This window comes from Primulina eburnea, chromosome 7 (genome assembly GCF_022965805.1).
Source record: "Primulina eburnea isolate SZY01 chromosome 7, ASM2296580v1, whole genome shotgun sequence".
NCBI classification, from domain to species: Eukaryota; Viridiplantae; Streptophyta; class Magnoliopsida; order Lamiales; family Gesneriaceae; genus Primulina; species Primulina eburnea.
Genome location: NC_133107.1, coordinates 39,392,100 through 39,464,188, shown reverse-complemented (window position 1 = coordinate 39,464,188; position 72,089 = coordinate 39,392,100).

The window sequence follows — 72,089 nt, the reverse complement described above, 5'->3', positions numbered from 1 at the left end:
TACAAAAGAAAAAGTAGAGAAAAAAAATCGAGAGGAAAGAAAATGAGAGGAAAGAGGCCAAAAAGAAATCATATATGGCCCAAAAGGGTGAGTTGAAACATTTGATGCACACAACACTTGTGTTGATTCCTTATAAAGAGATCCTCTTTAACACAAGTGATATAGTAGGGTCCCTTCCGAGCATTGTTGTTTCACTTTTGCAAGAATTTGATGATATATTTCCGGAGGAGCTACCTCAACGACTATCACCATTGAGAGGGATTGAGCACCAAATTGATTTGGTGCCCGGGAGTGCATTACCAAATCGTCCAGCTTATAGGAGCAATCCGGAGGAGATTAAGGAGCTTCAACGGGATGTAAGTGAGTTGTTAGATAGGGGTTTTGTGCGTGAGTCCATGTCTCCTTGTGTTGTACCTGTTTTATTTGTTCCTAAGAAAGATGGATCATGGCGTATGTGTGTAGATTGTAGGGCAATCAATAACATAACCATTAAGTATAGGCATCTCATACCTAGACTAGATGATATGTTAGATGAATTGCATGGTGCGTGTATTTTTAGCAAGATTGATTTGAAGAGTGGCTATCACCAAATTAGGATGAGGGAAGATTGTAAGGCTCGAGATTCATTAGTCTTCATTAATATGATACTCAAAGATATGAGAATGCATGACATGGAATGAGGGGAGAAAAGGCATGAGAAATTAGAGTTTTGAGTACAAGATAGACCGCACCCGCGCCTAGAGAAGGAGTGCACCCGCGGTCATTAAATTGGAAATTGTGAAGGTGAGGCCGAAACCATACCGCACCCACCGTGCATGGACAGAAAATGAGAGTTTATATTCGAGGCCACACCGCACCCGTGCTAGGAGATGGACCGCACTCGCGGTCGATGTCCAGTAGGGTAGGGAATTTTATTCGAAGCAAGACCGCACCCGCGGTTCAAACATGACCGCACCCGCGGTCGTCGAATTTCAGAAAATGAAATTGGTGCCGAGAGCACAGCGCACCCGCGCTCCTGAATCTACCGCACCCGCGGTGCTGCATGCGAGAAAGACACCTTTGCATCTTGATTTGACACATGGCATGGCTATATATAGAATTGAGATGAATCATTCTTTCTTCAGATTTGCAAGAGAGAAACCGAGAGCTATTCCAAGAGACAAGAAAGGATTCTTGCATTTTGAAGATAGATTGTGCAAGATTTAGCCATCCGAATTATATTCCGAGTTCGGATTTGTGTTCCTTGTATCAAGAGCTATTAAAGGATGTAAGTTTCATTCATTTTCAGCATGGTTGGAAGATTACATGTTGGGGAAATTCTGATATACTTGTAAATGTGTGTTCTTGGGCTCATTGACATGGTAGAATCGTAAACGGTTTAATTATCAGATATCGTATGCGATTAATATGAGATTCCAGCATGTACTATGTGAGAATTATACAGATTTTAGTATATGTATGGATGTCTTGATGAGATTAGAATTGATTTGGATTGATTATGAGGTTATTGAGTTGTCGGTATCGAAGAAATACACCGTTATGCTGTCGATTCATACCGAGACTGATTATTGAATTGTACAAGACTTGATGGGAGTTGCTTTGAATGATATATTGATAGAAAGCATCATTACATTGTCATTCCAGATTAGAATTGACAGAGTTGACATTCCGACTTCGAGACCTTGACTACGACGACAAGAAAGGTATAATTCATGTGATTATAGGGAAGACACGACTCGAATCAGATTTGATTGGAGTTTCCCAACAAAATCACATACTAGATTTATTATTTATATCTTTGATATGATTTGGATTTGTTTATAGATTTATATTCAAATCTCTTGATATTTTCATGCTTTGTCTATAGATTTATATTCAAGCATTGAGATAGGAGAGTCATTGACAGATTTGTCAAAAACTAGACGTTCGGTGTATCGACGCATAGGAGCAGACTTCCTCCGATTGTAGACATTCGATACAGACACGACCGAAGTCTAGGAATAAGACGTATAGTTACCCCGATAGGGAGGGTAGGTAACAGACAGTGACGTCCTATTCACCCCGGGATCCCTAGATTAGAGTCGAGTTGAGTCAAGATTCCTATTCAGGAGAGGTTGAACCTTGGGAGTTGATTTGCATTGCATGTTTTAATAGATTGGTTTCATAGACGATGGAACCTATGATTTATGTTACATGCATGATATTGTATTTTATGATTTTATTATGCATATGCATGTATACATGTTTATACTGGGATTTGTTCTCACCGAAGTTTCCGGCTGTTGTTATGTCTGTATATGTGCATAACAACAGATGGGGCAGGATCTGGGTCGCGACAGAGATGAGAGATGGACAGAGCGTGGTGATCACGGGCGTGGCAGATGAACTAGTAGTTGTACTTTTGACATGTACTGTAGTTAATTACTGGTTTGTAGAATTTGAATAACACGAGATATGTATATTATGTTTGTTGTAAGACATGTATTTATGTTGTGTAATAAAACATAGAACTATTTTGTGCTTGATTTATAAACATTAGAATTAATGTTAAAAAGCAAAAAATTCGACCCACATTTTCTCACAGATCCAATTAATCCCGAAAAGAACTGAGTTAGAGCCCGGGTCCCCACAACAGGTGGTATCAGAGCAGTAGGTTCTGTAGACTGAGATAGAATAGAATGAGCGGAGTAGATCGAGTCATCTTTCTTGCTTTTGATGTGCTAGCATAATTTATTGCTTTCCCTAATATGTGTTGTATTGTATCTGAGTTGATTTACAGCATATAATTGCCAAGACTGAATCAGAACCGATTCTGGATCAGAGGTATATGATCAGAGGAGGGCTGAGACAGCTTGTATAGACTGTGTACTAACCTGTTTGATAAACAGATATGCCGCCTAGAAGGATACCGCAACCAGCTGCAGGACAAGTGCCAGAACAGGGGAGTACGTCTGGTACTCAGATGGACGTAACCGCTACCCCGATGGAGACTCTGTTAAAGCGGTTTCAGTCGTTCTTACTGAAGGGATCGTTTTAGGGAGACCGAAAACACGCAACGGAAGCTAAAATTTTAAAAATATAAGCTGAAAAATTCGGCCCCCTTCCATTTTGTGCAACAAATACATTTAACACCTTAAATCTCATTCATAGGGTGTTTTAGAATTTTTACCTATCAATCTTTAAAAGATTGATTGTGGCTCCAACTTTGTTGTCAAACAACAAAGCTCTTCAAGGCATGAAGATCTACAAGCTCCTCCTCCAAGTCCTTGAATCTTTCCTTCAAATTAGGCCCACCACCAACTAGGTAGATCCCCTCTTAATTTGCACTAGAAAACTAAGAGGATTTTTCAAAGAGAAGTGTAGTGTTCCTCAACAAATTGAAGAACAAGAAAATGAAGAAAAATGGAGAGAATTTTCAAGAGAGTTTCGGCCATCTCATGTTGGAGGAGAAGGAGAATGAATTAATTTTCTTGTCTTGGTTGTGAGAAAAGCAAAAAGCAAAAGGTGCATGCCTTGCATTATTTTAATAAAAAGTAATCTCCAACCCTTCACCTCCCATGCATGCATATAATATAGTTTTTAATCAAATTAAAAACTTTGGACTAAATTTAATTATCTCAATCATATTTGAGACTATTTAAACATTACTTGAATTTACCCAAGTCCCACTAGTTAAATAATTATTTTAATTGAGCTCTACAAGACTCAATATTATTTAATTAATTCAACACTTGAATTAATTTATTATTTGGACTCTACTAGGTCCACTAGTGTCTAATTAATTCAACACTTGAATTAATTTAATTTAGTCCATAATAATGTTTATGAAAATCACAATTTTCAAATACATTATTCACTTGGCCAAATTTTAATTTTAGGAACACTTCCATAAATCAAAATTTACATTTCTCTCATAGAAGTCATACTTCTATTTTTCCTTACGCATATAAACTCATTTATAAGCCGTTCAACACATTGAACTATTTTCTCCTTTATAGAAGTCATACTTCTAATTTTTCTTTATGCTTATAAACTCCTTTATAAGCCGTTCAACACATTGAACTATTTTACTTCTCAACGGGATCTAGAAAGCTAGTACTTGTGTGGCCCTCAATGGTTCATTGATACAACTAGCCGTGGGTTCACATCTCTATGTGATTCGGACTAAACATGTCCTTATATGAGCATACCCCAATTGCTCCATTCTTATTTATCAACACCTTGATAATAAGAACGTCAGAACTCAAGTCTGATAGTACCCAACCAATCACGTTAAACGCCTAGCAGCATCGCTTACGTGATTCCCTAGGTGTCACATGATAGTGCCTGCAAGAACCATTCAATTATGGTTAGCGTACAGTACGGTCACTTCATCTCATATATCCCGATCGATTTGACAACCATTGGTTTATCGAGAGTTGTCAATGAATCGATACTATGTGTCATGTTGTAGTTGCATCGATGGTGTAATCTATGAAACCCCTTTCATAATTACAACCATACTCTGGCCAGAGATTTCGATCTACATACACATGATAACACATAGGATATCCATACCCGAAGGTAAGCGGTGAATCCCCGACTACAATGCATCGACTCCTATGTGTTTCGACAGAACACCCAACCTTGCCACCTGATGACCCCATAAGAGTCGGTAAACAAGTCAAAGTGTAATTCTAGCACATAGAGTCTCAATGTTGTCCCGGGTCATAAGGACTAATTCTGTACAACCATAAACTAGGACATTTCCACTCGATAAGTGAGAACCACTTGTAAAGTCCTTTTATGGAGGGTTGTTCAGTGCACTCTACAAGGAGCACCTATCTGCATGTTCGGACATCACAATGTCCCCTACCAATGAAACATGGTACTCACATCGCAGATACTAGTCTCGAACTCGAGCGGCCTATATCCTTCTTAGTGGCGGCTGAATCGACTAGGAACCGTTTAGAATATACAGTATTACAAATATGAGTTTCATGATACTCATCATATGAGCATCTCATATTCTTTCTACTATTTGTATATTCAAGGGCTTTATCTATGCAACTAGCATGGGTATACAGATAAAGATGTGCCAAAATAATAATATCAAATATTACTAAAATAAAGATTGCTAATACATAGAGTTTCATTGTGAACACTCGGCCAACACTTGGCTCGACGGGCACCTACTCTAACAATCTCCCACTTGCACTAGAGCCAACTACCCATATGCTTTAAACCGATTGATTCGCTATGCTTGTCGAATAATGGTTCAGGTAAAGGCTTAGCTAGTGGATCAACAACATTATCTGCGAAGCCGACTAAGTCAAAAGACACTTCTTCCTCTTTCCACAATCTCTCCGAGGATGTGGTACTTACTCAATACATGTTTGGACTTCTGATGAGACCTAGGATCCTTTGCTTGAGCTATAGCTCCCGTGTTGTCACACAACACCGGGATAGGAGCAACTCCATTAGGAATGACGCCCAACTCTTGGACGAAATTCCATATCCAAACAGCCTTCCTTGCTGCATCTGATGCAGCAATGTATTCGGCCTCTGTGCTGGAATCCGTAATATTGTCTTGCTTTGTGGGGACCCGGACGCTAATCAAGTTCTTAATCATCATTGGGACCAATTAATCAATAATAAAACAGGGTCTAAATTTTTTTTTTTTTTTTAAACTGCGGAACGTAGTGACATACAACATATATACATATCAGTATATAAAATACAAATCCTGTATTTCAACATTTATTCAAATTAGGGTTTAAAACTAAAGTCAAGTGTTTAACCCTATATCTAATCCAAGTCCGGTGCCACCACTCTAATCACGATCTAGCTCTTCATCTCCTCGACCCTGGACCTGTCCCACCTGTTGTCAAGTACACATACAGACAAGACAACAGTCGGATATACCGGTGAGAATATAATCCCCAGTATAAATCAATGAAACATGCAATCATATAAATCATATAAAGCATGTGATCAGGTATCATGAATACGTATCAAAATCTGAAACATAAACAATATCAAATCAAACTGTCGACATCAATCATAATTCAGACTAGACTCAATCCTAGTCTAGGGATCCCGGTTTCCAGATGTGGTATTCCTATATCGAATTCCGTAAAGGATGGAACCATAATCTCTATTACTCGATATAACCAGTGCCCTGGTATTCCTATATCGAATTCCGTAATAGAAGAATTCCAATACCCTTTACTCGATATAACCAAATATGGTGTTCCTATATCGAATTCCGTAATATATTCCATTACTCGATATAACCAAACATCCAGTGTCCTAACCTAACCGTCAAGGACTGTAGCTCTATCGATAGCATCCTATCTTGAGACATAGTGCAATGTGCCGTGGCGATACCACCACTATCCGGCACTTCTGTCACAAGATAACTTGTCTAATACCTGTCATCTAAATACAAGAGAACAAGTACATTAATCAATGTAATGCAAATATCCATGCAATAAAATAAAGTATGTGATTTAGGGAAACCCAAGTCTAAACCGACTCAAGTCCATCTCCCATTACCACATTGACTTATACCTTTCGTTGCAGTCTCGGTTTCCTGCTCAGTCAAAGTCCTGCACTCACAATCTGTCTGGTACTGACAATATCAATAATCTCATATCAATATACCAGTCAATTCCATAACAATCTAATCAATCTGGATTTAATACCAAATCAACGGTATAACGGTACAATTCCAATATCCCCGTCTATACCAATTCACCAGATAACATTTACAATCTATAACTCATATCCAATACCATCTATAATCAATCCATAATCCAAATCTGTCCGGTATTACTGATTATAATCAGAAAATCATAGCAATTCCATAATCAGTCTATTTCTTAATCTGACTTCGATTCTACGATGTCTAACATATCAAGAACATCATATATGAATCCTATTTAATTCTGACAATAGCATAATTTCAAAGCATGTCAAAACGTAGCAAAACTTACGTCAAAGTGTAGCCTACGTCGATAGGATAACAGTACCAAAGTCGGATTACAATTCGGACGGACGGATTGATCACACGATTGAAATTGAAATCAAATTCCAAAACTTTCTCTCAATTCCTCGATTTTTCGTTTCTGAAAGAAATAAATTGCAATGTATATATATATATATATATATATATATATATATATATATATATACACGTACATGCAATTGCCAAATGTCGAATTTTCCTTCTGCATGACTCGCGCATATGCGCCACATCTTCCGCGCATATGCGCGAGACCTACTGGATTCGGCCTCGGCAGCTCGCGCATATGCGCGACTCTTTCCGCGCATATGCGCGAGGGCTACTGGAGTTTACCGTGGCGTTCCGCACAACTCGCGCATATGCGCGCACATTCATCGCGCATATGCGCGAGACCTTCTGTCCTGTTGGCGCATGTGCGCGCATTGGTTCGCGCATGTGCGCCACAGCTACTGTCCTCGAACATTCATTTTCACATGTAATCTTATTTCGTGTCTCGGTTAATCCCTTCATAATCATATCAAAATATAATTCAATAATTACTGATTACTGGGATTAATTTTCCAAGCATTCTATTTCTCCCCCTCTAAGATACGATTTCGTCCTCGAAATCACAGGCAATCAAATCATATCATTAAGAAGAAATGTAATTACAATCGAGTACGTATTTACATCAGTGAAACAAGGCTGGGAATTCCTGTCTCATGTCAGATTCAGTCTCCCACGTGGCTTCTTCAACACCATGACGAGTCCATTGTACTTTTACCAATGGGATCATCTTCGTTCTGAGCTGTTTTCCTTTACGATCAATAATCCGGATCGGTTTCTCGACATAACTCAATGTCTCGTCTAGCTCAGTCTCGTCTGGTTGAATAACATGTGAATTATCAGGGAGATACTTCCGCAGCATCGATACATGAAAAACATCATGTATTCCAGATAATGAAGGCGGCAAGGTGAGTCGGTAGGCACGATCTCCTATCTTCTCAAGAATCCCATATGGACCGATGTATCGTGGAGACAACTTCCCTTTCTTGCCAAATCTGACAACTCCTCTGAAAGGTGAAATTTTCAGGAACACTCGGTCTCCAGCCTCAAATACCAACGGTCGTCGTCTGAGGTTGGCATATTTGGCTTGTCTGTCCTGAGCTGCCTTCATTTTCTTCTGAATCAGCTTTACTTTCTCAGTCATATCTCTGATCATATCCGGTCCAGTCTCAGGAACTTCAGAGATATCATCCCAGTAAAGAGGGGATCTACATTTCTTTCCGTACAACGCTTCAAATGGTGCCATCTCAATACTCGTTTGATAGCTATTGTTGTACGAAAATTCACAAAGTGGTAATGCATCTTGCCATCCAGTGCTAAAATCAAGTACTACAGCTCTCAGCATATCTTCCAATGTCTGAATCGTACGCTCTGACTGTCCATCAGTCTGTGGATGATATGCGGTACTAAGATGTAACTTCGTACCAAGAGCTTGCTGCAGACTCTGCCAGAAGTGCGATGTAAACCGAGGGTCACGGTCTGAAACAATCGATTTCGGCACTCCGTGCAATCTTACCACTTCCTTGACATAAATCTCAGCCATCTGATCATATCGGTACGTCATCTTGTATGGAATAAAACATGCAGATTTGGTCAATCGATCAATCACAACCCAAATCGCATCACAACCTCGGGAGGATCTCGGCAACTGTGTCACAAAATCCATGGAAATGTGATCCCATTTCCATTCAGGAATGGACAAACTCTGTAACAATCCTCCTGGTTTCTTTCTTTCAGCTTTCACCTGTTGGCAATTCAGACACTTGGCTACAAAGTTAGTCACATCAGATTTCATTTGTTTCCACCAATACTGTGTCTTTAAATCATTATACATTTTCCTACCACCAGGATGAATGCTAAAACGACTGTTGTGCGCTTCTGACAGTATTCGCTGTCTCAATTCCGAAACATTTGGCACAACAATACGATTATTCACATACAAGACATTATCACGAACCTGATATTCCGATCGATGTCCAGCTCTGACCATCGCAGTCGAATTCTGTACATTCTGATCAACTTTCTGAGCTTCTTTAATTTTCAAAAGTAGCTCTGGTTCAGCTCGAACAGCACACAATCTCAGAGGCTGACGATCTGTCTCAAATACTAATCCAGACAAATAGCAATCTTCAATCAAATTCGAGACACCAATCGTCGATAAGGATAGTGCACATACTTTTCGACTCAGTGCATCTGCTGCTGCATTGGATTTCCCTGGATAATATTTGATTTCACAATCAAAGTCTTTCAGTAAATCCAGCCATCTCCGCTGTCTCATATTCAGCTCTGATTGCGAAAACAGATATTTCAAGCTCTTGTGATCAGAATATATATCAAATTTCTCACCGTAGATGTAATGTCGCCATATCTTCAATGCAAAGACTATGGCTGCCAATTCAAGATCATGAATTGGGTAACGGGTCTCATGTGGTTTCAATTGTCTCGAGGCATAGGCAATGACATGCCCTCGCTGCATCAGTATACATCCCAGTCCTCTATGAGATGCATCACAATAAACCACAAAATCACCAGTACCTGAAGGAATCGTCAACACAGGCGCACTGGTCAATCTCTTCTTTAACTCACGAAAACTGGTCTCACATTCCTCAGACCAATTAAACGGAGCATTCTTCTGAGTCAACTGCGTAATCGGTTTGGCAATACTCGAAAAATCTTTAATAAATCGACGATAATATCCTACCAAACCCATAAAACTGCGAATTTCCGGCACAGATGTAGGTCTCGGCCAAGAAATCACTGCCTCAACCTTACTGGGATCAACTGATATACCGTCTCCCGATATAATGTGACCCAAAAACACAACCTGTTTCAGCCAAAACTCGCATTTCGACAATTTAGCATATAGTTTCTCTGCCCTCAAAATTCTGAACACAGTCCTCAGATGATTAGCATGCTCAATCATATTCTTTGAATAAATCAATATATCATCAATGAATATGATAACAAAATCATCCAAGTATTTCTGAAAGACGCGGTTCATCAATCCCATAAATACCGCCGGGGCATTCGTCAAACCAAATGGCATGACACTAAATTCATAATGTCCATACCTGGTTCTAAATGCAGTCTTTGAGATATCAGAATCCCTGACTCTCAGTTGATGGTATCCAGATCTCAAGTCGATCTTGGAATACACAGATGAACCTTGCAACTGATCAAACAGATCATCAATACGAGGCAATGGATATTTATTCTTTACCGTTACCTTGTTCAGTTGCCGGTAGTCGATACAAAGTCTCATCGACCCATCTTTCTTCCTCACGAACAGTACTGGAGCACCCCAAGGAGATACACTAGGTCTAATGTAACCCTTGGCCAATAAATCCTCCAACTGTTCTTTCAACTCGATCGGTGCCATCCTGTAAGGAGCTCTCGAAATCGGAACTGTTCCTGGCATTAACTCAATGCCGAAGTCTATCTCTCGAATCGGAGGCAATCCAGGAATCTCATCTGGAAAGACATCAGCAAACTCACACACCACTGGCAAGTCCGCCAATGATGGGCTCGTCTTCAGTAAATCAACTGAATATACCAGGAATCCACCCGCTCCCTTCTGCAATAATCGAGTCATATTTATGGCAGATATCAAAGGAATTCTAGCTCTAGAACCCTTACCATAAAATTTCCACTCCTCAGCCATCTCAGGTCTGAATCGAACTATCTTGTGGAAACAATCGACTGTAGCTCGGTACTTGGTCAACATGTCGATGCCGACAATACAATCAAAATCAGATAAACCAAGAACAATACAGTCTAAATCAATCGTATGCCCGTCGTACTGCAGTATACACGATTTCACAGATTTCACCGATATCAAACCTGTTCCTAACGGAGACGTGACAGATACTACAGTAGCTAAGGACTCAACAGGCAATGAATGCATTAAAGCAAATCGCTCAGACATAAAAGTATGTGATGCACCAGTATCAATCAGTACATAAGCAGGATAACCAAAATAAAACAGTTACCTGCAACTACATCATCAGGTGCATCTTGTGCCTGCTCCTCGGTCAAAGCAAAAACTCTGGCCTGCTGTCTCGGAGGCTGGCTCACGATCTGGCCCCCTCTTGGCCTCTGCTGTGACAGAGTAGACGGTGCTGGCTGAAAGGAATGAACGGCAGAAGATCATCTCCCTGCCTGAGCCACGGATCCCGACGACTCAGCTGCCTGTGATCCCTGGGCACTCCTCTGGGGACACATTCGGGCAAAGTGTCCCTGCTGTTTACAGATACGACAGCTGCCAACTACTCCTCGGCACTGATCTGTGGAATGTCTCCCTCCACAAGTACCACAGTATGGTCCAGTATAACTTTGGCTCTGACCGATCTGTCTCGAGCCACTCGAACTGGACGAGGTAGTCCCTGATTTCTTGAATTGCTTTCCTCTAGCCTTCAAGAAATCCTTCTTCCCGGTACTACCGCTGCTGCCACCTTCAAATCGAGGAGGTGGTTGTTGTCCCGGTGCTGGAAGCACAAACGAAGCCTCTCTCTGCCTCATCAGGCCTGCCTCAGCTCCCTTGGCTCTGTTTAGGGCATCGGTGAAGTTGTTGGGCCTCCCAGTATTCACCAGAGTAAAAATTTCAGGATTTAGGCCATTTATGAACTGATCTGCTACGGCCTCATCACTTCCTGCCACATGAGGGGCAAATCGGAGCAGAGTAGAAAACTTAGCCACATAATCTTCAATGTTCAACTGGCCTTGTTTCAGGTTCGCAAACTCGGCTCCCTTGTCCTTCCTATAAGAAACTGGAAAGAACCATAGATAGAATTCAGTCTTAAACACATTTCAGGTAATGGCCATACCTCTCTGTTCCAATGCCCTTCTAGTCGTGATCCACCAGTGTTTAGCAACGTCATGCAACTGGTGTATTATCAGTTTCGCTCTCTTTTCCTCAGTATACTCCAAAGAGTCAAACAGTGATTCAATATCGTCCAACCAACTTTCACATTCCACGGAGTTCTCCGTTCCTTTCAAAGTCGGTGGATGAAATGACTGAAACCGTTTCAGCAATTTCTCCATTGCTGTAGGTGTCACATCCATGGGAGGATTCGAGGTACTCCCCTGTTCTGGCATTCTCCTCGGAGGCATATCTGATAACCAAAAGGGTTAGCAGTTCCAACAATAATCCTATTTCAAGCCTCCCTGGATCATCTTACAGCTGATCCATTCCAATAATACACAATACCATATCAATAACAGATAAGTCAGGTAACATGTATTAAAACAAGAATCATGCTAGCAATCAAAAGCAGGAAAGAAAACACATTCTACCCCGCTCACTATCTCCTATCTCAATCTCAAGGATCTATCGCTCTGATACCACCTGTTGTGGGGACCCGGACGCTAATCAAGTTCTTAATCATCATTGGGACCAATTAATCAATAATAAAACAGGGTCTAAATTTTTTTTTTTTTTTTTAAACTGCGGAACGTAGTGACATACAACATAAATACATATCAGTATATAAAATAAAAATCCTGTATTTCAACATTTATTCAAATTAGGGTTTAAAACTAAAGTCAAGTGTTTAACCCTATATCTAATCCAAGTCCGGTGCCACCACTCTAATCACGATCTAGCTCTTCATCTCCTCGACCCTGGACCTGTCCCACCTGTTGTCAAGTACACATACAGACAAGACAACAGCCAGATATACCGGTGAGAATATAATCCCCAGTATAAATCAATGAAACATGCAATCATATAAATCATATAAAGCATGTGATCATGTATCATGAATACGTATCAAAATCTGAAACATAAACAATATCAAATCAAACTGTCGACATCAATCATAATTCAGACTAGACTCAATCCTAGTCTAGGGATCCCGGTTTCCAGATGTGGTATTCCTATATCGAATTCCGTAAAGGATGGAACCATAATCTCTATTACTCGATACAACCAGTGCCCTGGTATTCCTATATCGAATTCCGTAATAGAAGAATTCCAATACCCTTTACTCGATATAACCAAATATGGTGTTCCTATATCGAATTCCGTAATATATTCCATTACTCGATATAACCAAACATCCAGTGTCCTAACCTAACCGTCAAGGACTGTAGCTCTATCGATAGCATCCTATCTTGAGACATAGTGCAATGTGCCGTGGCGATACCACCACTATCCGGCACTTCTGTCACAAGATAACTTGTCTAATACCTGTCATCTAAATACAAGAGAACAAGTACATTAATCAATGTAATGCAAATATCCATGCAATAAAATAAAGTATGTGATTTAGGGAAACCCAAGTCTAAACCGACTCAAGTCCATCTCCCAATACCACATTGACTTATACCTTTCGTTGCAGTCTCGGTTTCCTGCTCAGTCAAAGTCTTGCACTCACAATCTGTCTGGTACTGACAATATCAATAATCTCATATCAATATACCAGTCAATTCCATAACAATCTAATCAATCTGGATTTAATACCAAATCAACGGTATAACGGTACAATTCCAATATCCCCGTCTATACCAATTCACCAGATAACATTTACAATCTATAACTCATATCCAATACCATCTATAATCAATCCATAATCCAAATCTGTCCGGTATTACTGATTATAATCAGAAAATCATAGCAATTCCATAATCAGTCTATTTCTTAATCTGACTTCGATTCTACGATGTCTAACATATCAAGAACATCATATATGAATCCTATTTAATTCTGACAATAGCATAATTTCAAAGCATGTCAAAACGTAGCAAAACTTACGTCAAAGTGTAGCCTACGTCGATAGGATAACAGTACCAAAGTCGGATTACAATTCGGACGGACGGATTGATCACACGATTGAAATTGAAATCAAATTCCAAAACTTTCTCTCAATTCCTCGATTTTTCGTTTCTGAAAGAAATAAATTGCAATGTATATATATATATATATATATATATATATATATATATATATACACGTACATGCAATTGCCAAATGTCGAATTTTCCTTCTGCATGACTCGCGCATATGCGCCACATCTTCCGCGCATATGCGCGAGACCTACTGGATTCGGCCTCGGCAGCTCGCGCATATGCGCGACTCTTTCCGCGCATATGCGCGAGGGCTACTGGAGTTTACCGTGGCGTTCCGCACAACTCGCGCATATGCGCGCACATTCATCGCGCATATGCGCGAGACCTTCTGTCCTGTTGGCGCATGTGCGCGCATTGGTTCGCGCATGTGCGCCACAGCTACTGTCCTCGCACATTCCTTTTCACATGTAATCTTATTTTGTGTCTCGGTTAATCCCTTCATAATCATATCAAAATATAATTCAATAATTACTGATTACTGGGATTAATTTTCCAGGCATTCTATTTCTCCCCCTCTAAGATACGATTTCGTCCTCGAAATCACAGGCAATCAAATCATATCATTAAGAAGAAATGTAATTACAATCGAGTACGTATTTACATCAGTGAAACAAGGCTGGGAATTCCTGTCTCATGTCAGATTCAGTCTCCCACGTGGCTTCTTCAACACCATGACGAGTCCATTGTACTTTTACCAATGGGATCATCTTCGTTCTGAGCTGTTTTCCTTTACGATCAATAATCCGGATCGGTTTCTCGACATAACTCAATGTCTCGTCTAGCTCAGTCTCGTCTGGTTGAATAACATGTGAATTATCAGGGAGATACTTCCGCAGCATCGATACATGAAAAACATCATGTATTCCAGATAATGAAGGCGGCAAGGTGAGTCGATAGGCACGATCTCCTATCTTCTCAAGAATCCCATATGGACCGACGTATCGTGGAGACAACTTCCCTTTCTTGCCAAATCTGACAACTCCTCTGAAAGGTGAAATTTTCAGGAACACTCGGTCTCCAGCCTCAAATACCAACGGTCGTCGTCTGAGGTTGGCATATTTGGCTTGTCTGTCCTGAGCTGCCTTCATTTTCTTCTGAATCAGCTTTACTTTCTCAGTCATATCTCTGATCATATCCGGTCCAGTCTCAGGAACTTCAGAGATATCATCCCAGTAAAGAGGGGATCTACATTTCTTTCTGTACAACGCTTCAAATGGTGCCATCTCAATACTCGTTTGATAGCTATTGTTGTACGAAAATTCACAAAGTGGTAATGCATCTTGCCATCCAGTGCTAAAATCAAGTACTACAGCTCTCAGCATATCTTCCAATGTCTGAATCGTACGCTCTGACTGTCCATCAGTCTGTGGATGATATGCGGTACTAAGATGTAACTTCGTACCAAGAGCTTGCTGCAGACTCTGCCAGAAGTGCGATGTAAACCGAGGGTCACGGTCTGAAACAATCGATTTCGGCACTCCGTGCAATCTTACCACTTCCTTGACATAAATCTCAGCCATCTGATCATATCGGTACGTCATCTTGTATGGAATAAAACATGCAGATTTGGTCAATCGATCAATCACAACCCAAATCGCATCACAACCTCGGGAGGATCTCGGCAACTGTGTCACAAAATCCATGGAAATGTGATCCCATTTCCATTCAGGAATGGACAAACTCTGTAACAATCCTCCTGGTTTCTTTCTTTCAGCTTTCACCTGTTGGCAATTCAGACACTTGGCTACAAAGTTAGTCACATCAGATTTCATTTGTTTCCACCAATACTGTGTCTTTAAATCATTATACATTTTCCTACCACCAGGATGAATGCTAAAACGACTGTTGTGCGCTTCTGACAGTATTCGCTGTCTCAATTCCGAAACATTTGGCACAACAATACGATTATTCACATACAAGACATTATCACGAACCTGATATTCCGATCGATGTCCAGCTCTGACCATCGCAGTCGAATTCTGTACATTCTGATCAACTTTCTGAGCTTCTTTAATTTTCAAAAGTAGCTCTGGTTCAGCTCGAACAGCACACAATCTCAGAGGCTGACGATCTGTCTCAAATACTAATCCAGACAAATAGCAATCATTCAATCAAATTCGAGACACCAATCGTCGATAAGGATAGTGCACATACTTTTCGACTCAGTGCATCTGCTGCTGCATTGGATTTCCCTGGATAATATTTGATTTCACAATCAAAGTCTTTCAGTAAATCCAGCCATCTCCGCTGTCTCATATTCAGCTCTGATTACGAAAACAGATATTTCAAGCTCTTGTGATCAGAATATATATCAAATTTCTCACCGTAGATGTAATGTCGCCATATCTTCAATGCAAAGACTATGGCTGCCAATTCAAGATCATGAATTGGGTAATGGGTTTCATGTGGTTTCAATTGTCTCGAGGCATAGGCAATGACATGCCCTCGCTGCATCAGTATGCATCCCAGTCCTCTATGAGCTGCATCACAATAAACCACAAAATCACCAGTACCTGAAGGAATTGTCAACACAGGCGCACTGGTCAATCTCTTCTTTAACTCACGAAAACTGGTCTCACATTCCTCAGACCAATTAAACGGAGCATTCTTCTGAGTCAACTGCGTAATCGGTTTGGCAATACTCGAAAAGTCTTTAATAAATCGACGATAATAGCCTGCCAAACCCATAAAACTGCGAATTTCCGGCACAGATGTAGGTCTCGGCCAAGAAATCACTGCCTCAACCTTACTGGGATCAACTGATATACCGTCTCCCGATATAATGTGACCCAAAAACACAACCTGTTTCAGCCAAAACTCGCATTTCGACAATTTAGCATACAATTTCTCTGCCCTCAAAATTCTGAACACAGTCCTCAGATGATTAGCATGCTCAATCATATTCTTTGAATAAATCAATATATCATCAATGAATATGATAACAAAATCATCCAAGTATTTTTGAAAGACGCGGTTCATCAATCCCATAAATACCGCCGGGGCATTCGTCAAACCAAATGGCATGACACTAAATTCATAATGTCCATACCTGGTTCTAAATGCAGTCTTTGAGATATCAGAATCCCTGACTCTCAGTTGATGGTATCCAGATCTCAAGTCGATCTTGGAATACACAGATGAACCTTGCAACTGATCAAACAGATCATCAATACGAGGCAATGGATATTTATTCTTTACCGTTACCTTGTTCAGTTGCCGGTAGTCGATACAAAGTCTCATCGACCCATCTTTCTTCCTCACGAACAGTACTGGAGCACCCCAAGGAGATACACTAGGTCTAATGTAACCCTTGGCCAATAAATCCTCCAACTGTTCTTTCAACTCTTTCAACACGATCGGTGCCATCCTGTAAGGAGCTCTCGAAGTCGGAACTGTTCCTGGCATTAACTCAATGCCGAAGTCTATCTCTCGAATCGGAGGCAATCCAGGAATCTCATCTGGAAAGACATCAGCAAACTCACACACCACTGGCAAGTCCGCCAATGATGGGCTCGTCTTCAGTAAATCAACTGAATATACCAGGAATCCATCCGCTCCCTTCTGCAATAATCGAGTCATATTTATGGCAGATATCAAAGGAATTCTAGCTCTAGAACCCTTACCATAAAATTTCCACTCCTCAGCCATCTCAGGTCTGAATCGAACTATCTTGTGGAAACAATCGACTGTAGCTCGGTACTTGGTCAACATGTCGATGCCGACAATACAATCAAAATCAGATAAACCAAGAACAATACAGTCTAAATCAATCGTATGCCCGTCGTACTGCAGTATACACGATTTCACAGATTTCACCGATATCAAACCTGTTCCTAACGGAGACGTGACAGATAATACAGTAGCTAAGGACTCAACAGGCAATGAATGCATTAAAGCAAATCGCTCAGACATAAAAGTATGTGATGCACCAGTATCAATCAGTACATAAGCAGGATAACCAGAAATAAAACAGTTACCTGCAACTACATCATCAGGTGCATCTTGTGCCTGCTCCTCGGTCAAAGCAAAAACTCTGGCCTGCTGTCTTGAAGGCTGGCTCACGATCTGGCCCCTTCCTGGACTCTGCTGTGACAGAGTAGACGGTGCTGGCTGAAAGGAATGAACGGCAGAAGATCATCTCCCTGCCTGAGCCACGGATCCCGACGACTCAGCTGCCTGTGATCCCTGGGCACTCCTCTGGGGACACATTCGGGCAAAGTGTCCCAGCTGTTTACAGATACGACAGCTGCCAACTACTCCTCGGCACTGATCTGTGGAATGTCTCCCTCCACAAGTACCACAGTATGGTCCAGTATAACTTTGGCTCTGACCGATCTGTCTCGAGCCACTCGAACTGGACGAGGTAGTCCCTGATTTCTTGAATTGCTTTCCTCTAGCCTTCAAGAAATCCTTCTTCCCGGTACTACCGCTGCTGCCACCTTCAAATCGAGGAGGTGGTTGTTGTCCCGGTGCTGGAAGCACAAACGAAGCCTCTCTCTGCCTCATCAGGCCTGCCTCAGCTCCCTTGGCTCTGTTTAGGGCATCGGTGAAGTTGTTGGGCCTCCCAGTATTCACCAGAGTAAAAATTTCAGGATTTAGGCCATTTATGAACTGATCTGCTACGGCCTCATCACTTCCTGCCACATGAGGGGCAAATCGGAGCAGAGTAGAAAACTTAGCCACATAATCCTCAATGTTCAACTGGCCTTGTTTCAAGTTCGCAAACTCGGCTCCCTTGTCCTTCCTATAAGAAACTGGAAAGAACCGTAGATAGAATTCAGTCTTAAACACATTCCAGGTAATGGCCATACCTCTCTGTTCCAATGCCCTTCTAGTCGTGATCCACCAGTGTTTAGCAACGTCATGCAACTGGTGTATTATCAGTTTCGCTCTCTTTTCCTCAGTATACTCCAAAGAGTCAAACAGTGATTCAATATCGTCCAACCAACTTTCACATTCCACGGAGTTCTCCGTTCCTTTCAAAGTCGGTGGATGAAATGACTGAAACCGTTTCAGCAATTTCTCCATTGCTGTAGGTGTCACATCCATGGGAGGATTCGAGGTACTCCCCTGTTCTGGCATTCTCCTCGGAGGCATATCTGATAACCAAAAGGGTTAGCAGTTCCAACAATAATCCTATTTCAAGCCTCTCTGGATCATCTTACAGCTGATCCATTCCAATAATACACAATACCATATCAATAACAGATAAGTCAGGTAACATGAATTAAAACAAGAATCATGCTAGCAATCAAAAGCAGGAAAGAAAACACATTCTACCCCGCTCACTATCTCCTATCTCAATCTCAAGGATCTATCGCTCTGATACCACCTGTTGTGGGGACCCGGACGCTAATCAAGTTCTTAATCATCATTGGGACCAATTAATCAATAATAAAACAGGGTCTAAATTTTTTTTTTTTTTTTAAACTGCGGAACGTAGTGACATACAACATATATACATATCAGTATATAAAATAAAAATCCTGTATTTCAACATTTATTCAAATTAGGGTTTAAAACTAAAGTCAAGTGTTTAACCCTATATCTAATCCAAGTCCGGTGCCACCACTCTAATCACGATCTAGCTCTTCAAATCAAACTAGTCGACATCAATCATAATTCAGACTAGACTCAATCCTAGTCTAGGGATCCCGGTTTCCAGATGTGGTATTCCTATATCGAATTCCGTAAAGGATGGAACCATAATCTCTATTACTCGATACAACCAGTGCCCTGGTATTCCTATATCGAATTCCGTAATAGAAGAATTCCAATACCCTTTACTCGATATAACCAAATATGGTGTTCCTATATCGAATTCCGTAATATATTCCATTACTCCATATAACCAAACATCCAGTGTCCTAACTTAACCGTCAAGGACTGTAGCTCTATCGCTAGCATCCTATCTTGAGACATAGTGCAATGTGCCGTGGCGATACCACCACTATCCGGCACTTCTGTCACAAGATAACTTGTCTAATACCTGTCATCTAAATACAAGAGAACAAGTACATTAATCAATGTAATGCAAATATCCATGCAATAAAATAAAGTATGTGATTTAGGGAAACCCAAGTCTAAACCGACTCAAGTCCATCTCCCAATACCACATTGACTTATACCTTTCGTTGCAGTCTCGGTTTCCTGCTCAGTCAAAGTCCTGCACTCACAATCTGTCTGGTACTGACAATATCAATAATCTCATATCAATATACCAGTCAATTCCATAACAATCTAATCAATCTGGATTTAATACCAAATCAACGGTATAACGGTACAATTCCAATATCCCCGTCTATACCAATTCACCAGATAACATTTACAATCTATAACTCATATCCAATACCATCTATAATCAATCCATAATCCAAATCTGTCCGGTATTACTGATTATAATCAGAAAATCATAGCAATTCCATAATCAGTCTATTTCTTAATCTGACTTCGATTCTACGATGTCTAACATATCAAGAACATCATATATGAATCCTATTTAATTCTGACAATAGCATAATTTCAAAGCATGTCAAAACGTAGCAAAACTTACGTCAAAGTGTAGCCTACGTCGATAGGATAACAGTACCAAAGTCGGATTACAATTCGGACGGACGGATTGATCACACGATTGAAATTGAAATCAAATTCCAAACTTTCTCTCAATCCTCGATTTTTCGTTTCTGAAAGAAATAAATTGCAATGTATATATATATATATATATATACACGTACATGCAATTGCCAAATGTCGAATTTCCTTCTGCATGACTCGCGCATATGCGCCACATCTTCCGCGCATATGCGCGAGACCTACTGGATTCGGCCTCGGCAGCTCGCGCATATGCGCGACTCTTTCCGCGCATATGCGCGAGGGCTACTGGAGTTTACCGTGGCGTTCCGCACAACTCGCGCATATGCGCGCACATTCATCGCGCATATGCGCGAGACCTTCTGTCCTGTTGGCGCATGTGCGCGCATTGGTTCGCGCATGTGCGCCACAGCTACTGTCCTCGCACATTCCTTTTCACATGTAATCTTATTTCGTGTCTCGGTTAATCCCTTCATAATCATATCAAATTATAATTCAATAATTACTGATTACTGGGATTAATTTTCCAGGCATTACATGCTTGGAACTCTTCCAAGAGACTGCAGCACCATTGAGCATGAATACAAAACTAGAGGTTGACTTCGAGTTATCGATATCGCTTTGGAAGCGAGTGTCGGTATAGCCTTCCAATTTCAGTTCTCTACCCCCATAGACCAAGAACAACTTATTGGTCCTTCTCAACTACTTGAGGATGACTTTCACAGCTTTCAGGTGTGGAAGACCAGGGTTCGATTGATATCCTTTCACTACACATAGTGCAAACGCCACGTCAGGACGTGTAGATATCATCCTATACATGATATTACCAATTTCCGAAGCATACGGAATGCGTGTCATCGCCACTATCTCTGCATCTGTCTTGGGAGACAGACTTGGATAGGGACACGCCATGACACACTGGTAGATGTCCTCTCATGGACTCATCCATCGAGAACCGCTTCACGATGGTATCAATGTATGTGGACTGGGTGAGACCAAGCCATCTTTTCGATCTATCTCTATAGATCTGTATCACAATACAAAAGATGCTTCACCCAAGTCCTGCATCGAGAACTTACTCGCTAACCATATCTTAGTTGATTGCAACATTCCTACATCATTCCCAATGAGTAGAATGTCATCAACATAAAGCACCAAGAATGTAACAACACTCCCACTGACCTTCTTATACACACAGGGGTTCCTCAAGGATTCTTAGTAAATCAAACTATTTGATTGTACTATTGAATCTAAGGTTCCAACTCCTAGATGCCTGCTTTAGATCATAAATAGATCTCTGAAGTTTGCATACCATATGCTCACTTCCGATAGATGTAAACCCTTCAGGTTAAGACATGTAAATAACTTTCTTAAAATCCCCATTAAGAAAGTTTGTCTTGTCATCCATCTGCCATATCTCACAGTCATACCATGCAGCTATGGCTAGCAAAATCCATATGGACTTGAACATTGCGACTGGGAAAAGGTTTCCTCAAAGTCAACTCCTTGACTTTGAGTACATCCTTTTGCCACCAATCGCGCCTTGAAGGTCAATACCTTCCCATCCGCCCCAAGTCCCTATGGGAACAGTTCCCTCAGGTGGATCCACAAGATCCTACACTTGGTTCGAATGCATGGAATTCAACTCAGATTCCATTGCTTCAAGCCACTTGGATGAATCGGCATCAGATAACGCTTCCTTGAAGGTCCTTGGATCACATCCATGGTTAGGCTCATCATGGCCCTCTTCAAGAAGCTGACCATACCTCATAGGTGGTCTCAAGACTTTCTCGAATCTTTTAGGAGCTTGTATCTTCTCTCTTGGCTCTTCGGGTGTGGGTTCTATAATTTTGGGTGTCTCTCGAACCTCTTCGAGTTCTATCATTTCTCCTTTTCTATCCAATAGAAAATTCCTTTTCCAAAAAGGTTGCATTCCTAGAAATAAACACCTTTGTTTCTTGGGGATGATAGAAATGATATCCAACTTAATTCCTTGGATATCCCACAAAAGTAATATAAAATGGATCAACTTTCCAATTTATCTCCCACTACCTGCTTCACATAAGCAGGGCTCCCCATATTCTAAGATAAGAATATTTGGGAGGCTTACCCATCCATATCTCATATGGTGTCTGCCTTTGAATGGACATTTAATGGAATATCTTTTAATTTAAGTTATAGAGATCGTTTTCAAGTTCATTAGTACCAATCAAACATTCATTCATGTAAATGTTGAAAACACCTTTGCAAAATAAACAAGAATATCCATTTTTATCAACATAGAAATGGAAACAATGTTTTTACAAAAATAGGTACAAACAAAACATCTCATAAAATTAACTTAAACTATTGTTCAATAATAAGTAAACATCTTCAATAGCCTTGGCAGCAACTCTTGCTCCATTGCTCATCCTCTAGAAGGTCACACCTTCCTTAAGCATTCTACTTCTTCCCATCACCTGTAACCCATTACAGAGATGTGAGTCATAACCGGTATCTAATACCCAAGAAGTAGAGTTAATTGAAATGTTTACTTCAATTTAGAAATACCGTTTCCAGAACTCTTCTGGGCCAGATATTCCTTAGAATTTCGCCTCCAATGTCCAGGCTTCTTGCAGTGATGACAAACATCACTAGTCTTGTCAGCCCTAACTGGTGTGGCTGCCACAACGGGATTCGGAGATTGCCTCAACAAGGGCATGTTCTTCTTGGGACGTTGGAAAGAACGCTTCTTTCCATTCTCATGTGGATCAATCTTCGTACCAGATGAAGAACCCACATAAAGAACCAACTTCTCTTTCTTGATGGTTGACTCAAACGTAACAAGCATATTCACCAACTCCTCAAGGGTCGGCTCTAGCTTGTTCATGTTGAAGTTCACCACAAAAGGATCAAATGAGCTAGGCAGCGATAAGAGCAACACGTCGGTGGTCAACTCCGAAGGCAAGATCAGATCCATGCCAACGAGCTTGTCCACGAGCCCGATCATCTTTAGGCCATGCTCATGGACCAAGGCCCCATCTCGCATGCGCAAAGTGATCAGCTCCTTGACGGTAGCATGCCTAAGAGGACGTGTTTGCTCTCCAAAGAGCTCCTTGAAGTGCAAATGAATGTCAGCAGCACTCTTTGCACCCTCAAAACGCCTCTGCAGCTCATCATTCATAGAAGTCAGCATATAACACCTGGCTATCAAGTCATGGTCACACCATTCCTTGTAAGCCTGCAATTCCTCAGGAGTGCAGTCAGTCGGAGCCTCAACAGGGGGCGACTGAGTCAGTGTATATGTTACCCTTTCCGAATTCAAGACTATTTTCAAATTTCTTAGCCAAGTGAGGTAATTAGGTCCAGTTAATATGTGTTTGTCGAGTATAACAGATATCGAATTGCGCATCGAAGACATTGTCGATTTGTACTGAAAAGTAAAAACAGATAAATGTTGATGACTATTTTAAATATTTAGTAAGATATGAAGTTTGGACTTTTACTTCATAAATATTTGCTCCCACTGTTTTGACATCTTTCACTACCCTCTAGTGAAAGCGGGAAACTCAGTTCCTCAGTAGGTACGTAAGGTCCAATTAGCGAATTATGATCCCGAATAATATCAGCCAATCACAATTCCTAAAAGGTAGTTTCCAATTACATCACAATGCAACCCTCTACGTAAACTTTTGTCTCACGTTTGATTAGGACCCAATAATATGACGTCGTTCATCTTCACGTGTCAAGCCTTACCCATCGATGTTGAACCTTAATGGACGGTCGCCATGAGTTCCCTCAATAATATGAGCCGAAATCATGGGAGTTCCACGTAGTTCACATCACTATGTCAATGGATGTCACAGCTTTCCGGCACCCAGAGCTCCCCCAATAATATGAGCCGAGCCCCGAGTACGGGTAGCGTTCATCATGCACCCATTGTCGATGGAAGACAAGGAAATTATAAACAAATTTATAATTCCCCTTTTCGGGCTTGATATTAATTTTGAATCTTATTCAAAATGAGGGTTTTTAATTTTGAAAGGTCTCATCATTAATTTTATTTTAAAAGCTCGCCATGTTTGATCGTATGTTTGCCGGATTCATGCAACTTTGTTATTATCATAATAATAACGCACATACTCATTATTTATAACATATCATGCATATATTATAAACAGTAAAAAAACAAGGATGATCAATCGCCCCAATACTAACGGTCCGTGTGAGCTAAACACGGACCTATGTCCAATCCTAGGGTAAATGCACGGGATGCAAATGCAACATTTACATAAGCTTCCAATATTTACATGTCTTCGATCTTCATAATCATCATGACCACCATCTTCCAATCTTGATCATCCACTATACTAATATTTACAAATAAATATCCATGGCAAATAGGGATACATCTCATGGGGTGGGAACGGGCCATAAACCAAGCCCACTTGATAAATTGATAATTATTACAATCATTCAACACAAAATATCCTAGCATACACCTAGCAAATTGGGCTTGGGCTTTTGATCATCCTTCATGCATAATATCACATATCATACACCATCAATTAATAATCACAATAATTAATTGATCCAATATTATATATCTTGATCCAATCACTAACCGCCACGATTATAAACTAAATTAACAAAGTATACAAACACCTTTGTCTACTCTCAAATTAATTTATTTATAATCGAATTTATTATAAATCACAATTTACTATAAATAATTAAAGTCCAACTTAAATTATTTATTTCATGAGAAAATATTTGCAACTTTTGTAATTTTAAACTTAAGGGCCCAAAAAACTCAATTTTTCACCAAAAACATTTTTGGCCCATTTAAAATCACAAATGTGTTGGCCATCCAATGGCCCAACAACTCAAGGCCCATGACACTTTGGTAATCCAAAACACTTTTGGAAACCCTAGTTTTCATCGCCGTCGCCGGAGCTCCGTCGCCGGATTCCGGCCAACATTCCGGTGAACAAAATTTTTTTTTTTTTATTAAACAAGAGGTTTCGGGCAGCCCAAGGGGCTGCCCTTGCTGCCCATTTCGAGCAGCCCCTCGGGCAGCCCGAGGCGCCCGAAATGGGCAGCAACATGCTGCCCAAAATAGCTTCAAAAGTGGCCTTGATTTTGGTTGCAAAAAATATCTCAAACGGTTAGAAAATGATCTCAATATAATATCATGTATTATGCTACACAAAATGGTAACCATAGCTCTTGATACCACTTGAAGGGATCGTTTTAGGGAGACCGAAAACACGCAACGGAAGCTAAAATTTTAAAAATATAAGCTGAAAAATTCGGCCCCCTTCCATTTTGTGCAACAAATACATTTAACACCTTAAATCTCATTCATAGGGTGTTTTAGAATTTTTTACCTATCAATCTTTAAAAGATTGATTGTGGCTCCAACTTTGTTGTCAAACAACAAAGCTCTTCAAGGCATGAAGATCTACAAGCTCCTCCTCCAAGTCCTTGAATCTTTCCTTCAAATTAGGCCCACCACCAACTAGGTAGATCCCCTCTTAATTTGCACTAGAAAACTAAGAGGATTTTTCAAAGAGAAGTGTAGTGTTCCTCAACAAATTGAAAAACAAGAAAATGAAGAAAAATGGAGAGAATTTTCAAGAGAGTTTCGGCCATCTCATGTTGTGAGAAAAACAAAAAGCAAAAGGTGCATGCCTTGCATTATTTGAATAAAAAGTAATCTCCAACCCTTCACCTCCCATGCATGTATATAATATAGTTTTTAATCAAATTAAAAACTTTGGACTAAATTTAATTATCTCAAACATATTTGAGACTATTTAAACATTACTTGAATTTACCCAAGTCCCACTAGTTAAATAATTATTTTAATTGAGCTCTACAAGACTCAATATTATTTAATTAATTCAACACTTGAATTAATTTAATTATTTGGACTCTACTAGGTCCACTAGTGTCTAATTAATTCAACACTTGAATTAATTTAATTTAGTCCATAATAATGTTTATGAAAATCACAATTTTCAAATACATTATTCACTTGGCCAAATTTTAATTTTAGAACACTTCCATAAATCAAAATTTACATTTCTCTAATAGAAGTCATACTTCTATTTTTCCTTACGCCTATAAACTCATTTATAAGCCGTTCAACACATTGAACTATTTTCTCCTTTAAAGAAGTCATACTTCTAATTTTTCTTTATGCTTATAAACTCCTTTATAAGCCGTTCAACACATTGAACTATTTTACTTCTCAACGGGATCTAGAAAGCTAGTACTTGTGTGGCCCTCAATGGTTCATTGATACAACTAGCCGTGGGTTCACATCTCTATGTGATTCGGACTAAACATGTCCTTATATGAGCATACCCCAATTGCTCCATTCTTATTTATCAACACCTTGATAATAAGAACGTCAGAACTCAAGTCTGATAGTACCCAACCAATCACGTTAAACGCCTAGCAGTATCGCTTACGTGATTCCCTAGGTATCACATGATAGTGCCTGCAAGAACGAATCAATTATGGTTAGCGTACAGTACGGTCCCTTCATCTCATATATCCCGATCGATTCGACAACCATTGGTTTATCGAGAGTTGTCAATGAATCGATACTATGTGTCATGTTGTAGTTGCATCGATGGTGTAATCTATGAAACCCCTTTCATAATTACAACCATACTCTGGCAAGAGATTTCGATCTACATACACATGATAACAAATAGGATATCCATACCCGAAGGTAAGCGGTGAATCCCCGACTACAATGCATCGACTCCTATGTGTTTCGACAGAACACCCAACCTTGCCACCTGATGACCCCATAAGAGTCGGTAAACAAGTCAAAGTGTAATTCTAGCACTTAGAGTCTCAATGTTGTCCCGGGTCATAAGGACTAATTCTGTACAACCATAAACTAGGACATTTCCACTCGATAAGTGAGAACCACTTGGAAATTCCTTTTATGGAGGGTTGTTCAGTGCACTCTACAAGGAGCACCTATCTGCATGTCCGGACATCACAATGTCCCCTACCAATGAAACATGGTACTCACATCGCAGATACTAGTCTCGAACTCGAGCGGCCTATATCCTTCTTAGTGGCGGCTGAATCGACTAGGAACCGTTTAGAATATACAGTATTACAAATATGAGTTTCATGATACTCATCATATGAGCATCTCATATTCTTTCTACTATTTGTATATTCAAGGGCTTTATCTATGCAACTAGCATGGGTATACAGATAAAGATGTGCCAAAATAATAATATCAAATATTACTAAAATAAAGATTGCTAATACATAGAGTTTCATTGTGAACACTCGGCCAACACTTGGCTCGACGGGCACCTACTTTAACACTTACCCCCGACTTTGAAAGGCACTGAAAATGCAGCAGATTGCGAAAGCTGGCTGGATGATATAGAAATGTTATTTGAATCACTTGCCTATTCAGATGAACGCCGAGTAAAGCTGATTGGACATTAATTGCAAGAAGTGGCCAAGAGTTGGTGGCTTAACGGCGAAACGAGCCCTAGAACATCGAGGTATTGATATTACTTGGAAAGTCTTTAAAGATGAATTTTACCAACGTTTCTTTCCAGTATCATACCGAAAAGACAAAGGGGCAGAGTTCGCCAACTTGAGACAAGGGCCAGTGGAATATAGAGGAATATGTTGCCAAATTCTCGTCCTTGCTTCGATTTGCACAACATGGAGCAGGGAATGATGAGGCAGTTGCCGATCAATTCATAAACGGTTTGAATCCGATATCTTCACCTTGGTGAACACGGGGCGACCCAACACTTTTTCGAGGGTGATCGATCGAAGGGGTAGTTTGGCTGATTGCAAGCAGGCTTATACGTGTTAGGGTCAGAGACCGATCGCCAACCCCCGCCGCATGCCACTGAACTCCTCCTGATTGATATGAAGCCGTAGTGGCAAGAAAGAGTTTTTAAGGCTGGGGAAGCTTCAAAGAGCAGGATGTCCATGGATCCGATATAGAGTCAAGAGACAGCTTGCGGTTCGGGTGTAGGCAGCCCGGCCCAGGAGTGAGCATATGTAACTAGCAGAGCTTCCCAGAGTCCCAAAAAGGTGCCCAGAGAGTTCAGAGTGCAGGGTCATCAGCTTCAGTAGCTCAGCCCGAGAGGCAAGCTTCGTCTGTCCATTCCTTCCAGCCCACGCCTACACCGTCCCAGCTTAGAGCCAGAGGTGGCCAGACATTGAGCCAACCTCCCAGACAACAGGCTCAGTTGTATGCATTGACAGAGGAGCAGGCACAGGATGCGCCAGATGACGTGATTGCAGGTAACTATTTTCTTTGCGGTTATCCTGCATATGTATTGATAGATACAGGTGCATCACATACCTTTATATCAGAACATTTTGCATTGTTGCATTCCTTGCCTGTCGAGTCAATGTCTACTGTAGTATCTATTTCTTCTCTGTTGGGGAGTGGTCTTATGTCTGTGACTTCAGTTAGACATTGCATACTACAATTTGAGGGGCATGAGATCGATTTAGACTGTGTTGTACTTGTTCTATCTGATTTTGATTGCATTGTCGGGATTGACATGTTGACTAAGTACAGAGCTACCGTAGATTGTTTCCACAAGATTGTCAGATTCAGACCTGAGATGACAGAGGAGTGGAAATTCTATGGTAAGGGTTCCAGATCTCGGATTCCCTTAGTATCTACTCTGACTATGAGTAGATTGTTGCAGAAAGGAACAGAAGGGTTCCTTGTTTATTCGGTAGATCTACAGAAATCGAGCCCGGCATTGGTAGATTTGCCAGTTGCACGGGAGTTTGCAGATGTATTCCCAGACGAAATTCCAGGGTTACCTCCAGCTCGAGAGGTAGATTTTAGCATTGATCTGATTCCAGGTACCGTGCCTATTTCGAGAGCTTCGTATAGGATGGCACCGATAGAACTGAAAGAACTGAAAGCACAGTTAGAAGATCCTCTAGACAAGGGATATATCAGACCCAATGTATCTCCTTGGGGTGCACCAGTGCTATTTGTGCGGAAGAAAGACGGTTCTATGAGATTGTGTATAGATTACAGGCAACTGAATAAGGCAACGATAAAGAACAAATATCCTTTGCCTAGAATCGACGACTTATTTGATCAGTTGCAGGGATCTTCTATCTATTCCAAGATTGATTTGCAATCGGGATATCACCAACTCAGAGTTCGAGATGTTTACCGAAGACAACATTCCGGACTAGGTATGGACACTACGAATTTGTTGTCATGCCTTTTGGTTTAACGAATGCTCCAGCAGTGTTTATTAGTTTGATGAACCGCATCTTTCAGAGGTACTTGGATGAGTTTGTGATTGTTTTTATTGATGATATTTTGGTATATTCAAAGAATTTGAATGAGCATGCCAATCATCTAAGAATTGTGTTGCAAACACTAAGAAATGAAAGATTATATGCTAAGCTGTCAAAATGTGAGTTTTGGCTGAGACAGGTTGTCTTCTTGGGTCATAATATATCTGAAGACGGTATTTCTGTGGATCCGAGTAAAGTTGAAGCTGTTATCAGTTGGCCGAGACCGACTTCTGTGCCAGAGATACGCAGTTTCATGGGTCTAGCAGGGTACTATGGAAGATTCATCAAAGATTTCTCCAGTATTGCGAAACAGATTACCAAGTTGACACAGAAAAATACTCCATTTGTGTGGTCTGAAGATTGTGAATCTAGCTTCTTAGAATTAAAGAAGAGGCTGACCAGTGCACCTGTCTTGATGATTCCTTAAGGTACGGGTGATTTCGTTGTATATTGTGATGCATCTCACAGAGGGCTGGGGTGTGTTCTTATGCAGCGAGGTCATGTGATCGCATATGCCTCGAGACAATTAAAGCCACACGAGACTCGATACCTAATTCATGATCTTGAATTGGCGGCTATCGTATTTGCATTAAAGATTTGGCGTCATTATCTGTATGGCGAGAAATTTGAGATCTACTCCGATCACAAGAGCCTGAAATACCTGTTCTCTCAATCTGAGTTGAACATGAGATAGCGTAGATGGCTCGATTTGTTGAAAGACTTTGATTGTGAAATCAAATACTATCCAGGGAAGTCAAATGCAGCAGCAGACGCCTTGAGTCGAAAGGTTTGTGCTTTATCCTTATCGACGATAGGAGTGAATAAATGATTGAAGATTGCTATTTGTCTGGATTAGCATTTGATATAGGTAGTAGACAATTGCTACTTTCTTCGATTCAAGTTGAGCCTGATTTGATTATGAGAATCAAAGAAGCACAGAAAATTGATCCAAATGTGCAGAAATCGATTGGTATGGTCAGATCAGGGCATATATCCGAATATCAGGTACGTGATCTGGTACTATACGTGAATAACCGTCTTGTAGTGCCAGATGTTTCAGATTTGAAACAACAGATTATGTCAGAAGCGCACTGTAGTCGGTTTAGCATTCATCATGGAGGCCGTAAGATGTACAACGATTTGAAGACACAATTCTGGTGGAAACAGATGAAGACAGTCATTGCAGAATTAGGGTCTAAATGCTTAAATTGCCAACAGGTGAAGGCCAAAAGAAAGAAGCCCGGAGGTTTACTTCAGAGCTTGTCTATTCCAGAATAGAAATGGGATCACATTTCCATGGACTTCGTGACGAAGTTACCTCGATCTTCCCGGGGCTGTGACGCGATTTGGGTCATTATAGACAGATTAACCAAATCAGCTTGTTTTATTCCGTACAGAATGACGTACAGACATGATCAGATGGCCGAGATTTATGTCCGAGGGGTTGTCAGATTGCATGGTGTGCCGAAATCTATCGTATCAGATCGTGATTCACGATTCACTTCATACTTTTGGCACAGCTTGCAGCAGGCTTTGGGTATGACATTACACCTGAGTACTGCATATCATCCTCAGACATGACGGACAGTCAGAACGGACTATCCAGACTTTAGAGGACATGCTGAGAGCTGTAGTACTAGATTTTGGTACTAGTTGGCAAGATTCACTACCGTTTTGTGAATTCTCGTACAACAACAGCTATCAGACGAGTATCGAAATGGCACCGTTTGAAGCTTTGTATGGCAAGAAGTGCAGATCTCCGTTGTACTGGGATGATGTATCTGAGGTACCAGAACTTGGGCCTGATATGGTACGTGAGATGATTGAGAAGGTGAAGATCATTCAGAGAAGAGTTGTGGGGACCCGGACGCTAATCATTTTCTTAATCATCGTTGGAATTTAATTATCAGTTCTGATAAACAGGGTCTAAAAATTTTTCTTTTTAAAAAGCATCTGCGGAAGGTAATGGAATCTAAATAATATACATCTCTGTATAAAATACATTTCAGTATAAAAGTACAATACTGTACAATCTAAGTCTAAGGTTCGGTTACTAAGTTCAAGTAATAAACCAAATCTACAGTAAGTCCGGAATCACCACGCTAAACTCGTCTTCTCTCGTCATCTTCTCGACCCCGATCATGCCCCACCTGTTGTCATGCACACATACAAAACAAGACAACAGCCGGATAATTCCGGTGAGAATAAATCCCAGTATAAAACATGGTAAGCATGTATAGAAACAATCTAAATCTTAAAACATGCTATCATGATCATATTCAAAAGTAATAGATTTCATAATCTATGAAATCAAATCAAAATAAGCATGCAACTCCATTCAGATAAACATGCAATTTAAATCAAATCATATAAACATGCTGTCATAACTGAAAGCAATACACATGGGTTTCATAGTCTATTAAACCATATCCATAAACACATGCAGTTCTAGTCAAATCATGTCTAGACTGGACTCAACTATAACTCTAGGGATCCCGGTGTGAATAAGACGTCAATGGCTGTCACCTACCCTCCCAATCGGGGTGACTGTACGTCTTATTCCTAGACTTCGGTCTGAGCTGTATCGAGTAATCTACAATAGGAGGGTGTCTGCTCCTACGTAACGATACACCGAACGTCTAGAAGTCTGACTATCTGTCAAACTTTCCTATCTCAAATGCAATGTATAACAATCTGTAAACAAAGCATGCTCATTTCCAAAAGATTTGAATATAAAGTCTATAAACAAATCATAATCATATCAGAAGATAAACAATAATCAAGTATGTGATTTTATTGGGAAACTCAAATGAGATCTGATTTGAGTTGTATCTTCCCAGATATCACATGAATTATACCTTTGTCGTCCCGGTCTGACGAAGACGAAGTCTCGAAGTCAAATCTGTCCATATCAATCTGATAATGACAAATCACATAAATACAATATCAGTATATATCTCAGTTCAGAATCTGTTCTGATCAATACTCAACTCGGTATACAATCTGATCCAAGTCAACAATATAACAATGAATCTCAATCAATATCATATATGATCAATCTATATCAATACTGATGTCTCGACGGCATAACAATACAATCTGAATAACCCCGTCAATCTGAACATCACGTATATAATACCAGAACTCATAATCAATACTGACATAACTCATAATCTCAACGATAACACAAATCTGATATCGAATCTCTGTCAATATCTTTCGAAAATCATAACAATTACAGAAACAATCTGTTCTTTAATCTGACTTTAATTCTATAATTTCTACGGTAGTAGAAATGCTATATCTGAATCATATGCAATTCTAGCAACATCATATTTTCAAAATATCTCAAAACGTAACAAAACTTACGTCCTGTTGTAGCCTGCGTTGCTAGAAACACAGTACTGCAGTTGGATTCTAATTCGGACGGACGGATTTCTCACAAAAGGCGTAAGGATATTTCACTACTTTTCTGCAGCTTTTCTCGATCTTTCTTCCTTTCCTTTGACAAATCTGAAGGATGAATTCATATATATATCCTCATTTGCATGTCTATGAAACGTGGCTGGTTTTCCATGTTTTACAAGCGGCGCTCGGGCCGGTTAAAAATTACCGCCCGGGCGCTGAACCTTCTGCCCGGGTACTCATCTCACCATCCCCTGGCGCTCGGGCGGTCAAAAACTACCGCTCGGGCGCCAGGCATTCTGTCCAAATCCATTTTTATGATGTATTGGCGCTCGGGCGGCTCTTTTCCACCGCTCGGGCGCCAACAGTTCTGTACCAAATATACATAATTCACATGCTTCACCCAGTCTGGTCTCTGAATGGCCCGGCTTAATCATTTAAGTTTTTATAACCTCATTCGTCACAATCTTGTCAATTAATCAGCATCTGATTACAATAATTAAATCTCGGGCATTACAAGAATGAAGACGGCACAGGATAGACAGGCCAAGTACGCCAATGTCAGACGTAGACCGTTGGTATTCGAGCAAGGAGACAGAGTGTTTCTAAAGATTTCTCCTTTCAGAGGCGTTGTCAGATTTGGCAAGCGTGGAAAGTTGTTCCTAGATACATCGGTGCCTTACGAAATTCTGGAGAAGATTGGCGATCGAGCATATCGACTTGCTCTTCCTCCTTATTTATCCGGGAAACATGACGTTGTTCATGTATCGATGTTGCGTAGATATATGCCAGATATTTCCCATGTCATTCACCCTGATGAAGCTGAGCTGGATCATACTTTGAGTTATGTTGAACAACCGATACAGATTCTTGATCGGAAAGAAAAACAGCTCAGAACGAAGACTATTCCGCTAGTGAAAGTCCAGTGGAGTCGTCATGGCATCGAAGAAGCGACTTGGGAGACAGAATCATATATGAGACAGAAACATCTCGAGTTATTTACATGATGTAAGTAATTCTTCAGTCTTGATTTTATTACTTTTCATGTATGAATTGATAGATTGCCTGCGATTTCAAGGACGAAATAATTTCTTAGAGGGGAGAAATGTAAGGCTCGAGATTCATTAGTCTTCATTAATATGATACTCAAAGATATGAGAATGCATGACATGGAATGAGGGGAGAAAAGGCATGAGAAATTAGAGTTTTGAGTACAAGATAGACCGCACTCGCGCCTAGAGAAGGAGTGCACCCGCGGTCATTAAATTGGAAATTGTGAAGATGAGGCCGAAACCATACCGTGTGGGGACCCGGGCTCTAACTCTATTCTTTTGGGATTTAATTGGATCTTTGTTCGAAAATGTGGGTCAAAATTTTGCATTTAACATTAATTTAAATGTATTAACGAAAGCATCACATGTCTCAATAGAAATTAAACAACGTAATGTACATACAAGTCTGTGCGTACAAACATACACTAGTGTTCAATAAAAACTACAAACATAAGTGCTACAAGTCCAGTAGGAAACACTAGGAATCTTCCACGCCCGAGATCTCCACGCTATCAACTCTCTCTTCCTCGTCGTGACCCTGATCCTGCCTCACCTGTCGCCATGCACACATACAGACACGACAACAGCCGGATAACTCCAGTGAGAACATATCCCAGTATAAAACATGGATGCATGCAATGTCATAATCATGCACAAAAGCATAGAATATATCAAGTAACATGAATAAAATCTAAACATGTAGAAGAATACAAATCTGTATTCAACATTTAAATCTTGACTCGACTCATTTCTAATCTAGGGATCTCGGTGTGAATAAGACGGTCTGTTACCTACCCAACCACTCGGGGCAACGGTACGTCTTATTCCTAGACTTCGGTCAACTCTGTATCGAGGGTCTACACATATAGCAAATCTGCTCCTATGCGTCGATACACCGAAACGTCTAGTTTTTGGCAAGTCTGCCAATCTCTCCTATCTCAGGACTCGAATATAAATCAATAAACAAGGCATTACATAATCAAATGTAATAACAATCTAGTATGTGATTTAGGGAAACTCGTATCAAATCTGAATCGAGTTGTGCAATCCCGTGACCACATGAATTATACCTTTCTTGCCGAATCGTCGGTGTCGTCGTCGAAGTCTCGAGTTCACAATAGCCAATACAAATCTGAAATGGCATAGTCCAGGTGCACTCTATCAATATACATCTCAAACAACTCAATAAACATAGCTGAAATCGGTTTCAATACAATTTGACGGCGTAACGGTGTAATTCTCGGTACCGGTCAACTCAATCTCAACAAAACAATATATACAATAGCCACAACTCATAATCTTCATAATATACTCATCAAAACACAATATAACATGCTCAATTCTTCCAATCAATATCGATATACATGCTGGAAATTCGCAAGGCTCGTATACGGTGTCCGAAAATCGTTCTAATAACAATATACGATGCTCGGTATACCAAGAACACATATTTCTAACAAAATCATAATTTCCCCAATACATAGATTTCGAACCATGCTGAAAATAATCGAAACTTACATCCTTAGCTAGCCCTCGTTGCAAGGATCAATAATCCGGACTCGGAATTAAAATCAAATGAGCAAATCTTGCACAATCTCAAATCTAAGATGACAAAGCTTGAAGGAACAAAGCTTGCTCTCGATTCTTTCCCTCAATCTGAAAGGAGAATGAAGACTCAGCAACTTTATGTATATATATACATGCCATGTGTCAACATGAAATTCAAAGGTGGCAATCTCGCATGCAGACCGCGGGTGCGGTGACTCAAGAGTGCGGGTGCGCTGTGCTCTCGGCAGCAATATTATTTTCTGGAATTCTTAGACCGCGGGTGCGGTCCTTACATGACCGCGGGTGCGGTCTCACACCGCGGGGGCGGTCTTGCTAGCACCGCGGGTGCGGTGTCTGTTCGCACAAATTCACCAATTTCTGTCACCTACACCGCGGGTGCGGTAGTCTTAGCACCGCGGGTGCGATGTGGCTTCGGCCCTGCTGCTCAAATTCTCATAATTCATGCATTCTTATTTCCACAAGTCTAACATCAATGACAACGAATAATTCTCGAGCCTTACATTTCTCCCCCTCTTAGACAAGAGTTCGTCCTCGAACTCATAAACCAGTAATCACGCAAGTATACACAAAACAGTAAAGTCAAAGTGGGAAGAAAGACTCACATCATAAGAATAGCTCGGGATGCCTCTGTCTCATCTCAGACTCCGTCTCCCAAGTTGCTTCCTCGATGCCATGACGACTCCATTGAATCTTCACTAACGGAATAGTCTTTGTCCTGAGCTTCTTTTCTTTCCGATCAAGAATCTGTATCGGTCTTTCAACGTAGCTCAAGGTCTGATCTAGCTCGGCTTCGTCCGGTTGAATGACATGAGAATCATCCGGCATATATTTGCGCAACATCGATACATGAAAAACATCATGTATACCGGACAGTGAAGGAGGAAGAGCAAGTCTGTAAGCTCGATCGCCAATCTTCTCAAGAATCTCATACGGACCGACGTATCTAGGAGACAACTTTCCTCGCTTGCCAAATCTGACAACGCCTCTGAAAGGTGAAATCTTCAGAAATACTCTGTCTCCCTGTTCGAATACTAACGGTCTGTGTCTAATATTGGCGTACTTCGCTTGCCTATCCTGTGCCGTCTTCATTCGCTTCTGAATGATCTTCACTTTCTCTGTCATCTCACGAATCATATCAGGCCCCAACACTGGTACCTCAGAAATATCATCCCAGTACAACGGAGATCGGCACCTCTTTCCATATAAAGCTTCGAACGGTGCCATCTCAATGCTAGTCTGATAGATGTTGTTGTATGAAAACTCACACAACGGCAATGAATCTTGCCAACTAGTACCAAAATCTAGTACTACGGCTCTCAGCATGTCCTCTAAAGTTTGGATAGTCCGCTCTGACTGTCCGTCTGTCTGAGGATGATAAGCAGTGCTCAGGTGTAAAGTCGTACCCAAAGCCTGCTGCAGGCTGTGCCAAAAGTGAGAAGTGAATCGTGGATCCCGATCTGATACGATCGACTTCGGCACACCGTGTAATCTGACGACCTCTCTGACATACAACTCTGCCATCTGATCGTGTCGATAGGTCATTCTGTACGGAATAAAGCACGCTGATTTGGTTAATCTGTCAATGATGACCCAAATCGAATCACAGCCCCGGGATGATCGAGGTAACTTCGTCACGAAATCCATGGAAATGTGGTCCCATTTCCATTCAGGAACAGACAAATTCTGAAGTAAACCTCCGGGCTTCTTTCTCTCTGCCTTCACCTGCTGGCAATTCAGGCACTTAGACACAAATTCTGCAATATCTGTCTTCATCTGTTTCCACCAGAATTGTGTCTTCAAATCATTGTACATCTTCCTGCCTCCAGGATGAATGCTGAACCGACTACAGTGTGCCTCTGACATGATCTGTCGTCTCAAATCTGAAATCTCTGGCACTACTAAGCGGTTATTCACATAACTGATACTCTGATATATGACCAGCTCTGACCATATCAATCGATCTCTGCACGCTCGGATCAGTTCTCTGTGCTTCTTTGATCCTCGAAATCAGATCTGGCTCAATCTGAATCGCAGCAAGTCGCAACGGTCTACTATCTGTATCAAATATCAATCCAGACAAGCAACAATCTTCCACTAAATTCGATACACCTACAGTCGACAAGGAAAGAGCACATACCTTTCGACTCAAGGCGTCTGCCGCTGCATTCGACTTTCCTGGATGGTACTTGATCTCGCTGAACCGACTACAGTGTGCCTCTGACATGATCTGTCGTCTCAAATCTGAAATCTCTGGCACTACTAAGCGGTTATTCACATAAAGAACAGAATCTCTAACCTGATACTCTGATATATGACCAGCTCTGACCATATCAATCGATCTCTGCACGCTCGGATCAGTTCTCTGTGCTTCTTTGATCCTCGAAATCAGATCTGGCTCAATCTGAATCGCAGCAAGTCGCAACGGTCTACTATCTGTATCAAATATCAATCCAGACAAGCAACAATCTTCCACTAAATTCGATACACCTACAGTCGACAAGGAAAGAGCACATACCTTTCGACTCAAGGCGTCTGCCGCTGCATTCGACTTTCCTGGATGGTACTTGATCTCGCAATCAAAATCTTTCAGCAGATCAAGCCATCGTCGCTGCCTCATGTTCAACTCTGACTGAGAAAAGAGATATTTCAGGCTCTTATGATCGGAATAGATCTCAAATTTCTCGCCATACAGATAATGACGCCAGATCTTAAGTGCAAACACAATCGCCGCCAATTCAAGATCATGAATCGGATAACGAGTCTCGTGCGGCTTCAGCTGTCTAGAGGTGTATGCTATCACGTGCCCTCGCTGCATAAGAACACATCCTAACCCTCTGTGAGATGCGTCACAGTATACAACGAACTCACCTATACCTGCAGGAATCGTCAAGACAGGCGCACTAGTCAGCCTCTTCTTCAGCTCTACAAAACTGGCTTCACAATCTTCGGACCACACAAATGGCATATTCTTCTGTGTCAACTGGGTGATAGGCTTCGCTATACTGGAGAAATCTCGGATAAAACGACGATAATACCCGGCTAGACCCATGAAACTGCGTATCTCAGGCACAGAAGTCGGTCTCGGCCAATTGATCACAGCCTCAACTTTACTCGGATCTACCGCAATACCATCTCCCGATATAATGTGCCCCAAGAAGACAACCTGTCTCAGCCAGAATTCACACTTGGACAGTTTGGCATACAACTGCTCTTTTCTCAAAGTCTTTAATACAATCCTCAGGTAATCTGTATGCTCAGTCAAACTCTTCGAATACACCAAAATATCATCAATGAAACCAATAACAAACTCATCTAAATAGCTCTGAAAAATACGGTTCATCAAACTCATGAAAACCGCTGGTGCATTCGTCAAACCGAAAGGCATAACAACAAACTCGTAATGTCCATACCTGGTTCGGAATGCAGTCTTCGGAATATCAATGTCTCTAACTCTGAGCTGATGATACCCTGATCTCAAATCAATCTTCGAGTACACCGAAGATCCCTGTAACTGATCAAACAGATCGTCGATGCGAGGCAAAGGATACTTGTTCTTCACTGTTGCCTTGTTCAACTGCCTATAATCAATACACAGTCGCATCGAACCATCTTTCTTTCTGACAAAAAGCACCGGAGCACCCCAAGGAGATACACTAGGTCTGATATATCCCTTGGACAGAAGATCCTCCAACTGTGCTTTCAACTCTTTCAGCTCTATCGGTGCCATCCTTATACGGAGCTCTCGAAATAGGAACAGAACCGGGCATAAGATCTATGCTGAAATCAACCTCTCGAACTGGAGGCAACCCCGGAATCTCATCAGGAAAAACATCTGCAAACTCGCAAACCACTGGCAAATCTGCCAATGCTGGGCTCGACTTCAGTAAATCTACTGAATATACGAGAAAGCCCTCTGCTCCTCTCTGAAGCAGTCTACTCATAGTCAGAGCAGATACTAAGGGAATCCGAGATCTGGAACCCTTGCCGTAGAATTTCCACTCATCTGTCATCTCGGGTCTGAATCTGACAATCTTGTGGAAACAATCTACAGTGGCCCTGTACTTGGTCAACATGTCTATATCAACTATACAGTCAAAATCAGCTAAACCAAGTACTACACAATCAAGATCAATCTCATGCCCCTCAAACTGAAGCATACAGTGTCTAACAGTAGTCACAGATATCAAACCACTTCCCAACGGAGAAGCTATAGACACTACCGTAGACATCGACTCAACAGGCAACAAATGTCTCAATGCAAAATGTTCAGATATGAATGTATGAGATGCCCCTGTGTCTATCAACACATATGCAGGATAACCGTAAAGAAAACAGCTACCTGCAATGACGTCATCTGGCGCCTCCTGCGCCTGCTCCTCTGTCAGGGCAAAGACACGTGCCTGCTGTCGGGGAGGCTGACTCACCGTCTGACTACCTCCTGGTCTCCCTCCTGGGGACAAACTCTGGCAAAATGTCCCTGTTGCCTACAGATGTTGCAGCGTCCCAGAACTCCTTGACACTGCTCCGTCGCATGTCGCCCTCCGCACGAACCACAGTATGCGCCACTATACTCTGACCCCTGACCTCTCTGTCGAGATCCACTCGAACTCGATGAACTACTCCCAGATTTCTTAAACTGTTTGCCTTTAGCCTTCAGAAATTCCTTCTTACCACTACCACTAGCTCCGCTGTCAAAACGAGGAGGAGATGGTGGAAACTGTACGGTAGTAGGCTGTGGCGGTCTCTGTCCCTGAACACCGTAGGAAGCCCCTCGCTGCCTGATCAAGCCAGCCTCGGCTCCCTTCGCACGGTTCAGTGCCTCTGAAAAAGTACTAGGCCGGCCCGTGTTCACCAAAGTAAAGACATCGGGATTCAGCCCGTTGATGAACTGATCGGCCACTGCCTCGTCGTTCCCGGCCACATGCGGTGCAAATCGTAGCAATGCAGAAAATTTAGCCACATACTCCTCGATGTTCCACTGTCCCTGTCTCAGATTCGCAAATTCAGCTCCCTTATCCTTGCGGTAGGAGACGGGGAAGAAACGCTGATAGAACTCGTCTTTGAAAACTTTCCATGTGATATCAATTCCTCGGTGCTCCAAGGCTCTCTTCGTAGTCAACCACCAGCTCTTGGCAACTTCCTTCATCTGATGCCCTATCAGTTTCACACGTCGCTCATCAGTATATGCCAAAGACTCAAACAACATCTCGATATCATCAAGCCAGCTCTCGCACTCCACTGCACTCTCTGTGCCCTTCAGGGTAGGCGGATGGAAAGACTGAAATCTCTTCAATAAAGTCTCCATCGGCGTAGCGGTAACATCCATCTGTGCACCGGATGTGCTACCCTGCTCTGGCTGTGGCACTCGTCTAGGCGGCATAAATCTGATTATCAAACTGATTAGTACACAACTAATATCATCTGTCTCAGCCCTCCTCTGATCATATACCTCTGATCGAGAATCGGTTCTGATTCAGGCTTGAAATGCTGTAAATCAATTCAGATAATACTGAAAGGGGACCGGTTACGGTGGCCGGAAACGCAACGGAAGCACAAAAATCGAATTTTATGAAGAAAATTTCGGCCACCCCATTGTTCTTGTGCAATATTTACAAAATTAACATACATAGGATGTTTAGAAAATATACCTATCAATCTTTAAAAGATTGATGAATGGCACCAACTTTGTTGTCAAACAACAAAGCTCTTCAAGGCATGAAGATCTACAAGCTCCTCCTCCAAATCCTTGAAACTTTCCTTCAAATTAGGCCCACCACTAGCAAGGTAAACCCCCTCAAAAATTGCACTAGAAAAGTTTGAGGATTTATCAAAGAGAAGGGTTTATTCTCCAACAAAAATTGAAGAACAAAAGGAAGAAAAATGGAGAGAAAAAGTGTATGTATATTTCGGCCACTACATGGAATGAGGGAGGGAAGACATGTCTTGGGTGTGTGAAAAAGTTGTCCCTCAAAAGTTGCATGCTTTTGAATTTTTTAATGAAAAAGTAATCCACACCTCTTCACCTCCCAAGCATGCAAACCCTAGCATGTCATGTATATAATATGGTTTTTAACACATTAAAAACCATGGACTAAATTTTAATTATCTCAAACATATTTGAGATTAATTAAATACTACTTGAATTTATTCAAGTCCCACTAGTTAAATAATTATTTAATTGAGCTCTACAAGACTCAATATTATTTAATTAACTCAACACTTGAATTATTTTAATTATTTGGACTCTACTAGGTCCACTAGTGTTTGATTAATTCAACACTTGAATTAATTTAATTTAGTCCCCAATAATGTTTATGAAAATCACAATTTTCAACTACATTATTTACTTGGCCAAATTTTAATCTTAGGAACACTTCCATAAATTAAAATTTATATTTCTCTCTTAGAAGTCATACTTCCATTTTTCTTTACACTTATAAACACATTTATAAGCCGTTCAACACATTGAACTGTTTTACTTCTCATCGGGATTTACAAAGCTAATACTTGTGTGGCCCTCAATGGTTCATTGATACAACTAGCCGTGGGTTCACATCTCTATGTGATTCGGACTAAACATGTCCTTATTCGAGCATACCCTAATTGCTCCATTCTTACTTATCAACTCCTTGATAGTAAGAACGTCAGAACTCAAGTCTGATAGTACCAACCAATCACGTTAAACGCCTAGCAGCATCGCTTACGTGATTCCCTAGGTATCACATGATAGTGCCTGCAAGAACCATTCAATTATGGTTAGCGTACAGTACGGTCCCTTCAACTCATATATCCCGACCGATTCGACAACTATTGGTTTATCGAGAGTTGTCAATGAATCGATACTATGTGTCATGTTGTGGTTGCATCGATGGTGTAATCTATGAAACCCCTTTCATAATTACCACCATACTCTGATCAGAGATTTCAACCCACACATACATGAAAAACACATAGGATATCCATACCCGTAGGTAAGCGGTGAATCCCCGACTACAATGCATCGACTCCTATGTGTTTCGACAGAACACCCAACCTTGCCACCTGATGACCCCATGAGAGTCGGTAAACAAGTCAAAGTGTAATTCTAGCACATAGAGTCTCAATGTTGTCCCGGGTCATAAGGACTAATTCTGTACAACCATAAACCAGGACTTTTCCACTCGATAAGTGAGAACCACTTGGAAAGTCCTTTTATGGAGGGTTGTTCAGTGCACTCTACAAGGAGCACCTATCTGCATGTTCGGACATCACAATGTCCCCTACCAATGAAACATGGTACTCACATCGCAGATACTAGTCTATAACTCGAGCGGCCTTTATCCTTCTTAGTGGCGGCTGAATCGACTAGGAACGGTTTAGAATATACAGTATTCCAAATATGAGTTTCATGATACTCATCATATGAGCATCTCATATTCTTTCTACTATTTGTATATTCAAAGGCTTTATCTATGCAACTAGCATGGGTATACAGATAAAGATGTGCCATAATAATGATTTCAAATATTATTAAAATAAAGATTGCTTATACATAGAGTTCCATTGTGAACACTCGGCCAACACTTGGCTCGACGGGCACCTACTCTAACAATCTCCCACTTGCACTAGAGCCAACTACCCATATGCATAAAACCCATTGATTCGCGATGCTAGTCGAATAATGGTCCAGGTAAAGGCCTAATTAGTGGATCAACAACATAATCTGCGGAGCCGACTTTGTCAATAGACACTACTCTTCTTTCCACAATCTCTCCGAGGATGTGGTACTTTCTCAATACATGTTTGGACTTCTGATGAGACCTTGGCTCCTCTGCTTGAGCTACAGCTCCCGTGTTGTCACACAACACCGGGACAGGAGCTACTCCATTAGGAATGACGTCCAACTCTTAGACGAAATTCCTTATCCAAACAGCCTCTCTTGCTGCATCTGATGCAGCAATGTATTCGGTCTCTGTGCTGGAATCCGTAATATTGTCTTGCTTGGAACTCTTCCAAGAGACAGCAGCACCGTTGAGCATGAATACAAAATAGAGGTTGACTTCGAGTTATCAATATCGCTTTGGAAGCTAGAGTCGGTATAGCCTTCCAATTTCAGTTCTCTACCCCATAGACCAAGAACAACTTATTGGTCCTTCTCAACTGCTTGAGGATGTCTTTCACAGCTTTCAGGTGTGGAAGACCAGGGTTCGATTGATATCCTTTCACTACACATAGTGCAAACGCCACGTCAGGACGTGTATATATCATCCCATACATGATATTACCAATTTCCGAAGCATACGGAATGCGTGTCATCGCCACTATCTCTGCATCTGTCTTGGGAGACAGACTTGGATAGGGACACGCCATGACACACTGGTAGATGTCCTCTCATGGACTCATCCATCGAGAACTGCTTCACGATGGTATCAATGTATGTGGACTGGGTGAGACCAAGCCATCTTTTCGATCTATCTCAATAGATCTGTATCCCAATACAAAAGATGCTTCACCCAAGTCCTTCATCGAGAACTTACTCGCTAACCATATCTTAGTTGATTGCAACATTCCTACCTCATTCCTAATGAGTAGAATGTCATCAACATATAACACCAGGAATGTCTCAACACTCCCACTGACCTTCTTATACACACAGGGTCCCTCAAGATTCTTAGTAAATCAAACTCTTTGATTGTACTTATCGAATCTAAGGTTCCAACTCCTTGATTCCTTCTTTAGACCATAAATAGATCTCTGAAGTTTGCATACCATATGCTCACTTCCGACAGATGTAAACCCACCAGGTTTGAGACATGTAAATCACTTTCTTAAAATCCCCATTAAGAAAGACTGTCTTAACATCCATCTGCCATATCTCATAGTCATACCATGCAGCTATGGCTAGCAAAATCCTTATGGACTTGAACATTGCGACTGGGAAAAGGTTTCCTCAAAGTCAACTCCTTGTCTTTGAGTATATCCTTTTGCCACCAATCGCGTCTTGAAGGTCAATACCTTCCCATCCGCCCCAAGTCCCTGTGGGAACAGTTCCCTTAGGTGGATCCACAAGATCCTACACTTGGTTCGAATGCATGGAATTCAACTCAGATTCCATTGCTTCAAGCCATTTGGATGAATCGGCATCAGATAATGCTTCCTTGAAGGTCCTTGGATCACATCCATGGTTGGGCTCATCATGGCCCTCTTCAAGAAGCTGACCATACCTCATAGGTGGTCTCGAGACTTTCTCGTACCTGCTAGGAGCTTGTATCTCCTCTCTTGGCTCATCGGGTGTGGGTTCTATAATTGCGGGTTTCTCTCGAACTTCTTCGAGTTCTATCATCTCCCTTTTTCTATCCAATAGAAAATCCCTTTCCAAAAGGGTTGCATTCCTAGAAACAAACACCTTTGTTTCTTGGGGATGATAGAAATGATATCCAACTTAATTCCTTGGATATCCCACAAAGTAATATAAAATGGATCAACTATCCAATTTATCTCCCACTACCTGCTTCACATAAGCAGGGCTCCCCATATTCTAAGATGAGAATATTTGGGAGGCTTACCCATCCATATCTCATATGGTGTCTGCCTTTGAATGGACATTTAATGGAATATCTTTTAATTTTAAGTTATAGAGATCGTTTTTCAAGTTCTCAAGTACCAATTAAACATTCATTCTTGTAAATGTTGCAAACACCTTTGCTAAATAAACAAGAATATCCATTTTTATCACAATAGAAATGGAAACAATGTTTTACACCAAACAGGTACAAACAAAACATCTCTTAAAATTAACTTAAAGTCATTGTTCAACAATAAGTAAACATCCTTAATAGCCTTGGTAGCAACTCTTGCTCCATTGCCCATCCTCAAGAAGGTCACACCTTCCTTAAGCTTCCTACTTCTTCCCATCACCTGTAACCCATTACAGAGATGTGAGTCACAACCGGTATCTAATACCCAAGAAGTAGAGTTAATTGAAATGTTTACTTAAATTTAGAACATACCGTTTCCAGAACACTTCTGGGCCAGATATTCCTTGCAATTTCGCTTCCAATGTCCAGGCTTCTTGCAGTGATGACAAACATCACCAGTCTTGTCAGCCTTAACTGGTCTGGCTGTCTCAACAGGATTCGGAGATTGCCTCAACAAGGGCACGTTCTTTTTGGGACGTTGGAAAGAACTCTTCTTTCCCTTCCCATGTGGATCAATCTTCGTACCAGATGAAGAACCCACATAAAGAACCAACTTCTCTTTCTTGATGGTGGATTCAAACGTAACAAGCATGTTTACCAACTCCTCAAGGGTCGGTTCCATCTTGTTCATGTTGTAATTCACCACAAAAGGATCAAATGAGCTAGGCAGCGATAACAGCAACACGTCGGTGGTCAACTCCGAAGGCAAGATCAGATCCATGCCAACGAGCTTGTCCACGAGCCCGATCACTTTTAGGCCATGCTCATGGACCGAGGTCCCATCTCGCATGCGCAAAGTGATCAGCTCCTTGACGGTAGCATGCCTAAGAGGACGCGTTTGTTCTCCAAAGAGCTCTTTGAGGTGCAAATGAATGTCAGCAGCATTCTTTGCACCCTCAAAACGCCTCTGCAGCTCATCGTTCATAGAAGTTAGCATATAACACCTGGCTATCAAGTCATGGTCACACCATTCCTTGTAAGCCTGCAATTCCTCAGGAGTGCAGTCAGTCGGAGCCTCAACAGGGGGCGACTGAGTCAGTGTATATGCTACATATTCCGAATTCAAGACGATTTTCAGGTTTCTTAGCCAAGTGAGGTAATTAGGTCCAGTTAATATGTGTTTGTCGAGTATTATAGATATCGGATTGCGCATCGAAGACATTGTCGATTTGTACTGAAAAGTAAAAACAGATAAATGTTGATGACTATTTTAAATATTTAGTAAGATATGAAGTTTGGACTTTAACTTCATAAATTATCGCTCCCACTATTTTGACATTTTCACTACCCTCTAGTGAAAACGGGAAACACTTTCCTCAGTAGGTACGTAAGGTCCAATTAGCGAATTGTGATCCCGAATAATATCGGCCATCACAACTCCTAAAAGGTAGTTTCCAATTTCATCGCCATGCAACCCTCTACGTATACTTTTGTCTCACGTTTGATTAGGACCCAATAATATGACGTCGTTCATCTTAACGTGTCAAGCCTAACCCATCGATATTGAACCTTAATGGACGGTCGCCATGAGTTCCCTCAATAATATGAGCCGAAATCATGGGAGTTCCACGTAGTTCACATCACCATGTCAATGGATGTCACAGCTTTCCGGCACCCAGGGCCCCCTCAATAATATGAGCCGAGCCCCGAGTACGGGTAGCGTTCATCATGCATCCATTGTCGATGGAAGACAAGGAAATTATAAACAAATTTATAATTCCCCTTTTCGGACTTGATATTAATTTTGAATCTTATTCAAAATGAGGGTTTTTAATTATGAAAGGTCTCATCATTAATTTTATTTTAAAAGCTCGCCATGTTTGATCGTATGTTTGCCGGATTCATGCAACTTTGTTATTATCATAATAATAACGCACATACTCATTATTTATAACATATCATGCATATATTATAAACAGTAAACAAACAAGGATGATCAATCGCCCCAATACTAACGGACCGTGTGAGCTAAACACGGGCCTAGGTCCAATCCTAGGGAAATGCACGGGATGCAAATGCAACTATTACATATGCTTCCAATATTTACATGTCTTCGATCTTCATAATCACCAAGGCCACCATCTTCCAATCTTGATCTTCCACTATTCTAATATTTACAATTAAATATCCATGGCACATAGGGATACATCTCATGGGGGTGGGAACGGGCCATAAACCAAGCCCACTTTAAATTTGATAATTATTACAATCATTCAACATCAAATATCCTAGCATACACCTAGCAAATTGGGCTTGGGCTTTTGATCATCCTTCATGCATAATATCACATATCATACACCATCAATTAATTATCACAATAATTAATTGATCCAATATTATATATCTTGATCCAATCACTAACCGCCACGATTGTAAATTAAATTAACAAAGTATACAAACACCTTTGTCTACTTTCAAATTAATTTATTTATAATCGAATTTCTTGTAAATCACTATTTACTATAAATAATTAAAGTCCTACTTCAATTATTTATTTTATGAGAAAATATGTGCAACAATTGTAAATTTAAACTTAAGGGCCGAAAAACCATTTTTTCACCAAAAATACTTTGGCCCATTTAAATTTCACAAATTATGTTGGCCATCCAATGGCCCAACATCTCAAGGCCCATGACACTAAGATTATCCAAAACACTTTTGAAACCCTAGTCGTCATTGCCGTCGCAGGAGCTCCGTCGCCGGATTCCGGCAACAAAAAATTTTTTTTTTATTTTAAAAACTGAACATTTCGGGCAGCCCCTTGGGCTGCCCCACGGCTGCCCGAAATTTTCGGGCAGCCCCTTTCGGGCAGCCCCTCGGCTGCCCGGAAAAACGTTTTTTTTTTTTTTTTTTTTTTGCTACCAAAAAATTCGGCCCTTGTGATTTTCTTGCACCAAAAATCTCAAACGGTTAGAAATCGATCTCAACATAATATTACGTAAATATAACACAAAAACCGTAACCTTAGCTCGGATACCACTTGAAAGGGGACCGGTTACGGTGGCCGGAAACGCAACGGAAGCACAAAAATCGAATTTTATGAAGAAAATTTCGGCCACCCCATTGTTCTTGTGCAATATTTACAAAATTAACATACATAGGATGTTTAGAAAATATACCTATCAATCTTTAAAAGATTGATGAATGGCACCAACTTTGTTGTCAAACAACAAAGCTCTTCAAGGCATGAAGATCTACAAGCTCCTCCTCCAAATCCTTGAAACTTTCCTTCAAATTAGGCCCACCACTAGCAAGGTAAACCCCCTCAAAAATTGCACTAGAAAAGTTTGAGGATTTATCAAAGAGAAGGGTTTATTCTCCAACAAAAATTGAAGAACAAAAGGAAGAAAAATGGAGAGAAAAAGTGTATGTATATTTCGGCCACTACATGGAATGAGGGAGGGAAGACATGTCTTGGGTGTGTGAAAAAGTTGTCCCTCAAAAGTTGCATGCTTTTGAATTTTTTAATGAAAAAGTAATCCACACCTCTTCACCTCCCAAGCATGCAAACCCTAGCATGTCATGTATATAATATGGTTTTTAACACATTAAAAACCATGGACTAAATTTTAATTATCTCAAACATATTTGAGATTAATTAAATACTACTTGAATTTATTCAAGTCCCACTAGTTAAATAATTATTTAATTGAGCTCTACAAGACTCAATATTATTTAATTAACTCAACACTTGAATTATTTTAATTATTTGGACTCTACTAGGTCCACTAGTGTTTGATTAATTCAACACTTGAATTAATTTAATTTAGTCCCCAATAATGTTTATGAAAATCACAATTTTCAACTACATTATTTACTTGGCCAAATTTTAATCTTAGGAACACTTCCATAAATTAAAATTTATATTTCTCTCTTAGAAGTCATACTTCCATTTTTCTTTACACTTATAAACACATTTATAAGCCGTTCAACACATTGAACTATTTTACTTCTCATCGGGATTTACAAAGCTAATACTTGTGTGGCCCTCAATGGTTCATTGATACAACTAGCCGTGAGTTCACATCTCTATGTGATTCGGACTAAACATGTCCTTATTCGAGCATACCCTAATTGCTCCATTCTTACTTATCAACTCCTTGATAGTAAGAACGTCAGAACTCAAGTCTGATAGTACCCAACCAATCACGTTAAACGTCTAGCAGCATCGCTTACGTGATTCCCTAGGTATCACATGATAGTGCCTGCAAGAACCATTCAATTATGGTTAGCGTACAGTACGGTCCCTTCAACTCATATATCCCGACCGATTCGACAACTATTGGTTTATCGAGAGTTGTCAATGAATCGATACTATGTGTCATGTTGTGGTTGCATCGATGGTGTAATCTATGAAACCCCTTTCATAATTACCACCATACTCTGATCAGAGATTTCAACCCACACATACATGAAAAACACATAGGATATCCATACCCGTAGGTAAGCGGTGAATCCCCGACTACAATGCATCGACTCCTATGTGTTTCGACAGAACACCCAACCTTGCCACCTGATGACCCCATGAGAGTCGGTAAACAAGTCAAAGTGTAATTCTAGCACATAGAGTCTCAATGTTGTCCCGGGTCATAAGGACTAATTCTGTACAACCATAAACCAGGACTTTTCCACTCGATAAGTGAGAACCACTTGGAAAGTCCTTTTATGGAGGGTTGTTCAGTGCACTCTACAAGGAGCACCTATCTGCATGTTCGGACATCACAATGTCCCCTACCAATGAAACATGGTACTCACATCGCAGATACTAGTCTATAACTCGAGCGGCCTTTATCCTTCTTAGTGGCGGCTGAATCGACTAGGAACGGTTTAGAATATACAGTATTCCAAATATGAGTTTCATGATACTCATCATATGAGCATCTCATATTCTTTCTACTATTTGTATATTCAAGGGCTTTATCTATGCAACTAGCATGGGTATACAGATAAAGATGTGCCATAATAATGATTTCAAATATTATTAAAATAAAGATTGCTTATACATAGAGTTCCATTGTGAACACTCGGCCAACACTTGGCTCGACGGGCACCTACTCTAACAAATACAACACAACATATAATAGGGAAAGCAATAATCATGCTAGCATCTCAAAAGCGAGTAAGATGACTCGATCTACCCCGCTCATTCTATTCTATCTCAGTCTACAGAACCTACTGCTCTGATACCACCTGTTGTGGGGACCCGGGCTCTAACTCTATTCATTTGGGATTTAATTGGATCTTTGTTCGAAAATGTGGGTCAAAATTTTGCTTTTAACATTAATTTAAATGTATTAACGAAAGCATCACATGTCTCAATAGAAATTAAACAACGTAATGTACATACAAGTCTGTGCGTACAAACATACACTAGTGTTCAATAACAACTACAAACATAAGTGCTACAAGTCCAGTAGGAAACACTAGGAATCTTCCACGCCCGAGATCTCCACGCTATCAACTCTCTCTTCCTCGTCGTGACCCTGATCCTACCCCACCTGTTGCCATGCACACATACAGACACGACAACAGCCGGATAACTCCGGTGAGAACATATCCCAGTTTAAAACATGGATGCATGCAATGTCATAATCATGCACAAAAGCATAGAATATATCAAGTAACATGAATAAAATCTAAACATGTAGAAGAATACAAATCTGTATTCAACATTTAAATCTTGACTCGACTCATTTCTAATCTAGGGATCCCGGTGTGAATAAGACGGTCTGTTACCTACCCAACCACTCGGGGCAACGGTACGTCTTATTCCTAGACTTCGGTCAACTCTGTATCGAGGGTCTACACATATAGCAAATCTGCTCCTATGCGTCGATACACCGAAACGTCTAGTTTTTGGCAAGTCTGCCAATCTCTCCTATCTCAGGACTCGAATATAAATCAATAAACAAGGCATTACATAATCAAATGTAATAACAATCTAGTATGTGATTTAGGGAAACTCGTATCAAATCTGAATCGAGTTGTGCAATCCCGTGACCACATGAATTATACCTTTCTTGCCGAATCGTCGGTGTCGTCGTCGAAGTCTCGAGTTCACAATAGCCAATACAAATCTGAAATGGCATAGTCCAGGTGCACTCTATCAATATACATCTCAAACAACTCAATAAACATAGCTGAAATCGGTTTCAATACAATTTGACGGCGTAACGGTGTAATTCTCGGTACCGGTCAACTCAATCTCAACAAAACAATATATACAATAGCCACAACTCATAATCTTCATAATATACTCATCAAAACACAATATAACATGCTCAATTCTTCCAATCAATATCGATATACATGCTGGAAATTCACAAGGCTCGTATACGGTGTCCGAAAATCGTTCTGATAACAAATATACGATGCTCGGTATACCAAGAACACATATTTCTAACAAAATCATAATTTCCCCAATACATAGATTTCGAACCATGCTGAAAATAATCGAAACTTACATCCTTAGCTAGCCCTCGTTGCAAGGATCAATAATCCGGACTCGGAATTAAAATCAAATGAGCAAATCTTGCACAATCTCAAATCTAAGATGACAAAGCTTGAAGGAACAAAGCTTGCTCTCGATTCTTTCCCTCAATCTGAAAGGAGAATGAAGACTCAGCAACTTTATGTATATATATACATGCCATGTGTCAACACGAAATTCAAAGGTGGCAATCTCGCATGCAGACCGCGGGTGCGGTGACTCAAGAGTGCGGGTGCGCTGTGCTCTCGGCAGCAATATTATTTTCTGGAATTCTTAGACCGCGTGTGCGGTCCTTACATGACCGCGGGTGCGGTCTCACACCGCGGGGGCGGTCTTGCTAGCACCGCGGGTGCGGTGTCTGTTCGCACAAATTCACCAATTTCTGTCACCTACACCGCGGGTGCGGTAGTCTTAGCACCGCGGGTGCGATGTGGCTTCGGCCCTGCTGCTCAAAATCTCATAATTCATGCATTCTTATTTCCACAAGTCTAACATCAATGACAACGAATAATTCTCGAGCCTTACATACCGCACCCGCGGTCCAGGAGCCACCGCACCCGCGGTCGATGTCCAGTAGGGTAGGGAATTTTATTCGAAGCAAGACCGCACTCGCGGTGCAAACATGACCGCACCCGCGGTCGTCGAATTTCAGAAAATGAAATTGGTGCCGAGAGCACAGCGCACCCGCGATCCTGAATCTACCGCACCCGCGGTGCTGCATGCGAAAAAGACACCTTTGCATCTTGAGTTGACACATGGCATGGGTATATAGAATTGAGCTGAATCATTCTTTCTTCAGATTTGCAGGAGATAAACCGAGAGCTATTCCAAGAGACAAGAAAGGATTCTTGCATTTTGAAGATAGATTGTGCAAGATTTAGCCATCCGAATTATATTCCGAGTTTGAATTTGTGTTCCTTGTATCAAGAGCTATTAAAGGATGTAAGTTTCATTCATTTTCAGCATGGTTGGAAGATTTCATGTTGGGGAAATTCTGATATACTTGTAAATGTGTGTTCTTGGGCTCATTGACATGGTAGAATCGTAAACGGTTTAAATATCAGATATCGTATGCGATTAATATGAGATTCCAGCATGTACTATGTAACGTACCATACTTTTACTACTTGAAATTTGCGAAAAAATAAAAAATTTCATTCAAATAAAACATCCGTACGGTAGTCACCCAACATTCATAAAATATCTTTAAAATAATCCATCATCAAATAAAAGTTTGCTAAAAGAACGCTGTCTCAAAACGTCTCACATTCAAATCATAACATCAGAGTATTTTAAAAGTTTGCATAAACATAAACTTGCGGTCCTCGGGTTTAGCCTGCCGCTCAGCCCAAGCCCGCCCCTTGGTCGCCACCTCCTAATTTCTGCTCATCGTACTCACCTGCATCGATCAAGTCTAGTGAGTCTAAAGACTCAACACGTATAAACTGGAAATAACGAGTATTACATAATAAAATCGCATGCATCTTTAAAATAGGACATACATACTTTAAATTGAACTTGCATAAACTTCAACTTGAAATAAACTTGAACTTGAACATACATACATACAAAACTAGACGTGCCATCATCATAAACTTTCATAAACATACTGCATACGTAAACATACATAACTTCATCAGTTTTCGTAGAGGATGTTTCAAAGCAAGTGACCCATACATAACAAACGCCTGATCAGACACACCACAGTACTGGGCTGACAGGGACGTATCCACTGCCGCATACATAAGATCCCTGTTCATAATTTAACAGGCCAGTTGATCCACGTTCATAATTTAACGCTTCACAACCACGATCTAACCCGTTCATAATTTAACGGGCGGATTGGTCCCCGTTCATAATTTAACGCTTTCCAATCCTAACATAATTTGGTCACAAGACATTTAGCATACCTCAAAACTTAAAAATATTTTCTTGCACGTCAACATACTTACTTGGCGTTGAGGGACTCATTGGACTTCGATCGTGGGTCGTTGCTGCACATACTAACGTGAGTTCACATACGTAACTTGCATAACTTACATAAATATCATACTTACTCTCAAGTTCAATCGATACTTAGGACGTTCTAAAATTTTCCATGACACGACCTTGATAACCCTTGCACTAAATCATGACATCAACCTCAAAACAAACTATATTATTTTTCCCAAAAATAGAAGGACACAGACCCCGTACCTACCTCCGTGTAGGGGTCCGTGTAGGTACTGGAAGTAGACACCGAAAGGAAGCAAAGGCACGGACCCCGTGTCAGGGTCCGGGTGAGGGTCCGTGTGCCTACTGTACGTTGATACCTGCAAGAAAACTTATGCACATGCCTATCCTCCCAATTGCAACTCAATGGCACAATGTTTAACACCTTATGACCCTTCTTAGGACACCATAATATTGCATCAAAACTTGTACAAACACCTCAAACACAACGTGCACTATACTACACAGTGCAACACCCATTATGCAATTAACAACGATCACTTTCCTACGACTTTAACTAATTCAAACGCCTAACACCAACGTCAAAACCTTAAAGAAAATACACCAAACCTCAATACTAACATACCCATACGCAGCAACGATCGCCCGTCGATTTCCAACGAAGCCTGCAACATAAAACTTCAAAAATACAATGATACCAAACTTTTCTTAAAATTTCAGTTTGAGCAGTCACACGAAAAATATCATAACTCTCTCATTTTTTGTCCAAAAATTTCAAATCATATATCAAATCGAAGGTAACAAAACGCCCTACGACTTTGCCGTTGAAAGTTTTCCCAAAATATGAACAGAAAAATCGCAGTTTTGACATGAACAAAAAAAACGAGTTTTAGATCTAAAAATTTTCCTTCGAAATTGATCCGATTCATGATCCGCTCAAACTACTATCATCATACATAACTTTTACGCATAAAAACAATGCAATACAATATATGACTTGATCGACACAGCAAGAACAGATTATACGTGCCTTTATGATGATAACGTTACCGAAAGACGACACCGAAGCGGAGATAGGAGCGAGGTTGATCCGGGACGAACGTGGCACCGTTTCTCTTGAATAAAACTGACCGAAATCTTGCTGGAAATTGAAGGGAAGGGGGCGGCTACTCTAGGGAAATAAGAACCCTAACTTTTCTCTCAAAAATAATAATAAAACTTGGATGAATTGTTGTGTGCGTGTTTTGTGCGATACAGGTGTGTGTAAAAGTGTGTTTGTGTGTGTAGCGTGTGTTTTAAAATATTAGGAGACTAAATTTTGCAATAAGGTCCCCTAATTAAATTAAAGTGCACACTTGCTAAACTTTTAAAAGTTTTAAAGTCTTAAAATTACCAAATAAATAAATTAGGCTTAAAAATGCTAAAACTCCATAAGTTATTTAAAATGCCCCCAACTCAACTTAAAATAGAATACCACGTTTTAAATTGCCAAAATCGTCACCGGGTCTTTTCCTCAATCCCGCTTCGAATAATCGCCTGAAACATGAAACTCGAGAAACAACGTTTTAATGTGCATCGCATAAACATAAATAATTTAAAAATAATGCATTAAAATAATTATGCCTGACTAAACTCTTTTAACATAAATTAAGCGCTTTAATAATTTAAATAGATTCATGGGTTATACGTGTACGAAATTGGGCTCTACATACTATGTGAGAATTATACAGATTTTAGTATCTGTATGGATGTCTTGATGAGATTATGAATTGATTTGGATTGATTATGAGGTTATTGAGTTATCGGTATCGAAGAAATACACCGTTATGCTGTCGATTCATACCGAGACTGATTATTGAATTGTACAAGACTTGATGGGAGTTGCTTTGAATGATATATTGATAGAAAGCATCATTACATTGTCATTTCAGATTAGAATTGACAGAGTTGACATTCCAACTTCGAGACCTTGACTACGACGACAAGAAATGTATAATTCATGTGATTATAGGGAAGACACGACTCGAATCAGATTTGATTGGAGTTTCCCAACAAAATCACATACTAGATTTATTATTTATATCTTTGATATGATTTGGATTTGTTTATAGATTTATATTCAAATCTCTTGATATGATCATGCTTTGTCTATAGATTTATTGTGACACCTCTGACCCGATTAAATAAAAACACAGCGGAAATAAAATTTTCTTTCAAATATATGGAAGGAGTTTCAAAATACCTTTCCTCAAACATCTTTACAATAAAATATATACATGATCATTTAAATGACAAAGCAAAATACAAAATATCATTCCTATGATCATGTCCAAAAATCTTCCTTCCAACATGGCATGCATATGACCCCCTGTCCACAGTCAACGTCCCGGTCCGTCGCTCTTATCTGCATCACATGAAATAACTGAAATGAGTATAAAACTCAGCAAGTAGAACTCTTACATAGCAATGACATAACATACTTTGAGAAACATAGCTTTGAAATCATAAATACCATCAAATCTGCTATATAAACTCTGAATCATGAATATTATAACAATAACATATCAATGAGATGGTATTACTCTTAACTCTGGTTGGATTGATATCAATAGTATCTCTGTCTCTCACTTATATCCCATCGATATAAATCGTTTACTCTGAGGGATATAAGCCTATGGTCGTCGATCAACTAATTGCATGCAATCTCTGACTATGTATCTATCAATCCAAATAAAACATTTAAACTCTCTCCATGGCATTAACAAACACTTTGAATACTCTTTCTTTTCTCTTGTATTCCCTTTTCAATAATTGAGACATGAAATGCCTCTAATATACATAACAAGTGAATCAATACATACTATGAATCAAATGGAAGGGAATATCACAATAAAACTTTTGAAATACAATACATATACTATCATGTGAGCACAAGAAGGAGATTCCACTTACAACCAACAAGAACACCTCAATCTAAGCTCTTGATACACTACCTACAACAATAATCCATTAATAACGCCATCATCAACTCAATAATCAAGAACCCATGCCAATTAATCCATAAATCTAACATAAACATCAAACCCAAATCATCTCTTCTCCAAAACCATGAAATAATAACACCAAAAGCTTACTTTAGCTTCCTAGCACCAAGGAGAACTTCGATCTCAACTCGAATCGCCAACTAAAAGCTTGAATCGAAGATAGGAAGTGAAAGAAATGAGGGAAAACCCTTGTCTCCAAGAGAGAATTCGAAAATGGAGAGGAAAGAAATGGGGAAAAGTGAAGTCAACTCACCCAAAAAGCACTTTAAATCTCGACCATACATCTACTGTTCATCACCGCGGGTGCGCTCCACCAAGCACCGCGGGTGCGCTAAGCTCACGGCCTCCCATCCAAAAATCCATGCTCGACGACCGCGGGTGCGGTCCTGCAATTACCGCGGGTGCGGTACTAACATCACCGCGGGTGCGGTGAAGCTACGGGAAAAACACCAAAATCCATCAATTAAGACCGCAGGTGCGGTCCTTACACTGAGCGCGGGTGCGGTCTTGTCACGGCCAAGACAAAATCTAAGGCAACTAAAATCTAACCGAAACGCTGAAACGACGCAACTACCATCAACTAACAATATCAACCACACCTCAAGACAATAATAACTAACAATACTATGGCCCATAATCACAACTCTTAACATCACAACTAAACTTAAACTTAATCAATAAATCCATAACATACGAAAACTTAAACCGTACCGTTCACAGGCTCGGCTATTACATTTATATTCAAGCATTGAGATAGGAGAGTCATTGACAGATTTGTCAAAAACTAGACGTTCGGTGTATCGACGCATAGGAGCAGACTTCCTCCGATTGTAGACATTCGATACAAACACGACCGAAGTCTAGGAATAAGACGTACAGTTATCCCGATTGGGAGGGTAGGTAACAGACAGTGACGTCTTATTCAACTCTTGATCCCTAGAGTAGAGTCGAGTTGAGTCAAGACATGAGTTGATTTGCATTGAATGTTTTTATAGATTGGTTTCATAGACGATGGATCCTATGATTTATGTTACATGCATGATATTGTGTTTTATTATTTTATTATGCATATGCATGTATACATGTTTATACTGGGATTTGTTCTCACCGGAGTTTCCGGCTGTTGTTATGTCTGTATGTGTGCATAACAACAGGTGGGACAGGATCTGGGTCGCGACAGAGATGAGAGATGGACATAGCGTGCTGATCACGGGCGTGGCAGATGAACTAGATGTTGTACTTTTGACATGTACTGTAGTTAATTACTGGTTTGTAGAATTTGAATAACACGAGATATGTATATTATGTTTGTTGTAAGACATGTATTTATGTTGTGAAATAAAACATAGAACTATTTTGTGCTTGATTTATAAACATTAGAATTAATGTTAAAAAGCAAAAAATTCGACCCCACAAAGGTGATGAGTGGAAAACTGCTTTTAAAACCAAATACGGATTATATGAGTGGATGGTCATGTCATTTTGTTTAACTAACGCTCCTAGCACCTTTATGAGGTTAATCACACTAAGGGTTGAAAATTTATATGCTAACTTAAAGAAATGTGATTTTTGTACAAGAAAACTTGTCTTTCTTTGTTTTGTGGCAAGCTCGCAGGGAATACATGTGGATGAAAACAAGGTAAGTGCTATTCGAGATTGGCCTACGCCTACTACTGTTGGTCAAGTCCGAAGTTTTCATGGACTTGCAAGCTTCTATAGGAGGTTTATAAAGGATTTTAGCACATTGGCAGCACCGATGACGGCGGTAATCAAGAAGAACGTTCCATTCCATTGGGGCGAGGAGCAAGATAAGTCTTTTAATATGATCAAGAAAAAATTAATTAATGCTCCTTCACTTGTTTTACCTGATTTTGCTAATACCTTTGAAATTGAATGTGATGCTTCAGGTGTAGGTGTTGGTGGAGTTTTGATGCCAGGAAGTCGACCGGTGGCGTACTTTAACGAGAAACTCAATGGAGCTGTCCTGAACTATCCCACGTATGATAAGGAGTTCTACGCACTTGTGAGGACTCTAGAGACGTGGCAGCACTACTTGAGGCCTAAGGAGTTTGTGATTCTTACGGATCATGAGCCTCTAAAGCACCTTAAGAGGCAACAAAAGCTGAACAAGCGGCATGCCAAGTGGTGGCATTCATAGAGACATTCCCCTACATCATCAAGTACAAACAAGGTAAGGAGAATGTAGTGGCCGACGCAATATCACGAAGGTACGTACTAATCTCTACCTTGAAATCAAAATTTTGGGGTTTGAGCTTGTGAAGAATTGTATGTGCTAGATGAGGATTTTAAGAGTGTATTTGAAACATGTATGCATGGTCCACATGATAAATTTTAATTTCATCATGGTTTCTTGGTTAGAGAAGATAGGTTGTGCATCCCTAAATAATCGATTCATGAATTACTTGTTAGGGAGGCACATGGGGGTGGTTTGATGGGACACTTTGGTGTGGCAAAATCTTTGAATGCTTTGCATGAACATTTCTATTGGCCACACATGAAAAGTGATGTTGAGCGTGTTTGTGAAAAGTGCATAACTTGTAGGAAGGCTAAGTCTAGGACACAACCACACAGATTGTATACACCTCTTCCTGTCCCTAGTGAAACTTGGGTTGATATTTCTATGGATTTTTTTTTGGGTTTGCCTAGGACAAAGAAGGGAGGGATTCAATATTTGTTGTTGTTGATATATTTTCATAGATGGCGCATTTTATTGATTGTCACAAAACTAATGATGCTTCTCACATTGCGGAATTGTTCGTTAGAGAAGTCGTTAGGTTGCATGGTATGCCTAGGACTATTGTTTCTGATCGTGATGTTAAATTCTTGAGTTACATTTGGAAAATGTTGTGGGCTAAACTTGACACAAAATTGTTGTTTTCTACCACTTGTCATCCTCAAACGGATGAACAAACTGAGGTTGTTAATAGAACGTTAGGAACACTTTTCCGTGCTATAGTAAAAAAGAACTTAAAGAATTGGGAAGATTATTTGTCATTTTTTGAGTTTGCGTATAATCGTTGCATGCATTCAACTACAAATTATTTGCCATTTGTGATTGTTTATGGTTTTCGTCTTTTGACTCCGTTGGATTTGATGTCTTTATGTGGGGACCCGGACGCTAATCATCTTCTTAATCATCATTGGGACAATTTAATCCATTATAATAGATATGGTCTAATATTTTTTTTTAAAAGTATAGTATTAAAAGCGAAATGTAATGGAATTCAATCTAATATACATATCAGTATAACAGTACAAGTCTTGTACAATAAACATCAACTCAAACTAAGGTTCAACAATTAATGTCAAGTGCTGAATCCTATCTACAGCAACGTCAAAGTCCGTGGTCTCGAGTCTAATCATGATCTCTCGTCATCTCCTCTACACTGATCCTGTCCCACCTGTTGTCATGCGCACATACAAACACGACAACAGCCGGATAACTCCGGTGAGAAATATATCCCAATATAAATCAACGAAATATGCAATCATATAACAATGTAAAAGCATGTAAGAGATATCAGTAATATGTATCAAAATCTGAAACATAATCAATATAAAATCATTAATCAGACTCATGACTACACATCTCAGACTAGGCTCAATCCTAGTCTAGGGATCCCGGTTTCCAGACGTTGGCATTCCTATATCGAACATCAGTAATGAAGAAACTCGAATTCTATCCACTTCGATATAACCAAACATCCGGTGTCTTGACCTATCCGTCACAGACTTTGGCACTATCGCCAATTCACTATCTTGTGACAATGTGCAATGTGCCAGTGACGATTCCATCACTATCGGCACTTATGCCACAACATCACTCGTCTAATACTCGTCTAATACATGCTTCTATAAATCAGTAGAACAAGCATATCAATTCAACTCAATGTAAATAATAACAATAAGTATTTTATTTAGAGAAACTTAAGTATATCCTACTTGAGTTGTTCTCCCAGTACCACATTGACTTATACCTTTCTTTTATTGCAGTTCTGATGTCGTTCTCGTCTGGAATTCAAAGTCTAACAACCCTCAATCTGAAAATGACAATATCAATAATATCATATCAGTATACTGCTCAAATCAATACCAATCTGATCAATCTGGATTCAACTCAAAATCAATGGCATAATGGCACAATCCTGATATTCCGGTCAATACAATCTCGACAGAAATTAACTACAATCCATAATCAATATCCAATACAATCGGTAGTCAATCAACAATCCAAATCTGTCCAATATCAACCAATATAATCTGAAAAATCATAAGAATTTCATAATCAATCTGTTTCTTAATCTGACTTCAATTCTACGATGTCTAACATGTCAAGAACATCATATATGAATCATATTCGATTCCAGTAATATCATAATTTCAAGAAATATCAAAACGTAACAAAACCTACATCCAGTTGAAGCCTGCGTTGATAGGAACATAGTAGTGAAGTCAGATTACAAATCAGAAGGATGGATTTTGAATAAATCGATTTCTAGTCTTCAAAGGAACTTATCAATTCCCTGAAGTTCTTCTCGGTTTTCTCCAAAGGAAAATGGAAGGAATGAATCGTTTACATATTATATTGCATGGTAAAGTACATGTGGCTCATCCTTCAACCTGCACATCTCGTGCATATGCGCGACCATCCTCGGCACATATGTGCGAGACCGTATATCTCGGCGCATAGCATGCACAGCGCCTCGCGCATATGCGCGCCCTTAATCGGCGCATATGCGCGAGGTCCTTAGCAGTTCTTTTCAACTCTCGGGTACCCTCGCGCACATGCGCGGATTCATGTCGCGCATCTGCGCGAGGTTCTCTGGAATTGGACTTGAACCATCGCACATCAGTGTTGCGCATATGCGCGAGGGGTACTGTTCCTCGCACACATTTAATGTATTTTCTCGTCTTTCCCGGTCCGATCCTTTCCGTCCATAATTAGAGAAAATTATAAATCAATAATCACAATTTATCCAATCAAATCCCGGGCATTACATTTCTTCCCCCCTAAGATACGATTTCGTCCCCGAAATCACAGGCAATAAATCAATATCAATAAGGAGTATAACACAGAATACTGAATAGAAAACTTACATCAGTCAAAATAACTCTGAGAATGGCTGTCTCATGTCTGACTCAGTCTCCCAGGTGGCTTCTTCGACTCCGTGACTACTCCATTGAACTTTCCCAAGCGAAATTTTCTTCGTTCTGAGTTTCTTTTCCTTCCGATCAAAAATTTGAATCGGATTCTCGAAATAGCTCAATGTTTTGTCAAGCTCAGCCTCGTCTGGCTGCATAATGTGTGAAGCATCAGGCAGGTATTTCCTCAACAACGATATATGAAACACATAATGTATTTATGATAAAGAAGGCGGCAATGCGAGTCGATAGGCACGATCTCCTATCTTCTCGAGAATCTCGTATGGCCCAATAAATTGTGGAGACAACTTCCCTTTCTTGCCAAATCTGACAATTCCTCGGAAAGGTGAAATCTTCAAAAATACTCGGTCTCCTACCTTAAATACCAACGATCGTCGTCTGATGTTGGAATATTTGGCCTGTCTATCCTGAGCTGCCTTCATTCTTTTCTGTATCAGCTTCACTTTTTCAGTCATAAATCTGATCATATCAGGTCCAATCTCAGGATCCTCAGAGATATCATCCCAATATAGAGGGGATCTGCATTTCTTACCGTACAACGCCTCGAAAGGAGCCATCTCAATACTCGTCTGATAGCAGTTGTTGTACGAGAACTCGCAAAGTGGCAAGGCATCCTACCAATTAGTGCTAAAGTCAAGCACTACAACTCTCAGCATATCTTCCAATGTCTGAATCGTCCGTTCTGACTGTCCGTCAGTCTGTGGATGATATGCGGTACTCAGATGTAACTTCGTACCTAGAGCCTGCTGTAATCTCTGCCAGAAGTGCGAAGTAAACCGAGGATCACGGTCTGAAACAATTGACTTCGGCACTCTGTGCAATCTGACAACTTCTCTAACATAAATATCGGCAATCTGGTCATGTCTATATGTCATCTTGTATGGAATAAAACATGCTGACTTGGTCAATAGATCAATCACGACCCAAATCGCATCACAACCTCTGGAGGATCCCGGTAACTGTGTCACAAAATCCATGGAAATGTGGTCCTATTTCCATTCAGGAATAGTGTGGGGACCGGAACGGTAATCATCTTCTTAATCGTTATTAATATCAAATGATACAATTAAGTAATGTGGGACATAAAATTTTTTTTTAAATACAAATGTGGAAACGCAATGTAACTCAATCTGATATACATGTTAAACATAAATGTACAAGTCTTGTACTGTCTATAAAAATCCACTAGGTTCAACTACATATCAGTGCTGAATCCTAATCTACTTTTGAGCTCGGATCTCCACGCTAATCTTGAATCATCTCTCATCCCCTCTCTGAGCCTAATCCTGTCCCACCTGTTGCCATACACATATACAAAACAAGACAACAACTGGATAACTCCGGTGAGAATTATATTCCCAGTATAAACAATGTAAGCATCCAGTCATATAAACATATATAAAAGCATAAAGCAGTTATCCATAACATGCATCACAGTCAGAAACATTAATTGATATCAAACTGTAAATCAAACTCTGAACATGGATCATAATCAGAAAACATGATGGTGATACGTTCTTAGTCCCAGACTTTGGCTGTCTATATCGAAGATCTGTAATAGGAGTCGGTGTTTTCTCAATCTATCGATATATATCCAAAAGTCCAGTGACTTGGAGGTTCTGCCATGACGGTTCTGTCAAAGACTAGGCGGATCTGCCAAACTCTAACTCATGCTTTGCTATGAATCAATAGAATAAGCATATCAATATCAAAAATTGCACATATCAAATGCAATAATCATTCAGTATGTGATTTTGGGAGACTCAAGTCAAGTCTGACTCGAGTTGTGCAATCCCGAATCAACATTTATTTATACCTTTCTCTTCTCGGTCTGACGAAGTCGAAGCCTCGAAGTCATATCTGTCCATATCCAATCTGACATGACAATATCGAATAGACACAATATCAATATACAACTTATTCAAGATATGTTCTGACCAATACTCAATTTGAATATAATCTGATCAATGTCAAAGATATAATAATACAATCTATCAATACTGAATCTGATCAAATGTCAATCTGCTGATGTTTCAACGGCATAACAATACAATCTTGATAGCACCGTCAATCTCCACATCACAGATATAATATCACAACTCATAATCGATATCAGTACGAATCATAATCTTCAATAATAACAGATTGTAATATCAAATATGTGCAATCTCAATCATATCAACTCTAAAATCATAACAATTATATCATCAGTCCGTTCTTCGATCCGACTTCAATTATATACTGATCAGTATATCCAGAACACATAATAATAGTCAAGTCTCAATTCATAATCAGTAACGATACAAATCTGATATCAAATCTCAATCAATTCCTTCCGTAAAACATAACAATTTCATACGGTATCTGTTCTTCAATCCGGTTTCGATTATACCATGTCTGATATCGTAAGAACAACATATATTAATCATATATAATTCTGACAGTGTCATAATTTCAAATCATAATGAAACTTAGTGAAACTTACGTCCAGTTAAAGCCCTCGTCAATAGAAACACGATACCGAAGTCGGATTGTAATTCGGACGGACGGATTTCTTGCAAATTGAATTCTACGATCCAGAATTGAAAATCTCCCCAATTCCTTCTCGGTTCTTCCTTTCCTTATTTTGAAGAAATTGAAGGCTCTTATATATATATATATATATATATTTATAAATATATATCATGCATGCATAGGACGAGTGGCTCAATGTGCGTACTGTACGTCTCGCGCATATACGTGACACTACTCGACGCATATGCACAAGACCTGATGTCTCGGCGCGTGTGTTCTCGACATCTCGCGCATATGCGCGCACCATCGCCGCGCATATGCACGAGACCTACTGTCTCGGCATATCACCACTCGCGCATATGCACGACTCAATCGGCGCATATGTGCCCACTTCTCTGGACATCACGTTTAGCAACTGGACACCTCGCGCATATGCGCGCCCTCACGCCGCGTATATGCGCGGGGTCTTCTGCCAAATCCGCGCATGTGTGCGCACCAAATCGCTCATATGCACGAATGGTGTTTCCCCCGCACATATTTCGCATCTTTTCTCGTTCCCGGTCTGATCCTTTCCGTTTAATCACATCAATTAATCACTAAATCATTTCAGATTAATTTAAGATTTCAGTAATAAAATCTCGGGCCTTACAAATAGACAAACTCTATAACAATCCTCCTGATTTCTTTCTTTCCGCTTTCACTTGTTGGCAATTCAGAAACTTGGCTACAAATTCAATAACATCAGATTTCATCTGTTTCCACCAATACTGTGTCTTCAAATCATTATAAATTTATCTGCCACCAGGATGAATGCTAAAACGACTGCTGTGCGCTTCTACTAGTATCAGCTATCTCAAATCTGAAATATTCGGCACAACAATACGGGTATTGTAAGGCTCGAGATTCATTAGTCTTCATTAATGTATGACTCGGAATATATGAGAATGCATGACGTGCAATGAGGGGAGAAAGACATGAGAAATTAAAGTGTGGATAGACCGCGCCCGCGCTTAGAACAGGAGTGCCCCCGCGGTCATAAAATTCTGATTTTTGAAAGGCATGCCGAAGCCACACCGCACCCGCGGTGTTAGGAGAGACCGCACCCGCGGTCGATGTCCAGTAGGGTAGGAAATTTTATTCGAAGCAAGACCGCACCCGCGGTGCGAGAAGGACCGCACCCGCGGTGGTGTGACCGCACCCGCGGTCGCTATTTTCTGAAAAATGAAAATGGTGCCGAGAGCATGGCGCACCCGCGCTGTAGGAATGACCGCACCCGCGGTGCTGCATGCGAGAAATACACCTTTGCTCCTTGAGTTGACACATGGCAGGGTATATATATCGATGCATTGCTGATTCATTCTCTCCCATTTTCAGCAATTGGGAACCGAGAACAAGGGTGGAATTCCTTCAAGTTTTCTTGTGCTAGACTTGAAATTGTGCAAGAGATATTCATCCAAACTTTGAGCTAAGTAGAGATTCTTATTTCTTGCATCAAGAGCTTCAGAAGGGTATACTTTTTATCTCTTTTCAGTATGTTTTGAAGATGGCATGTGGAGGAAATTCAGATATGTTTATGGTTATATGTTCTTGAGATTATACATGTCATAGAACCGTAAACGGAATGATTATCGAGTATCATACGCTATTGCTTTGAATTTCCAGTATATGTGTATAGGAATTTCTACAGATTTTGTGATGCTAATGAGTAGAATATATGAATTATGAATCAAAGATTATGATGTATTGATAAATGTTGAGATTTGGATTGGTTGGTACCGCGAGAACACGCCGTTATGCTATCCAATTATGTCAAGACTGATTATAGATTGTATATATGTTTTGATTGAGTTAGAGATTGAAAAATGTATATCAACATTGCCATTTCAGATTCGATATCAAGAATACGAGACTCCGACTTCTACGAACGACAAGAAGGTATAATTCATGTGATTGTAGGGAAGATACGACTCGAATCAGATTTGATAAGAGTTTCCCAACCAAATCACATACTAGATTTATTGTTTATGTTTTGTTATGTTTTGAATTGTTTATAGATTATATTGAAATCTCCTGATATGCTAATGCTATGTTTATAGATTTATATTCAAGCATTGAGATAGGAGAGTCATTGACAGATTTGTCAAAACTAGACGTTCGGGGTATCGACGCATAGGAGCAGACTTCCTCCGATTGTAGACATTCGATACAGACACGACCGAAGTCTAGGAGTAAGACGTACAGTTACCCCGATTGGGAGGGTAGGTAACAGACAGTGACGTCTTATTCACTCCGGGATCCCTAGAGTAGAGTCAAGACATGAGTTGATTGGCATTGCATGCTTATATATTTTTGTTTCATAGACTATGGAACCTATGATTTAAATCACATGCTTGATATTGTATTTTATGGTTTTATTATGCATATGCATGTATACATGTTTTATACTGGGATGTGTTCTCACCAGAGTTTCCAACTGTTGTTATGTCTGTATGTGTGCATAAAAACAGGTGGGGCAGGATCAGGATCACGACAGAGATGAGATCGAGTTAGAGTGGTGACTTCGGGCGCAGAGGACTGCTAGTGGTGTTTATCAGACTTGTATTACGTGTAGACTGTAAATTTTATTAAACACTAGCTTGTTTAAATGTACTAGAACAAGACACTTATATTATGTTGGTACATTATGCGTGTTGTAATTTAATAAAGAAAGATCTTATGATTGTTTATATACATTTGATTTAATGTTAAAAATCAAAAAAAATTGACCCACATTTTCTCCCAGATCCATTTAATCCCAGATAGAATTCGATTTAGAGCCCGGGTCCCCACAGGTATTCACATACAAAACACCGTCACGAACTTGATATTCCGATTGATGTCCAGTTCTGACCATAACAATCGAATTCTGTACATTCTGGTCAACATTCTATGCCTCTTTTATTTTCAATATCATTTCTGGTTCAGCTCAAATATTATATAATCTCAGAGGCTGACAATCTGTTTCAAAAGCTAATCCAAACAAACAGCAATCTTCTATCAAATTCGAAACACCAATCGTCGATAAGGATAAGTAACATACCTTTCGACTCAGTGCATCAGCTGCTGCATTGGATTTCCATGGATAGTACTTGATCTCACAATCAAATTCTTTCAATAAATCAAGCATTCTTCGTTATCTCATATTCAACTCGGATTGTAAAAATAGATATTTCAGGCTCTTATGATCAGAATAAATCTCAAACTTTTCACCATAAAGGTAATGTCGCCATATCTTTAATGCAAAGACGATGGCTGCCAATTCAAGATAATGAATTTGATAACGAGTTTCATGTGGCTTCAGTTGTTTTGAGGTATAGGCAATTACATGTCCTCGCTGCATCAAAACACAACCCAATCCTCGGTGAAAAGAATCACAATAAACTACAAAATCACCAATACCTGATGGGATAGTGAATATAGGTGCACTGGTTAACCTCTTTTTCAATTCAAGAAAGCTGGTCTCACATGCTTCAGACCATACAAACGGAGCATTCTTCTGATTCAACTGAGTAATCGGCTTGGAGATGCTGGAAAAATCTTTAATAAATCGCCGGTAATTGATATGACTCGTTTTTACGTGTTTTTAGTGTTGGTTTTGAGTCGCATTCATGCATTATATTAGTTTGTTTTAGTTTAATTTAGCATTTTTCTAGCATTATTTAGCATATGACTGATCTCGTGTAGTTGGTGATTATTTTGTAGGAATTGAACCAAAAAGTAGGAGAATATTTGCCAAAGCATCGAGAAGGACTCGCTAGGGCGGTCAAAATTGACCGCACCGCCCCAGCGAGCATGTTGGTCTGGCCGAGGAGTTGTTGCGCAAGCGTCTCACTAGGGCGGTCAAAAGTGACCGCCCCAGCGAACCCAGGGATATGGCTGAGGAATTTTCTGCGAGAACCTCTCGCTAGGGCGGACACTTTTGACCGCCCTAGCGAGCCGCGAGATTTGAAAAGATTTGTTTCATTTTTTATGGACTCTATCCTACACCATAGACCTAATACACGAGAGGGGCGCCGTTTTTCAGGCTATACATTATTATTTTCATCATATTTTCTTGGAGAAAAGGCTAGGAGCAAAAGAGATTTCGAAGACCTCGCGATTTCCACGCGTCGTGGCTGTCATCCGTCGTCATCTTTAGTATTTTCATTATTCGGTTTTTAATTCTTAGATTGTTGTTGGTTTTTATCATGAATTTTAGTAGCTAAACTCTAGATTTGTTGGGATTTGAGGGGATCCTACCCCGTACTCGTTGTTTAACATTATATCTCGACGTTTTTACTAGTGATTTGGTTTATGCTATTGTTCTTTCTTATTTCAATCGAAGCTTAGCTAACTTCCTTTGATTATTTCATGTTGTTAATGATTTAGATAGAATAATTAACAATACGATCAAATAGTATAAACCACGGATTTACAATTTTAGTATATATACGGAATTGGGTACGTGTCGATAGTGATAGTTCACCCGAATGAAAGCTAGTGGATTCCATAGAATGTAATGCAGTCTTGAACTGTTAAATATTTGAGGACACTTAAGTACTGCATGTTTTTTATTAGTATTAATATAGCTCGACAGAGTATATTAATTAGTCTAGGGAATTCCGTCGAATGCACGAGTAAAAGTCGAGTGTAGTTAGTTAAACACGAGTGGTAGGTGAACTGATAATTTCCCAACAAATTCGTTTCTCATTTGATTTTAATCCAAATTAATCATTGCTTTCTTTGAAACGTTTTCTTTGCATTTTAATTAATTTAGTTATTTGATATACAGTAGTTTAATCATCAACCATTCTATCGTTGCTAAAGAGTTTTACTTGAAAATAAAAATATTGTAACGCAGTCCTTGTGGATCGATACTCGTATTCACTTACGTTTATTATAACTTGACTATCGTGCACTTGCGATATTTAAATCGAGCTTTCAATTATAAAATAAATTTTGGGAGTATTCACTGTGCAAGTTTTGCTCGATCAGTAATAACTTCCCAAACCCATAAAACTGCGAATCTCGGGCACTTATGTCGGTCTCGGCCAAGAAGTCACGGCCTCAACCTTATTGGGATCAACTGATATACCGTTTCAGGATATAATATGCCCCAGAAATACAACCTGTCTCAACTAAAATTTGCATTTCGATAGTTTAGCATACAATTTCTTAACTCTCAGAATTTTCAATACAGTTCTCAAATGCTCGGCATGTTCAATCATGTTCTTGGAATAAATCAGAATATCATCAATAAAAATGATCACAAAATCATCCAAATATCTCTGAAAGATATGGTTCATCAACCCAATTAATACAGCCGGTGCATTCATCAAACCAAATGGCATGACAATAAATTAATAGTGTCCATACCTGGTTCTAAATGATGCCTTCGAAATATCAGAATCCATGACTCTCAATTGATGGTATCCAGATCTCAAATTAATCTTGGAATATACGGATGAACCCTACAACTGATCAAACAGATCATCAATACCAGGCAAGGGATATTTGTTCTTTACCGTTGCTTTGTTCAGTTGCCTGTAGTCGATACAGAGTCTCATCAAACCGTCTTTCTTTCTCACAAACAGTACTAGACCACCCCAAGAAGACACACTCGGTCTGATATACCCCTTGGCCAGTAAATCCTCCAACTGTTCTTTCAACTCTTTCAACTCAATCGGTGCCATTCGATATGGAGCCCTCGAAATCGGAACTGTACCTGCATCAACTCAATGCTGAAGTCTATCTCTCGAATCGGAGGTAAACCAGGAATCTCATCTTGGAAGACATCAGCGAACTCACACACCACTGGCAAATCTGCCAATGATGGACTCGATTTAAGTAAATCAACTGAGTAGACAAGGAATCCATCCGCTCCTTTCTGCAATAATTGAGTCATATTCATAGCAGATATCGAAGGAATTCTGGCTCGAGAACCCTTACCATAAAATATCCACTCCTCAGTCATTTCAGGTCTAAATCTCACAATCTTGTGGAAGCAATCAACAGTGTCTCTGTACTTGGTTAACATATCGATGCCGATAATAAAGTCAAAATCAGACAATCCAAGCAAAATACAGTATAATTCAATTTCATGTTCATCATAGTGCAGTATACAAGACCTAACAGACTTCATTGATATCAAACATGTCCCTAACAGAGAAGAGACAGACACTACCTCAGACAATGACTCAACATGCAAAGCATGACTCAATGCAAATCGTTCAGAAATGAAAATATGTGAAGCACCGATATCAATCAATACATATGCATGGTAACCACATAAAGAACAGTTACCTGCAACAACGTCATCTGGTGCTTCCTGAGCCTACTCCTCTATGGGGACCCGGACGCTAATCAAGTTCTTAGTCATGTTTGGGACTAATTAATCAATTATAAAACAGGGTCTAAATTTTTTTTTTTCAAATACAAAGCGGAAACGTAATGTAATTTACTCAAATTACATATTAAACATGAACATACAAATCTGGCATTAACTACAAGAATCCACTAGGTTCAACTACGTATCAGTGCTGAATCCTATGTTACTCCGAAGCCCGGATCTCCACGCTATCTAATCTTCTATCATCCTCTTCTTGACCCTGATCCAGCCCCACCTGTTGTCATGCACACATACAAAACAAGACAACAGCCGGATAACTCCGGTGAGATATAAATATCCCAGTATAAACAATGTAAACATGCAGTCATATAAAAGCATATACGAAAGCATATAAGAAGTATTCATAACATGTCTCAAATCAGAAACATAAATTCATATCAAACATTCAATAATCATGAATGGCATAAACAATGTAAATCAACATGTCAGATCAGACTCAACTCAACCGACGCGTCGTCTCAGACTCGACTCAACTCTATCCTAGGGATCCCGATGTCTGAATATAGGTATTATATCGAATCTCAGTCGATAGGAATGAATCAATTCCTAAACGGCATCGATATAATTCATATATCAGTGTCTGGGCGAATCAGCCGCAGAATTGACGACTCAGTCAATAACCCGACGAATCAGTCGGTAATTAGGCGAATCAGCCCATAATCAGACAACTCAGCCTGTAATTAAGCGAATCAGCTTATATTTAGACGAATCAGTCAATCACCAGACGAATCCGCCGGTGACTAGGCGAATCAGCCTATAATGAACGTATCAGTCAATAACCCGACGAATCAGCCGGTGACTAGGCGAATCAGCCTATGACTCAACGACTCAGTAATCAATACATACAGTCAGTATCTAAGCAAATCAGTCAATGACTAGCGAATCAGCAGTCATTACATGCAGTAGCTATAAATCAATAAGCTACAAATATCAATCTTATCACACAGTAGCTATAAATCAATAAA